A 71,509-nucleotide genomic window follows, 5' to 3' on the forward strand; every position below is an offset into this window, starting at 1 on the left:
TTGCGCTCGAGATCAGCGGCGGTGCAGCACTCCTACTCCAGGGCGTCGGGGGCGGCGCGCACCCGATCTTGCAGCGACAGGAGCAGCCTTGGCAGCGGTGTCGGCAGCCTCAGCAAGGGCCGGGTGCTCCTTCTCCAGGTCGGCCGCGCACTGCTCGGCGTCTGCGGCCTCCTTCGCGCGCTGCTGTTCAGCAGCGGCGGGATCGACGAGGGGAGGGAGCTCCGGCGCCATTGGCATGATGGAATGGCGGCGGCGCACGCAGCTAGTGTAGACGAAGCGATAGGTCACGGATTGTGACGGTCTCTTGATACTATGATAGCAGATGAATTCACGCAATATCAGATTGTATTCAACTGAGGGATCAGGATTACAATATATAGGACCCAAGTCAAGGCAATCTCAACCTCCCTAACTTATAGAAACAGGGGGAGATGCCGACTTGGTCCAGGCGTGAACCGCAAGGCAGGTGACCAGCCACGGCAAGGAATCCTATCCGAATAGGAATAGGAGATATAGGAGATCTATTTCCTAACACAAATAGGTGTATACTAGACATGGCCTATTAACAAAGATAGTAGGGTCCTAGAAACGAGTAGCAACACCTGAAGCTGAAGAACAGTTGACACTCTTTCTGATTAAACTGTGTAGACCGAAATGCACCATACCAAGGTGCATCATCACCAACATATGGGCTCAACCTAAAAAATTGGATATGAAATCTCCATCATGGATTGAAGAATTTTAGAACCCATATCCTCTGAACAAGCACAAATCTTGAATGGTTTAGTGATGGCATACCAATACTGTTTGATGGATTTCAGCCAACACCTACTGACCTAAGAAAAATAATTTTGCATGAGCCCTTTTTTATTAGTTATTAGGCACAATAATCAGAGTCAAAATCACAATGTAATGTTTTTTACCCTGAAACGCATAGCTGAGTTGCCTACCTGCTAGAAGCATCATTGTGCACCACGCGATCCTTGGCCAGGACCATTAGTCCATTACCAGCTGCAGCATGACCGGTTGCATTCCTGGGTGTTGTTTGCAAGAGCTTAGTTTATAATGTAAAAGGAAGTCACTGTCTATCGGTACTTCGTTGCCAATGCGGATTATTTTCTTACAATTCTCTCTTTCCACTGATAAAGAAAATCAGTCGTCCATCTTTGTTCAAGATAGCAATAAAGTGAGCTTTGGTATGATCACTAAAAAAGTTAGTTAAACAAGGAAAGGATTGGTAGTTCGGTTGTGCGAAAAATATCAACATGCAAGGTGCTCTGTTTAACTTCCCAAACTCACCTAAAAATATATATTCAAATCTCTTGTGGGGGTGTGTAGCAATCATTTTCGTCTAGAACCAGAACTCGTCTGATCATAGATTGGCTGTTTGTGTTCTGATTCTGATGAACATCTTGGCATTTCTTGGAGGTAGACATGACCTGTGAGTTTCTGTGTGACAATAATAGTGTAAGGCATGACTATCCTGTCAAATATGCATTTCAACCCGACCATCATGTTATCCTCAAAACTCTTTGAGATTACAATGCAAACATTTCCTGTAGGAAACTGCAGCAGGTAGATAAACAATTAGGCAGGCCCTAAGCAACTTTATATTTAGAAAATCTGTAACCGCCCTTAGAAATAATAGTAGAAGTTCACATCAAAAGATCTGTAGGCAAAGCATAGATTAGTTGTCCCTATGACTTCTTTTTGGTGGCTCATATCACCTTACGGTAAAGTTGAGGACTCGAGGTTGATCGCTCATGCAGCTCCAGAAATCATTAGAGATAATGGGGAACATCATAAAGTATGTGCACACGCTCCCTTGACAAATCGTCTTGAGGTACAAAGGAACTTTGGTCAATAATCATCGTACACCGCAGCGAATTAGTACAAGCCTCATTGGCTCTTCTGTCATTTCTCTCTGCACTGATGGGAGAAAGTTGCTTCTCTTTTGCACGAGTGTAAAATAATTACAAGTATGGTCTATGGACCTAAAAAAGAAAGGTCCTTAGACTTGAAGTGGGTCATGATTTGCTCTAGCCCTTTATGCACACAAACCTACTCAACTAATGGTTTCCAGTTCTCTTTATGTTAAAGGTCCTTGATGAGATTCACTTCCACTAATAGAAAGGTCTGGGCAACTATGGTCTATACTAGTGGATTGCGCGCGCGTTGCGCGCGCGTAGATCGGAGGTGTTTATTGGTTTAATTGTTAATTTGTAATATACGATGGTAAAAAAAGTGTAATGAATCTCAATTTAGAAGAAGTCGAATATTCATGTGATGGACCATGTAATCTGTAATGGGCTGCAGTCCATATTAAATGGCCCAAAAAAGAGTATACGTTTGGGGGCTCTGTTTCATGAGATGTGCTATGTAATTTGTAATGGGCTGCAGTCTATATGTAATGGGTCAAAAAAAAGTACATTTGGGAGCTTTGTAACATTCGAGAGGTAAGATATAGTTTAGATTTAGTAGACTGCTATATCAGCTTAATAATAGGTATTCCTCAGTACATTGATTATTTGGAAGCAAATATATGATGCTCGAAATGGGATTAGTGCACGATAATATTAGCTTAGTACACAGAGTGTAGACAGTGCTAGAGTTCTTCAAAGTACAATGACAGCTAATACTTGCAGAATGATTCAGCTATTGTTACTGCTAATCATCACTAAGAGGGATGTGCATCTATACCGCTTTTCTACCAAAGTGGTTTCCCACTGCGGCACTGCATATTCTAACTTGGATAAAATAAACTACGATGCATTGTTGCTGGTTGTAACTCGATGAAGTTCTGCTCTTCCACAGTAGCCTTGGAGCATGTGAATTTTCTTATTTCTTATGGCTTCGTAATCCCTTGGAGGATGTAGCTTTTGGGACAGTAAGTGGTTCTGATTCTGTAGCTCCTCTGAGAGAGTACAAATTGTAATAATCAGAAATAAGTAAAGTAAACACATTACAGAAATGTACCTTTTAACACCAGCATGAACAACATCTTCAGAGTTATTGGTATTGGGTGATAAGTTTTGTGCAGCTGTATCTGCATTTGTGTCTTCTTCCTAGAAAAGAAGATGAAATATTATCATATTACCCAAAGTTTTGTAGATAAACAAAGAATGGAGTATCAATATGCATACCAAATTTATTTCTTCCAGAAGTAATTTTCTCTTTGTCTTTTCGTGAGCTTCATCTTCGGGATTCGGACTTTAAGTTTGCAGTAAAATTGTAGACCATTAGGAAAGTACCATAGCAAAACATTTGTCTCAAATATTCTGTTAACAATACTATTGTTGACAGTATCTTACCTTGCAAGTGTGCGGCTAACTTCCTTTGAAGGAGGCGTCTGCAGGTAAACTTCATTAATGGGCAGAAGTTTAGATGGCGTATTAGCACAACTTGAGGAGCCTGCTATTTCAGTTTGACTGCTCTGAATCTGATTTGGCAAATGGTATGGAATATTCTTTTGTTTCCCAAATGCTGTAATTATTGCTGTAATCTGATATGTTTTCTTTGGGTTCCTAAAGCTTTTTTCACTCATGGTTACAGCGAGAGTGAACTTTGAAGAAACTATAGCTGCAATATCCATAGGAAGTCCATCACGACCTCTAGGGGCTCTCATGATAGTTTCAACAGATTTACCGACAATTCGACGGCCAATCTCACCAAAACATATCATTTCAGCTTCATCAGTCCCATCAGTGGCAATGAAACATAGTTTGTACCTGTAGGTAGGGCTTTGTGTTAATTAAGAAACTGTCTACTGGTGTGCAATATCTTCAAATAATCAACATATTCAGATAGAGGAACATACTTGTATGTATATTTGTTAGTTGTGCCACATTCATAACATGTATAGTCTGCACCATCAGCTTTGCAAGATCTGTTGCATAAGTTGCACGAAGGAAACCACCATGTTCGATCGTCAATCAACCTTGAGATTGTGACAGTACATGTGCAACCTTTTTCCTGCAGAAGTAAATCACGTGGCAATTCTATTTAATTTTGAGATGAATACTAATGTGGCATTCTAAACTGTAAAGAATGTCAGGGTTCTATCTTACTGGAAATTCATATGGATCGATCTCCTGCATTTCTTGTAAAGTCATACTTTGCGCAACAGGTCTAGGCGCTGGTTGAGTTGCATCAACAAGAGGAGTACCAACACGTCTTATTGCTATGTCACTTCCATGCAAGCTAACATCCAAAAACAAACAGAGTTTGGTGATTAAAAATTATTTAAAATTAATTAATTTAGTTCATCTGCAAATAATAGAGAGTTCTTTTATTTAAATGCTTACGATCTGAGTAGAACTTCTGCTTCAGGTATATTTGGATTAAAATACCAATGGCATGCAGAACTTCCACTCAGGTAAGGTTGGCCTTTATTAATTAAAACACAAAATAATTAGTCAACATGCGTATTTCATCTTGCTGAATGCAGTCTAAATTAAAATCAAATTGCATTCCCAGTTGTGGGAAAAAAGTTTATATTACCTTGGTATAACTTGACTAAACATCCAGTTAGAAGCAGAATAATGGGATTATTGCTAGATTCTATTGCCATATCAGTGGGCAAGAAATCTCTAACACGACGACCCCATATAGATACTTTTAGTTCCACATGCCTATTTAAGCAAAGAGCAATTAAAAGAGCATTACGAGCAAAAATGTTGTGTGAGCATGAGAATTGCGGAAATTAAAAATATATCCAAAATGATTGTGAAATATGGAATGCTGTTGTACTGTACTTGTCATCTCTAATGACTATGTCCCTTCGCAATGCAGGCGTTGCTTGGTTAGCAAAATGAACCCATTCTGGTTCATTGATTTGTACAAGGAAGCCAAGTACATCTACATAAAACAAATAGAATTATTCCTGAACAACTGTTCTAGCTGTTTCTTATGATGTAGATAGTAAAGGTGGTTACCATGAAATTTTTTCTTGTCTCCAATATATCCTGGAATCTCATCAAAAGGTGTTAAGAAGTAAACATACTCTGGAAATGTTGCTGTTTCACGTGCTAAATTAATCCGAGTGTGGCATGTAATCTCCAACATGTAAGGGCCTGGTAAAGACTTGCAATAATTCTTGGCATTGCAAACTCTGAATCTGCTCATAATATATATTTTCCCTTCTTCAAGAGTTGAGCAGTGTCTTTCTGCCTCAGATGCTGGGATCTCAGCATAAATAGAATTACCCTGAGTGAAAAAATGGAAAATTTAAATAGTTAGAATCCATTATTATATGTCCTATAAAGTCACTGTGTTTAAAAAGTCAATTGATGGCATAGTACAAAAATAACAATCAGAAGTGCACAGGTGCGCAACCTGATCATCTACAAGCACCAGATCAACATGCTGCAGAGGTCCATCATCGTTAAGCCCTCGGAACTCCCATTTTCTTGATACTTTCACACAAATTGTTTTCAGCTTATCTTTAGGAGTTAAACTAGAGAGCTGGCTGAAAGACATAGTGGTCCTGCATTTTAAACAGTTTGTGTTTAGTAAACAATTTATTGGAAAAATACATCTGCAGGGAAAGCACAAAAGGAGTAATCACCTTTTCACATAATATTTTAGTTGTTTATAGGAATACATTCAATTACAGCAGTAGCTATATATTAGAAAAAATTTCGGAGTAAACAATATTTCTTGTGGTGTCTGTACAATTTCCATCATCATCCTCTATTAGCATCTTCAGCCCTTTTTTCGAATTGACACGAGAGACAGCAACATAGAGTTGACCATGGGTGAAGACAGGTTTTTTAAGATAAACACCAACAGAGGATAAAGTCTGACCCTGGCTCTTGTTGATAGTCATAGCATAGCATATTTTAACAGGGAGTTGCCTCCTTTCCATTGTAAAAGGTAATTTTGTATTCTTAAGAGTTTGGCTAATACGAGGTATCAAAACTGTACGTCCTATGTGCGTTCCAGTCATAATTTGGGCCTCAATAACCATATTCCCAAGAGCTGTAACAATGAGTCTTGTACCATTACATAGACCAATAGACTGATTTATATTTCGCAGCAACATAATAGGTACTCCTTTTTTGAGGATCAACTCATGTGTTGGGAAATTGTTGCCATTTAAAGAATTCAAAAATTCAACAGGGTAAAGTATATCCAAGGATTCATGACTACCAGGTGCTTTAGATATTCTATCACAGCTTAAGTACTGTTTTGCTTCACCAGGAATCAAAGATACAACATGATTATTGACTAAATCAACAATATCATTAGTTGGTGTCAATATTGCTCGTTCTCGTAAATAAGATGCGTCCATATATTTTTCAGTCAAATCATTATAAATGCTATTCACAATACATGCAATTTTATCACCATCGGTCCTAAGTATCAGGTCTTCTGGTATTTGTATCCACGTGGCTTCTGATTCTCCTTGCTTTGAAAAAGCAGGAACCTTCCCCTCTCCAATATCAAGGATCCATTTACTAAACGTTTCTAATTCTTTAGCTGCTTCCTTGTTTGGTCCAGGTGATTTTAATCTCATATTTGTTGTTAGAGTTAGGATTTGGACATTGGACCAGAGAGATGAATTAATTATAGCTGCATTAACTATTTGTTGCCGAGAACCATTTTCAATCACTGGTAATATTTGCCGTGGATCACCTCCTAGGACAACCACCTTACCCCCAAAAGGAATATTAACTGCTTCTTCAGTTTGAACTGAAAGAATGTCACGGAAAGTTCTGTCTAGAGTTTCAAAAGCAATGCGATGGGTCATTAAAGCTTCATCCCAGATAACCAAAGATGTTTTCTTTATTAACTCAGCAAGCATACTACCTCGTTTAATATCGCAGACAGCTCCCTCTTCTAAATCACATGGTATTTTGAATCTTGAATGAGCAGTTCTACCACCAGGCAAGAGCAAAGAAGCAACACCGGAAGAAGCAACTGTAAGAACTATGTGCTGGTGCGCACGAATATAAGAAATCACTGCATTCCATAGATATGTTTTCCTAGTTCCGCCGTAACCAGATACAAAGAAGAAACCAGGTTTATTATTTAAAACGGTCTCTGTAATGCTGTAAAAAGCTTCAAGCTGCTCGTTATTTAGACTTGCCATTAAAGTTTCAGATTCTAATAGTAGCTCAGATGTATTGTAGGAAAGCTCTTCATCAACAAGGCGATTACCAGAGTTACGATGAGATGATCCAATCTTCTTAGGTAGATTAAAGTCTTCTATTCTGCTCCCATTTTTCAAGAAGAGTTCAGATAAATCGTCAATCAAAAAATCTTTTAAGTCTTTTTCAGACAAATAAAATGCTGGGTTTCCAATTGTTTCACGGAATTGATATTGTATGTCGTCTGAAAGAAGACGCCACACTTTTTCAAAGAAAGCGTATTCATCTGTAACCTCACAAAATAAAAGCATAGTAACAAATAGTTGTCGCAACTGAGATGAAGTAGCCCAGCTAGCAGCCTCATCAAAAGCATTGTACCATTCTTGATTATTTCCCAATAAACCACGTGCATTGCAAGCTTGTTTAAATGTTTCATATATTATACCTTCATATGTTCTTACATCCTCAAAGCACGTAGCTCCCTTGACAGTCATAAGCAACATTCTAAGATAATACCTCTCACCAACACTCGGGTGGACATAGTATATGCGGCCAATTTTACCACCGAGACATCTAGGTTCCCAAGCACGTCTATCTTCCATCCATCGCCATTTTGAAGGGAATTCTAAATATGTTAGTGTTCTAGCTTCTGGATATTGTGTATTCACTTCAAACCATTGAGTCAACATTGTTCTTCTTAGGAATTCATTTGAAACAACTTCAACCATGTTCGTCTCTTCATTGTACACTATGTTATTTTCACCAGGCAAATGAACGGGGAGCCGTTCGACAGATGGGAAATGCCTATGTATGTCATAACCAAATACTCGCCAGCATGCATCTTGTTCACATATATAACGACAATCAAGATATTCTTGCACCTCATTCCTAGTTTGGGTCGTCTCATCAATTGCAACTTCTTCTCCCTTTTTTGTGCGTTCGATATATGCTTTACTACAATCTGGGCCCTTAGTAACATATTTGAAAAGATATTTAATAAAAATTCCTTTGTTGCACCACTCAACATTTATATGAGCTTGAAATTTCTTTAATAGGTATGGATTGTAAGGGACAACCCACCTATTATCCAAACGACATTGACCTTTTTGAACAAAGCGGCCGTTGTCAGGCCTTTTATAAACAGCAAAACCATTTTTATCAATAGTCGTTTCCGACCGAAAAGATTTAGGAAACCCTTTTGAGCACTTTCCATTCTTCATGCAAGGAGATTTTGGGTTATCAGGCCCACAAGGACCATGAATCATATGTTCAGCAACAAGAGTATATAGCAGAGGATCTTCATTCGGGTCAGGAATTTCAGCACTAATAAAATTATCAATAAAAGCTGCCGTTGGAGTAGAAGTATCCTCAGGAACCCAGAAAATAATATGTGCATGAGGTAATCCACGTTTTTGGAACTCAACAGTGTGGAGGACTGCAAACACAGCACATAAATCTATGTAAATATTCTAGCTTATAGCAAAATGTAACAGGCTGAAATTCCTGTGTGTTTTATATACCTGCAACAACAGTCCCAAAAATATTCCCATTTCTAATGTCTTCTAACATTTCCTCTAGTTTCATGTTATATACCCGAACAATTATATCTGCCCTATCACTTGGTTTTTGCCCTGGTTCAAGAATTCCAAGAAACATTTCTGGCCAATTGGAGTTACATGTGAATGTGACAAAGAAGTCAGGTGGTCCGAATACTCTGCATATTGCTATGCCATCGTGGTAATTTTGAACCATGTATCTACGGCCACCGGTATGTGAAGCTGGAAGCACAGTTAGCTTGCCCATTTCACTCCCATCTATACAACCACGGCCAACAGCATCAGCAATACCTTGCAGATTTTCAATTCTTAGTTTGGATTGGTTTTTTAATACATACCATAATCTATTTTCATCTATAGCAGCTCGAGCATCAACTTTGATTTGGCTAGATAGAAGACCATAACAGAGAAATGGGTTGGGATGGCCCCGACGATAATGGAAATTATATCGAAAATAATCTTGCATAGTTATTGTTTTCCTCTTCTTTTTATTGTTCTGTTCAGGACCACTATAAAGAACACCGACTTGGAAACCTCGCTCGCCAAAAGGGAATAACAAAGGATATTGCAAGGCCATATAGGCTGGGTGCAGTGAAGAAATACGCCTGAGATAACCAGATTTAGTTTCTATAATTATGTCTCGTTGGAAGGAATCAGCTGAGAAATCACCCACAATAAGCATTGCAAGCTGTTCAGTTGATGGTAGATTATACTGAGCAGGATCTCCCTCTTGAGGACCAACGATTCTAATAACAAAATTTTCATCACTGTGTTGTTCCAATCGATCTCTAGCCATTCTGAATTTTTGTGCTAATGGATTATGAGTATCAAGCATTTGTATTAAACTGGAAACAATTGTTGGATCAATAGGATCAGTTGGCATTTCATCAGGACAGAGAGCATTAATCCGATTCTGTACTTCATTAGAGGTATCATATATATAGAGCTGCAAAAATTTGGGAGCATTTCCATCAACAGGTAGTAAAGATCCAATTCGGTGATGTACCTGCCCACTGATTTTGAATATAGGAGGGCCACGACCATCATTAACAGAGCGATCTATATTTGCACCCATTGATGTAAAAGCAAATAAGCAGTTGTATTGTCTTATATTTTTCATAAATTTTTTTGAGCGTGAGCCACCATCAAACCGAGCCAATGAAGAAAGAGGTTCAGGCCTCGGTGGAAAAGGAGGTATGACAACTCTCCCTCCTTTACAGCAATTATTGTAGATGATTCTGTTTCCACGCTGGGAAGAAGCACACTTTACTCTCTCTTGAAACCAAAAAACAGCATGACAATGTGGGCACTCGTAATCAGGTGAGCCATAATAAGATCTCCCAGTGTATGATTCTGTATTTTTTCCCCATAAGTTAATATTAGATTTCTGCACTGAAAAAATAGCAAACATGGAATTGACCTAGACAATTCCATACCTTTCAACGCATCTATCAATTCCTTTGGAAAATGGCCACAATTTAGAGGGGCACCAGCAAGACCATTTTGTACTGAAGAGAAGTCAGCACACATTTTCCGAGCAATCATGCATTATTTTATTTATTTGTGTACCAACAATAAATTGAATTAATACCTGCTTGTTTCATTTTCTTTTGGTTCAAATATTTCCTACACTTGTGGCGAGCTTCCACGGGATCAGAAACAATAGGTGTGTGTATAGCTGGAGTGGCTGGATAACAAATTGCAAATGTTAATTAAAAATGAATATAATTTAGTAGGTTTTACTTTCTGTAGTTAAAAAAAACCTTTTTGCATTACTTTGGTTTCTATCATAGAGGTTGGAGTTTCGTCGTTTGCGCCCCCCCTCCATCTCAGTTTTGTTTTTTTCTCTACAAAGGCGAATTAACTATGTACTTAGAATGGTCCTATTCATTCCTATCATTTACTGGATATATAAAGGCGATGCAGAAAAGCTTTTGCCTGCAAAGCAGACTGCTCGTAAGCCACAGCAAAAAATGTGGTAACAGTAGTCCAAAAAAATTAGTGATGTCGAGGTATAACAAGCTCTAGTTGAGGCAATTCCAATTCAACTCCGCATAATATATCCCCATCAAATCCAATCTCGGCTATCAATGAGGCATATGGAAGGCAGTAATGTCTATACAAGGTAGCAAGAAAATCTACGAAGCTCCCACCGGGCGGAGTCCTACTGTTTACACATAGACAGCGATCTAAGGTAGTTACTGAAAAAAAATGGAAACGGGCATATTAAAGTGATGTACCTGAATAATTAAAGTAGAACCAAGGCACAAACGAGATGTGAATAGTTTGATAGATGTAACCTACCAGGTTTTCAGGGAGGAAGCTAATTAGTAACCTCCAAGCATCTAGTAACAGAATTTTATAGATGTAGTAGAAATAACTGAGATACACATAATAACTGTACAGGTACGGATATTAAGCAATATGAAGAACACTAATACATATGTAATCTAATCTTAACGATCACGAGGTACGCATGCACATAATTAGGGTAGTCTTCTTAGTGTAATCGGTTCATAGGTTTAGATTATATTCACTTTATAATAAGCTAACTAACTGGTAAGCATCCCTATGTATTTAGGTTATGCCAGCCTAATTAGGTTACCCTTATGTATCCAGTCGCTAGACAAGATTAGGTTACTGTTTTTCGCACTAAATGGCCGAAAAAAACAGTTTTTTTGTATAAATATAGCATTGATTTCCACAATGACCATGCCTATACAACTAAATTAAAAACTCAGCAAACCATTTTTTTCCCTGCCGCTAACTAAAACACATGGAATCGGGAAATATGTGCAAATCAGACATCTCTGTCAGGATATTTGAAGCCAACGCTAGAATGAGCAGCACTGTAAACATTACTCAATAAATATAAATCAATCATAAAGATCTTCAGTTCAGAAAAGTAACCAACCTGTTAAACCGAGTTCAATGTTCGTTTCAGCATTCAGTTATCCAAAAAACAAATGGGAGGATCAGATCTGGAAACCGTGGCGTTTGGAAATATCACGGACAGAAGATCAAGACGCGCGACTGAATCGCAAACCTTTGTACTCAACGAGCAGCAAAAATATAAATCAAAAGCTTGAATGTTTCCATAAGGACTAGGCGCGCAGACTTGAAAGAACAAACGGAAGGGGAATAGTTGCTTACCAAATCGATGATAAATCCCTCAGTAAGAATCTTGAACCGAGCGAACGAGAAATCCCGAGGAAGAAGCCTCAGCCCAGTGTATCAAAATGCAGGACAAATCGATGGGAAATCCCTTAGCAAGAACCTTCAGCCGAGCGAATGAGAGCTCTGTCCGAGTGAATCAAAATGCAGGAGAGAACCGCAAAGAAGGATGCCAACGGGAGAGTAGAGAGACGCGGGTTGACGGGAGCTGCTAGGAAGAGGAGCTCGTTGCAGGGTCTGGTGATTTGAAAGGTCAGTGGAGTGAAGCTCGAGGCGGGCTGTTCACTTTAGGACTCCACGCCACCACTTCAAGCATGGTGTGAATACGGAGAAAAATTGGTGCGCAGTTATTACCTCGGTGTGAACACTAAAGACGTGGTAAACGGCGCTACAGTTTCAACCGTGGAGAACTATGCCCGCGTCTAGTTCGTAAAAAGCTGGGTGAAAAGTTCCTGTAGTTTCGTTGTTACTTGACAAATAATGTCCAATCATAAACTAATCAGGCTTTAAAATTTCATCTCCTACTAATCAGTTAGACTGTGTAATTAGTTTTTTTTTTCAACTACATTCAATGCTTCATGCATGTGTCGAAAGATTCGATGTGACGGGTACTGTAGGAAAAATTTTGGGTATGGCCGTGTTCAGTTCGTAAAAAGTTGGGTGAAAAGTTCTTGTAGCACGTTTCGTTTTTGCTCGACAAATAATGTTCAAGCATAAACTAATTAGGTTTAAAAAATTTATCTCGTACTGATCAGTTAGTCTGTGTAATTAGTTATTTTTACAACTACATTTAATGCTTCATGCGTCGAAAGATTCGATGTGATGGGTACTGTAGGGAAAACTTTGGAATTAAACGGGGCCTATAATGTCCAATCATGAATTAATTAGGTTTAAAAAATTTGTCTCGTACTGATCAGTTAGTCTCTGTAATTAGTTATTTTTGCAACTACATTTAATGCTTCATGCATGTGTCGAAAGATTCGATGTGACGGGTACTGTAGGGAAAATTTTGGGAACTAAACGGGGCCTATTTTTACCGTCCGATAAACATCGAATGGGCAGTAAAATTGACGCGAGTTCACAGGGGCCTTGTTTGGTTTGGGAAGAATTGTAGAGCTAGTGAATAGTAACAAACTTTGACCACTAATTATGATGTCAAACAAAGTCAGTTTACAAAACCAACTTCAGAACCCCGCGCTAGTGACCCTGAAGAATCTAATGAGCCTTTCGCGATTAGAGAATGGTTACTGTAGCATCACTATAGCTAATTATGAATTAATTACCGTCATTAAATTCGTCGCGAAAAGTTACACCCATCCCTAAAAAAACTTTGCAAATAGACTTTATTTAGTGATTCATGCATGCGATTTTTTTTTTGGGATGTGTGCGTGCTAGAATTCTAGCATTGCCAAACAAGGCCAGGAGCTGCTAGGAAGAGGAGCTCGCTGCAGGGTCTGGTGATTTGAAAGTTCAGTGGAGTGAAGCTCGAGGCGGGCTGTTCACTTTACGACTCCACGCCACCACTTCAACGTGGAGAAAAGTTGGTGGGCAGTTATTACCTCGGTGTGATCTTTACCGTCCGATATACATCGAATGGGCAGTAAATTTTTTGCTGACGTGGACACGCTGAGCATCCACGGAGCCGCGGGGGTCTCGTATATAGAAATGGCTCATCCTCTTCCGCCATTGTAAGAATAAATAGCAGAAGAATCCAGTGAAAGAACATGTAGAACTATAAAAAAAGATGATCTAATGTAGAACTATAAAAAAAGATGATCTAATATGGAATACAATGTTACCATGACCTACCTGTGAATTACACTACAAAACATCAAAATCACTGTGTAAAGAGGAATATCATAACCTGACAGTGTCAAGATCAGTATTTACCTTTATTTACAGCATTGGAAGATCAATCCTCAGGAGCCTTCACTAACAAGTGAGTCATGATGCCACGGTCGCTGGTTCGCTGCACTCCCACGTGTGAACCTGAAAGGGAAAGAACCAGCTCCACCATGGTCAGGACCACCAGCAAAAGCAGATGCTAGGTGTAAATGGACATCTTTTTTCCTCTCAGAGCTAGTTAGCCTTGCTATCTTTTCAGTAGGTTGTAGCTGTGGTGGTTGAGCTAAGCATAGCAAGAATGTTAACATGCAAGATAGCAATTGGGAGAAGGAAAATTATATGCAAGTGGTGGGGCCATCGTGCTGTGATCACTGCCCAGATAGGTACGATCTTGTGGTGACTCATCCACTCAGAGATAAGAAAAATATGAAATTACGCGGTTAGAGAAACAGTGATGCAATAACAACCACAGATCCGCAACTTGTATGTTTGGTTCAGCTGTGGATTCCTGAAAATCTGATTTCTGGAATCAGCTGTGGGAAAGCTGCTGTGAGCTGACAGCTGTGGGAAAGCTGAAAGCTGTTTGGCTGAAACAGCTGTCAGCTGTAGGATTCTGTGAGAAATATCAGTTTTGCCCCTAAGACTGTATATGACTGTTTATATGCTGATTAATTGTAAGGATATGTAGATGACCATTTTGGGAAGGAAATTATCATAATTAGAACTGTTTGGCATATATAATTAATACAAAAGATATATATAGATCGACCTAACTAAAATATTATCTTCAACTAACCAAAGCATTAGCTATGTTATCACCAACAGTGTTCATGATAATCTCATTCTCCTCCTCAAGAATTTCATCCACTTGCGGTTGCGCCACTTCTTGTTTCTCGGTGTCGTCCTCATCTCGCGGCATATAATTCTCATCTTCATCACATTTGACATCATGTGGTTCAGATCTAATGCTAAGTTTACCATAGCTGTTGAAGCAATGTGTGGAGGTACAAAGGTATCCTTTGACTTGCACAACAATCAATGGTATCCTCTGATCATGGCACATCCCCAGTATTCAAATATAAGAGCCAAGGGCCAACTGACAAATATGTCGAGTTTCAGTAGTAGGTTATACACAATGACACGAAGATAAGTTGACACAAGAGACCCAAGAGTCGAACCATCTGCCAGGTCCTGGAAAATCAGTCCCAAAAATCTACATCCCTAAGCTGAAGGTCACAACAATCATGACAATTGTTGATAAATTAGTTGTTTTTCATCACAGATATTTATACCAAAAGCAATGTACCACATCCAGCAAGTTCATTACAAAGGAATGTGCAAGTTGATAACAGCATGGTGCAAGTTCAGGACTCCACACTATTCTAAAGCAAAAATTTACTTTGTTATTTCAAGATCTGGTGCATTTTGTACGGCATTCATGAAAAGCCACACTGAAAAGAATATATTGTGAACTCTTAAACTATATGAATCAACTAAGCTGAACAGTTGTAAGAAGCCTTGTGAGTTTACTAAGGGTTTCTCGAGCAGAAGCAGTGTCAGGATGGTGCTCGCCACAGATAGAAGTGCGGATAAATATTGCCTTTCTTATCAGGTCATCTCCAATGTCATATTGTCCACCTCGGAGCATCAACTTGGCCCTTGTTTCCAATACAGAAGCTTTCAGAAGAGCCAGCTCCTGCCAAAGTGTATAGCAAGTGGCACGACAATCTGTTTCACAAAGAACATCAGTTCAGATGGTCTCAATTCTACCAGCAGTGGATCAGAACCAAATCCAAAAACCATGAAGCAGGAAGCCCACAGGTGCTCAGAAGAATGTTTGATTGAGCCTTGGAGGTACACTGATTGGACAACAGCCTGAGCTGCTCGTGTGCCTCCTCGCTGTCGAGCATATAGCCTGATCAGATCATGAAACTGTACATGTTCAGGCTTTGATCTGCATCTCGCAATTCCAAATCTCATTAACATTGCAGCTGCTTCAGCTTCAGATCTCTTCATCCTAGATGTTGCAAGGCCACAAGTTAGTGTCCGCCACAACTTCCAAATAATCGATGAAAGAAAGTGACGGTATCAAAATTTCAATTCGTTTGCCAACAAGTGTTTGAATTCCAAATGCTATGACTATAAGGAATATAAATAAGAAAAACAGAATTCATAAAAGAAATATCTAATATGCTGAAGCAAAATAAAAATGCTTATGTAACCTTCAAATGCCTTCTAGTAGTAAAAAGTGTTGCATAGACAAATAAATTGACTAGTATTAACTGATTGACGTAGAAGAACTGGTGTAGGCTTCTCCAAAAATGGTTGGAATGGTAATAACTAATAAAAATCAGTAGATCAGACATCATGCATTGAGTGGTTAAAAATTTTAAGATAATTCCTGATGAAAAAAGGTCATGAGAAACATGGACACAGGGAAACAATGCAAGTCCTAAAACAGCAATAAGTTCCATCCCTGCAGTGCTTAATTTTTGCCAGGGTCGAAGACCAAGAAAGTAATCTCCATTAAACAGAGGAATCTTGTGTTTTAAATCTTACAAGGTAGCATAATAAACAGTTTTATGAACCTAATGAAAAAGAGCATCATACTCTTCGGTTTTTAGCACTAGGATTTACATCTAGTTCAGAACAATGAACACAAGACAATCTAGTTTTACATACATGATATTCTAGCAGGTCTTGACTCTTGAAGTACTAGGATAACAGGTATCTCTATTACTCTACCATTCACCCAAATTATTAAGCAAGAAACAGTCAAATTAACCACAAAATTAAGAAACCTTTGGATACTATAATTCAAGGACAGTTGAAAGGTAGCTTGCAATCTCAGGTCTTTAGTAATATTATTATCTACTCCTAACTAGCTTGCAACCTTTGGATGCATGCCAAAGTAGCTAGCAGCCATACCAAAAGCAATCTACTATCTCCTACACTTGCAGCACAGGGGACACGTCGGGGGGGGGGGGGGGGGGGGGGAGGTTGGGAGGACCTGCAGCGGCGGGCGGGCGGCATGTTGGGGCGGCGGGGTGCGTCGGGGGGGGCGGCGGCAGGACCTGCAGCGGCGGGGCCAGGTGGCGGCAGGCGGCGGCTTGGGGGCGGCGGGCCGCGTTGGGGCGGCGGCGGGCGGCGGGGCGTGTCGGGGGGGCGGCGGCAGGACCTGCAGCGGCGGGGGCAGGTGGTGGCGGGCGGCGGCTTGGGGGCGGCGGGCGGCGCGTTGGGGCGGCGGCGGGCGGCGTGTTGGGGGCGGCGGGTGCGCGGCGGCCCGCGTCGGGGGGCGGCGGGTGCGCGGCGGCCCGCGTCGGGGGGCGGCGGGGGGCGCGTCCGCAGGGCGTCGGGGGGGGGGGGCGGCGGCGGCGGGTGGAGTGGATAGAGGAAAGAGAAGCTCACGGGGAAAAAGGAAGAACGATTGGATCGCATAACCGATGGCAGGCGGGTAAATACCGCTGAGAATCGCTAAAATCTGGTGTGCGACCCGATTTCGGTTTACACAGGCGGAATCGGCAGATTTTCGAGAATCTATTCTTCCGTCGGAACCCTTTGGTTGGGAATCGGATGTTTGGAACGTGAATCTGAGATTGGAAGCTGAACCAAAGGGAGCCTAAAATCAGGATTCAATGTTCATCAAACTATACCAATGGCAGAAAAGACATTTACTTGGTGATTCACACGCACACAGACCATGCCCATTAGTAACTGGTTCGGTTCTGCTGAGGCATTGCTGTGAAAAGCATGGACAGCACAATACTCAGCAAAGAACTAGATTAAGTTTCAAGAAAGACAGAGTGTAGGTGAACAGCCATGATCCTTTCTTTTCTTCCAAAAAGATAAAAATGATTCCGATAGAACAAGCATAAATCATCAGTTCAGCTTATAACTAATAACCTTAAACCAACCAGCTTTGATAAAAAAATGACCAAAAAAATATAAGATCCTCGTGATAACCTCCTGACTGAAGCTCACCCACAGATTTCCAAATCTGAAATGCTTAATCCACTATACAAGCAAGGGCTGAGATAACAGGTTTCTCTTCTCAATGACAATCACATCCTAGCAGCCGTACCAGATAAGTTTCGAGCTGCATTAGGAACTTGGCAAGCATTCAACAAATTACAGGACAAGTTTCTCTAATAAATAACTGAAGCATTGCTCATCACAAGCACATGAATTGTAATCATAAAATGAATGCTAGTGTGCTGTCGAGGCTAACTAGGATGTTTGGAGACAAAAGCATTCACTCATAAACAATTTGCCATCGGTGAAAGATAAAACAGAGCACAGAAAAGAACTACAGAAAATTAAGTTGCAAAAAGGCATTAAAAGAAATATTTGACCCCACAAAGAAAGTTTTATATAAAAATGTAGGTACTCTCAAAAGATTTCCCAACAAACCTACCTGTGCACGGTGTACCGTAAGAGTCTGACAATCATATTGCTGTCAAGGGCGTGAGGCCCTCAGGAAGCCGGACCTTGGCTACGCAGTTCGTACCCGCGGTCCGTCGTCTCCGGTGAGGTTTTACCCCTCGGCCGTAGGCTTAGTTGGAGAACAGGGAGAGAGATTAGATGGGAAATATCTTGCTTAATTCCTTCATGAGTCCGGTCACAAGAATATATATGGCCAAAGGCCCAACCGCATGGGTTACTCTCCTTAATTGTAGCAACTAAAAATAGATACTAATCCTAACTTTACTTATCTGCACGTTCGGCCGCCCTGCGCATGTCCAGGCTCGCCTGCGCCTGCTGTAGGTGCGGCCCCACATGACATCTCTCCCCTCCTCAACGAGCAGCTCGTCCTCGAGCTGGAATGATGGATACTTGTCACGGAAAGAGTCCAAATCCTCCCATGAAGCCGAGGTAGCAGGTTCCCCCTTCCACTTGATGAGCACCTGGCGCACTCCCCTGGCCAAACGAAGGCGCACGGCGCGGTCCGGCTCTGGTTGAACAGCGCCATTGTGGATGACCGGCAGTGGAGGAGGTGTAGCGGGCGGAGCGCCAACCCACTTCTTGAGGAGGCCGACGTGGAAGACATCATGAAGCTTGGCGCGTGGAGGAAGAGCTAGGCGTACAGCCACCTCATTGATGAGCTCGGTGATGCGGTATGGCCCAAAGAAGCGAGGTTGCAGCTTCCCTTTGGACGCCTGTGATAGCGACGCGACGGGGCGATGACGAAGTCGGAGCAGGACCCAGTCGCCGACGGTGTAGGAGACCTGGCAGTGCTGCTTGTCGTAGTGAAGCTTCTGCACAGTTTGGGCTTGCTCCAGCCAGTACCGGACGTCCACCAGGAATTCCTCACGCTCGGCCGTCATCTTGGCCACAGCAGCCACGCGCGTGTCCCCCGGCTCGTAAGTCCGGATCGTAGGAGGGTCGCGGCCATAGACCACCCGAAATGGCGTGTCACGTAGAGACGTCTGGAACGCCGTATTGTAGGTGTACTCGGCCCACGGAAGCCATCGAAGCCATTGTCGAGGGCGGTCCCCCGTGAAGCAGCGAAGGTACATGGTGATGACGCGGTTTGCTGCCTCCATTTGGCCGTCTGATTGTGGATGGAATGCCGATGTCATGTGCAGCTTAGTCCCCATGAGCCGCATCAGCTCCTTCCAGAACAGCGAGGTGAATACCGGATCGCGGTCAGACACAATGGACTGCGGCATCCCATGAAGGCGCACAATGTCGGTGAAGAATGCCTGAGCCACCGACTCCGCTGAATATGGGTGGCCGAGGGGGATGAAGTGACTTGCTGAAACGATCCACCACCGACAAGATGACGGACTTCCCTCGCACACGCGGGAGTGCCTCCACGAAGTCCATCCCGATGTCCGCCCAGACCGCCGTCGGAACAGGCAGTGGCAGCAGTAACCCCGCGGCGTGTAGGTGTTCAGTTTTGTATCGCTGGCACGTTGCGCAGGCTCGCACGAAACCTGGACGAGACGGCGCATGTCAGGGAAGTGGAAGTCCCGGCGAAGGCGATGCAAGGTGCGCTGCACCCCTTCGTGGCCGTCCACGTGCACCGCAGCCAGGAGTTCGGCCAAGAGACAGGGGCGGAGGGCCCAGTGTGGCGAGGTGTGGCGTTCGCCACACCTCGGCCCGGCCCAAGCGGGAATACCCCGGTCCCCGGCCCAATTAAAATGTGTAACCAGTAACCCTATGCAGCTATCCCAATCCCCATTCCCCAGTCCCGCCTCCCGCCTCCCGCCGTCCCGCGCTCCCGCGGCCGCCGGCCCCGCGCCGCCGCCGCAGGCCCCGCGCGCCGCCGGCCCCGTGCGCCCTCCGCCTGCGCGCCGCCGGCCACGCGCGCCGCACTGCCCCGCGCGCCGGCCGCCCGGCCCCGCCTGCGCGCTGCCGGCCGCCCGGCCCCGCGAGCTGCACTGCCCCCGCCTGCGCGCCGCACTGCCCCCGCCTGCGCGCTGCCGGCCCCGCGCGCCGCACTGCCCCCGCCTGCGCGCTGCCGGCCGCCCGGCCCCGCGCGCCGCACTGCCGCTGTGCGCCTGTGCCGCAGGCCCCGCGCGGCCGCGCGCCTCCGTGCTCCGCGCGCCGCCGGCCCCGCGCGCTGCAGGGCTGCAGGCCCCGCGCGCCGCAGGCCCCGCCGCCGGCCCCGCGCGCCTCCGCCTACGCGCCGCCGCTTCCAGGGAGGACCGGACGAGCCTACCAAGGCTGCTATTTGCAGTGCATCAAAAACATCTCTGTAAGACTGTAACTCTTGTGGAAAATGGAGCATAGTGATTCGGGTTCAGTCATTTCTACAAGCGTGATGCGTGCACTAGTAGCAATGTAGCATTACCTACTTCCTAGCCCGCCCGGCCCCGCGCTAGCTTTGGCAAGGCAATTTGTTTTACCAAATTACCACCACTGTAGTGTACTTTGTAAATCAAATTTAGCGTTTTCTGATGGGTTGTGCTTATTAATTTCTACAGAGCTGTGACCGATTATTTTCACGTTTAATATACATCTTTCTATGCTAGTTTACTAGGCTTGAATTAACCATTTTTACCTGAATATGGTGTGAAAATGAATTGTAGTGCTAAAGTTCTTGACTTCAGTTTGGTAGGAGCAGGTTAGGGACTTTTCAGTATGGTGGCACTATCATTTTTCTAGCTATTTCTTTTGTGCTGCAGTACCTCGGTATTTTCTCCACTATATAGATTTTTCTTTACCATGTTAGGGTTATAAATAAAAATTGTTGCGCTCGAATGCTCGATCTAGCTTGAATATTGTGTTTATTGCGTTGTATATTGGAATGTTTCAGATAAGCCCCGCGCGCCGCCCCGGATCAGAAAGTAATTAGCATGTTGCCACTCGATGGTGATGCTTCCAATCCAAGCTCTAGCAGAAAAGGGAAAAGAAAGGCACAAGAAAGAGGTGAGAGAACTAGTATTTTTTGGGTGTTGTATAGGATTGGGAAGTTAAGCTAATTTACTTTAATATGAATTTGACTATTTATTTCAGATCTAAAGAGCTATTTTAGTCCATTCGTATCCAGTAGCATAAACCCAAGCACTCATGGAAGTGAAGTTGGTAATGCCATAATAGAGGAGGAAGAGGTGGTGGAAACTCATTTGGAGGACACCAATACCATAGACCAACAGCCAGGTAGCAATGAAAATGATCAAAATGATCAAGGTACAATAACTGAGTTCAATCCGGATTATATCATTTCTGATCCGGGGCTTCGGATTCCAATTGAGCAATTTAGTCCTAATATTAGAGATGAAATTAGGAGGGCTTTCATGGAACGAGGTCCAACTCAACCTAGTAGTCATGTTTTTCCTAGAGGACAAGATAAAAGGCGCTTTCGAAAAGAATGGTTTGAGAAATATAATTGGCTGGAATATAGCTTGGTGAATGATAAGGCTTATTGCTTTTGTTGTTATCTTTTTAGAAGAGTTGGTGTAGATGATGATAAATTTGGTTATGAGGCATTTACAAAAGAAGGCTTTAGGCAATGGAAGAATGCCTACTTAGCACTCCCTAAACATGTTGGTGGCCCTAATAGTGCTCATAATAGATCAAGAGCGGCATTTGATGATTTTGATAATCAAAGGGCAAGTGTAAAGGAGAAAATTGTAGTTCATACCAAAGAGGCACAAAAGAAGTATGAAACCCGTGTAGATACATCTTTGGCTATTGTAAGTTATATTGCCTTGCAAGGTGAACCGTTCCGTGGACATGATGAATCAGAAACTTCATTGAACAAAGGCAACTTTCTAGAATTTCTTGATTGGTACAAACTAAGAAATGAGGAAGTGAGGCAGGCATTTGAATTTGCTTGTCCTAAAAATGCTAAAATGACTTCTGGAACAATTCAGAAAGAACTTGCCGAGTGTTGTGCTCAAGCGGTTACCAAAGTCATAAAAGAAGAGATGAGTGGTTGTTTATTCTCTATTCTTGTTGATGAATCTCGTGATATATCAGTCAAAGAGCAAATGGCCATAATAGTCAGGTAAACATCCGCTTTTATATCTTGTATTCTTGTTGAATGTTGATGAATCTTGTTATAATATTTCTAAATATTGTGAGTTTCTTCATATAGGTATGTGAATAAAAAGGGGCAAGTAGTTGAAAGATTTTTGGGTATCAAGCATGTCAAGCTAACTACATCAGAAGCATTAAAGAGAGCAATAGTGGAGGTTCTTAGTGCCCATGGTTTAACTATTGCAAAAATACGAGGCCAAGGGTATGATGGAGCTTCTAATATGAGAGGTGAATTCAATGGTGTTCAAAAACTAATTCGTGATGAGAACCCATATGCTTTTTATATCCATTGCTTTGCTCACCAATTGCAGTTGGTAGTTGTTTCGGTTTCAAAGTGTTGTTCATCTATAGAGGATTTCTTTGACTATGTGGATATGATTGTGAGCAGCACTAGTGCATCTTGTAAGAGGAAGGATTTATTGATTGATAGTCATCATACAATTGTTTTGAATAAGTTGGACAGTGGAGATATTTTATCAGGTAGAGGACAAAATCAAGAAACATCATTGTCTAGGCCTGGAGATACAAGATGGGGATCTCACTACAGGACATTGCTTCGTATTGAAACAATGTGGGACTCAATAATAGAAGTTCTGCAAGTGGTGCATGATGAGGAACGTAATCCATCAAGGGCAGGGGGGTTGGTGCCTATTATGGAGTCTTTCAGCTTTGTGTTTATCATGAAGATGATGTTACAGATCCTTCGCATAACAAATGAGCTATCTCATCTGTTGCAGAAGAAGGATCAAAATATTGTTGAGGCCATGTCTTTGGTTATTGACGTGAAAACACGTTTGAACAATTTGAGAAGCGAAGGTTATGAGCCACTACTTGAAGAAGTCAAAACATTTTGCCAAGAGAATGATATCCCAATACCAAATATGGAAGATAGTGTACCAAGATTTGGTAGATCAAGGAAAGGAGGGAGAAACAACATCACTCAAGATCATTACTTTCGTGTTGATACCTTCTTTGCTACCATAGATGCTATCACAACAGAGTTTGATCATCGATTCAATGAGGTATCATCGGAATTACTTACTTGCTTTGCTTGCCTTGATCCTAGAGATTCGTTCTCTAACTTTGATGTGAATAAACTTGCTCGCCTCACGGATATATATTTGGATGATTTTTCTTTTGATGACCGGAAAAGAATAAGAGACCAGTTAGAAACCTTCATTATTCATGTTAGAAGAGTTGAGGCATTCAGAGCTTGTTATGACCTTGCAAGCCTAGCAATGAAAATGGTTGAACTTAAGAGGCATGAAATATTTCCCTTGGTTTATCGCCTAATTGAGCTGGCATTGCTGCTACCAGTAGCAACTGCATCAGTTGAAAGAGCATTTTCAGCCATGAAGATTATTAAAACTGAGTTGCGGAACAAGATGTCTGATGGTTGGCTTAATGACTTGATGGTGGTGTATATTGAGCGGGAGATATTTAAAGGAATTGATCTTGAATCTATCAAGAAGGCTTTTCAGAAGAAAAAAGATAGAAATATGCAATTGCCAAAGTCTCCTAGACGCAACTAATAATAAATATACCGGTATAACTCTATACTCTAATTGTGTATCTTGTATTACATTTAATATTTTAACTCGAATATTTCGTTACTAATTTATGTTGTCTCTTTGTTTGACAGCTTCTTTGGTCCAATTGTTGATTTGATGCGTACTTTACGTATTTTTCTTCATTTGAGGTACTTCTGAACCATATTTTTATTGTGAACCTTTATTTCCGTATAATATTTGAACATAATCTAGTAATCCACCGCCAGTCCGCCAGTCCGCAGCCGTAGGCTCCCGCCCCGCAGCCCCGCAGGCCCCGCGCCCGCCGCCCCGCAGCCCCGTCCGCCACACCTAAAATTTTCGGCGTCCTCCGCCACTGCCAAGAGAGATGACTCCCGTGGTACATATAGCCAGCCATCATATGTCACTAGGCCGTCCGTGATAGCCCACGGTGCTCCGCGCGAACCTGCAAGAAGCTCATCCCTGAGGGCGACCAAGGCAGGGTCAGTGGATTGGGCCTGACGCAGCCGGCCGATGAAGTCGAAGCGCGGAGCCGAGATGGTCAGGACAGCGCCATCTTCTGTGTCACGGCGGGAGAGAGCGTCCGCCACCGTGTTCTGCGTGCCGGGTTTGTATTCCACCGAGAAATCGAAGCCGAGGAGCTTGCCAACCCAGTGGTGTTGTGGAATCGTGAAGAGGCGCTGGTCGAGGAGGAACTTCAAGCTATAGTGGTCCGTGCGCACGGTGAAGTGACGTCCCCACAAGTACGGTCGCCAGTGCCGCACGGCGTGGACGAGACCGATGAGCTCGCGCTCGTACGCAGCGAGGGAGCGATGACGTGGAGCCACCGGTCGGCCTAAGTAGGCGATGGGGTGCTTGTCTTGGAGCAGCACCGCCCCGAAGCCGTAAGTCGACGCGTCGCACTCGACGACGAATGGCTGGGCGAAGTCCGGCAGCGCCAAGACCGGCGCTGACGTAACCACGGCTTTGAGGGCCTGAAAAGCCGCAGCCGCGTCGTCGTTCCAGGAGAACCCGTCCTTCTTGAGCAGCGCCGTCAGTGGAGCCGCAATGGAGCCGTAGTCCTGGACAAACTTGCGGTAATAGCCCGCAAGGCCCAGGAACCCCCGCACTGCGCGATCCGAACGGGGTTGGGGCCAGTCGGAGACCGCCTGTACCTTGGCGGGGTCCATGGCGACGCCGGCGTCGGAGATGACATGCCCCAGGTAGGCAATGGAACATTCACCAAAAGCGCATTTGGAGCGCTTGACGAAGAGCCGATGCTGCTGCAGTACAGTGAAGACTGCCCGAAGATGGCGCAGGTGATCAGTCCATGATGTACTGTAAATCAAAATGTCATCAAAAAATACCAAGATGAAGCGACGCAGAAAGGTCCGTAGCACGTCGTTCATCAGCGCCTGGAACGTTGCCGGGGCGTTGCACAGGCCGAACGGCATGACCAAGAACTCGTACAGGCCGTCGTGGGTACGGAACGCTGTCTTGGCAATGTCCTCGGCTCGCATGCGGACCTGATGATAGCCCGAGCGAAGATCGAGCTTGGTGAAGAATTTGGCGTTGTGGAGCTCGTCCAGCAGCTCGTCGACGATCAGGATGGGAAAAGCATCCTTGACGGTGATGGCGTTGAGGGCGCCGTAGTCGACGCAGAACCGCCACGACCCATCATGTTTCCTGACGAGGAGGACCAGCGAGGAGAACGCCGAGGAGCTCGGTCGAATGAGCCCTTGGTCCAGCATCACGGAGCACTGGCGTTCCAGCTCGTCCTTGTGTCTTGCCGGATAGCGGTAGGGACGTACCGCAACCGGTTGCGCGCTCGGGACTAGCGTGATGCCATGGTCCCGAGAGTGGTGCGGCGGTAGGCCGTGTGGTTCGGCGAAGATGTCGGCAAAGGAAGCGAGCAGTTCGTCCAGCAGGGTCGGTGTGGCCGTGGCGGTGTGGACGGAGGACACCGCGGCACCGGGCACCCCCGCCAACAGATGGATTGTCCATGCCGCTGGAAGGTCATGGCCCGTCCGCCGAAATCCCAGAGGACAGGACCCAGCGTCGCCAGCCACTGGCTGCCGAACACCATGTCGTAACCTGCAAGGGGCATAACAAACACATCGACGTGGAAAATGTCACGGTGGACGGTGACCGCAGCTTGACGGATGACACCCACGCATGACACCCGCTCGCCGTTCACCACTGTAGCTGTGAGACGGGGCCGGTGTTGGAGAGGGAGACCGGTGCGCTGCGCCGCGGGTTCAGAGACGAAATTGCGAGTAGATCCGGAGTCCAGGAGCGCGATGAAGGGTTGCCGGCGAGGTTGACGTCGATCTGCATGGTGTCGTTGAAATGGACGCCCGCAATGGCATGAAGGGAGAAGGCAGGCGACTCCTCCGTCTGAGCCAGTTCGTCCCCGGCCGCAGCGTCGTCGACGTCGTCTTCCATGGAGCTGTCCAGGAGGAACAGCCGCTTGCAGACGCGATTGTGCCCACGACCGAACTTCTCATCGCAGTTGTAGCAGAGGCCGAGATGGCGGCGCTCCTCTTGCTCCGCCTGGGTCAGTCGCTTGACCGGGCGGCCCTCCACGGTGACCGTTGATGTGTCGGCCTTGGGCAACGGCGGGGCCGACTGGGCAAGGCGCGAAGCAGGCGCAGGAAGAAGACCACGGCCGGCAGGGCGTGGTGGCGCCGCGGTGTACTGCTCCCGCAGCTCCAGTTGCCGGGCCAGGCTCATGGCGGCTGCGAGGGACTGCGGATTGAGGATCCGCACGTCGAAACTGAGCGGTGGAAGAAGGCCGCCCGTGAACGGCTGCACCCGTTGCGCCTCGTTGAGAGGCCCGGCGCGAGATAAGAGTGCTTGAAAATGGTCCTGGTACTCCGCGATGGTGGAGGTGCGGCGGCAGTCCGCGAGCTCGAAGAGGGGGGCGGCACGCAGGGGCGGCCCGTAGCGCAGATTGAGTAGCTCCTTGAACCGGCGCCACGACGGGGTCCCTTCGTCCGTCTGGACTTGAATGTACCACAGTTGCGCCCCATCTTCAAGGTTGTAGGATGCCATCCACACCTTCTCCTCCTCCAAGATGCGCTGCTGATGAAAGTACGACTCGCAGCGATTGATGAAGATGAGTGGGTCGGACTTGCCGTCGTAACGGGGAAAGTCCATCTTCTGAAACCGCGGCGGCCGATCGTTGTGGTGTTCGCCGGTTCCCGAGCGAGGCCCGTTGGATGCCGACGACTGCGGCCAATGCCTAGATCGCCGCGGCATTGGCCTCGACGGCGGTCTGCAGGGACTGCATATTGGCCGCGAGCGTCTCCAAGATGGTCCTGATGTCGTCACCGATGGTGCTGGCGGCGGATGGTGGAGAGTGGCCGGCGGCTGGTGGTGGGGAAGCAGCGGCTGGTAGTGGAGCGGAGGATCGAGCGGACGAGGATCGCCGGAATCGTGATACCAGGTTGTCAAGGGCGTCAGGCCCTCAGGAAGCCGGACCTTGGCTACGCAGTTCGTACCCGCGGTCCGTCTGTCTCCGGCGAGATTTTACCCCTCGGCCGTAGGCTTAATTGGAGAACAGGGAGAGAGATTAGATGGGAAATATCTTGCTTAATTCCTTCATGAGTGCGGTCACAAGAATATATATGGCCAAAGGCCCAACCGCATGGGTTACTCTACTTAATTGTAGCAACTAAAAATAGATACTAATCCTAACTTTCCTTATCTGCACGTTCGGCCGCCCTGCGCACGTTACGGGCTCGCCTGCGCCTGCTGTAGGTGCGGCCCCACATGACAATTGCACTGATGTATCACAGCTGAAACAAGCCATAACATTTTGGCCCTGCAGACAGACACCATAGACTTCAATGGAGCACTGTAACCTATATGAAGGTGGTTGATTAGGAACTTTGTACTGATGACTGATCTATCTAACAAACAAATGTTGAATAACCATAACTATACTCAAAATTTGATAATGTCCTGAAATCAGGACCAAATATGATCAGTAATGCTTCACCAACAACACAGCCCTAGATACCCAAACAACAAATAATGTAATACTATTTTATGATAATTATTACAGGTAAAATAATCTTTTTGTTTTTATTGATTCAAATAAAACGAATTTATGACATCCATTTGGCAAAAGAAAAGGATAAGAAGACCACTAACTTCTAAAAGATTTTAGACTTCATCAGAATGTTTCAAGCAAAGTGAAATTCCTGGTGCCCATATACCATCACAACAAGAAGAGCTTAAGAGGTGGGTGAAGAGTGAACTCCAAGCCAGGAGGATAAATTACCATCTCCTTGAGCCCTCAACTTCACTGGTATGCACAAAAGGAAACAATTACAGCTACATTGGTCCAAAAATCACACATACTAAATAGTCTCCTATGAGCATGTCCCTCATGTTCCAGTAAGAAGCATGCATATTTTCTATCTCATAGGGATAAATCATTGGCTAACAAAAATCCAAAACTTCCTCCAAATGAAGCTTAGGCATCAATAGAGCATTAAATCTGGTCAGGGGCGGAGGGCCCAGTGTGGCGAGGTGTGGCGTTCGCCACACCTCGGCCCGGCCCAAGCGGGAATACCCCGGTCCCCGGCCCAATTAAAATGTGTAACCAGTAACCCTATGCAGCTATCCCAATCCCCATTCCCCAGTCCCGCCTCCCGCCTCCCGCCGTCCCGCGCTCCCGCGGCCGCCGGCCCCGTGCCGCCGCCGGCCCCGCGCCGCCGCCGCAGGCCCCGCGCGCCGCCGGCCCCGTGCGCCCTCCGCCTGCGCGCCGCCGGCCACGCGCGCCGCACTGCCCCGCGCGCCGGCCGCCCGGCCCCGCCTGCGCGCTGCCGGCCGCCCGGCCCCGCGAGCTGCACTGCCCCCGCCTGCGCGCCGCACTGCCCCCGCCTGCGCGCTGCCGGCCCCGCGCGCCGCACTGCCCCCGCCTGCGCGCTGCCGGCCGCCCGGCCCCGCGCGCCGCACTGCCGCTGTGCGCCTGTGCCGCAGGCCCCGCGCGGCCGCGCGCCTCCGTGCTCCGCGCGCCGCCGGCCCCGCGCGCTGCAGGGCTGCAGGCCCCGCGCGCCGCAGGCCCCGCCGCCGGCCCCGCGCGCCTCCGGCGCGCCGCCGCTTCCAGGGAGGACCGGACGAGCCTACCAAGGCTGCTATTTGCAGTGCATCAAAAACATCTCTGTAAGACTGTAACTCTTGTGGAAAATGGAGCATAGTGATTCGGGTTCAGTCATTTCTACAAGCGTGATGCGTGCACTAGTAGCAATGTAGCATTACCTACTTCCTAGCCCGCCCGGCCCCGCGCTAGCTTTGGCAAGGCAATTTGTTTTACCAAATTACCACCACTGTAGTGTACTTTGTAAATCAAATTTAGCGTTTTCTGATGGGTTGTGCTTATTAATTTCTACAGAGCTGTGACCGATTATTTTCACGTTTAATATACATCTTTCTATGCTAGTTTACTAGGCTTGAATTAACCATTTTTACCTGAATATGGTGTGAAAATGAATTGTAGTGCTAAAGTTCTTGACTTCAGTTTGGTAGGAGCAGGTTAGGGACTTTTCAGTATGGTGGCACTATCATTTTTCTAGCTATTTCTTTTGTGCTGCAGTACCTCGGTATTTTCTCCACTATATAGATTTTTCTTTACCATGTTAGGGTTATAAATAAAAATTGTTGCGCTCGAATGCTCGATCTAGCTTGAATATTGTGTTTATTGCGTTGTATATTGGAATGTTTCAGATAAGCCCCGCGCGCCGCCCCGGATCAGAAAGTAATTAGCATGTTGCCACTCGATGGTGATGCTTCCAATCCAAGCTCTAGCAGAAAAGGGAAAAGAAAGGCACAAGAAAGAGGTGAGAGAACTAGTATTTTTTGGGTGTTGTATAGGATTGGGAAGTTAAGCTAATTTACTTTAATATGAATTTGACTATTTATTTCAGATCTAAAGAGCTATTTTAGTCCATTCGTATCCAGTAGCATAAACCCAAGCACTCATGGAAGTGAAGTTGGTAATGCCATAATAGAGGAGGAAGAGGTGGTGGAAACTCATTTGGAGGACACCAATACCATAGACCAACAGCCAGGTAGCAATGAAAATGATCAAAATGATCAAGGTACAATAACTGAGTTCAATCCGGATTATATCATTTCTGATCCGGGGCTTCGGATTCCAATTGAGCAATTTAGTCCTAATATTAGAGATGAAATTAGGAGGGCTTTCATGGAACGAGGTCCAACTCAACCTAGTAGTCATGTTTTTCCTAGAGGACAAGATAAAAGGCGCTTTCGAAAAGAATGGTTTGAGAAATATAATTGGCTGGAATATAGCTTGGTGAATGATAAGGCTTATTGCTTTTGTTGTTATCTTTTTAGAAGAGTTGGTGTAGATGATGATAAATTTGGTTATGAGGCATTTACAAAAGAAGGCTTTAGGCAATGGAAGAATGCCTACTTAGCACTCCCTAAACATGTTGGTGGCCCTAATAGTGCTCATAATAGATCAAGAGCGGCATTTGATGATTTTGATAATCAAAGGGCAAGTGTAAAGGAGAAAATTGTAGTTCATACCAAAGAGGCACAAAAGAAGTATGAAACCCGTGTAGATACATCTTTGGCTATTGTAAGTTATATTGCCTTGCAAGGTGAACCGTTCCGTGGACATGATGAATCAGAAACTTCATTGAACAAAGGCAACTTTCTAGAATTTCTTGATTGGTACAAACTAAGAAATGAGGAAGTGAGGCAGGCATTTGAATTTGCTTGTCCTAAAAATGCTAAAATGACTTCTGGAACAATTCAGAAAGAACTTGCCGAGTGTTGTGCTCAAGCGGTTACCAAAGTCATAAAAGAAGAGATGAGTGGTTGTTTATTCTCTATTCTTGTTGATGAATCTCGTGATATATCAGTCAAAGAGCAAATGGCCATAATAGTCAGGTAAACATCCGCTTTTATATCTTGTATTCTTGTTGAATGTTGATGAATCTTGTTATAATATTTCTAAATATTGTGAGTTTCTTCATATAGGTATGTGAATAAAAAGGGGCAAGTAGTTGAAAGATTTTTGGGTATCAAGCATGTCAAGCTAACTACATCAGAAGCATTAAAGAGAGCAATAGTGGAGGTTCTTAGTGCCCATGGTTTAACTATTGCAAAAATACGAGGCCAAGGGTATGATGGAGCTTCTAATATGAGAGGTGAATTCAATGGTGTTCAAAAACTAATTCGTGATGAGAACCCATATGCTTTTTATATCCATTGCTTTGCTCACCAATTGCAGTTGGTAGTTGTTTCGGTTTCAAAGTGTTGTTCATCTATAGAGGATTTCTTTGACTATGTGGATATGATTGTGAGCAGCACTAGTGCATCTTGTAAGAGGAAGGATTTATTGATTGATAGTCATCATACAATTGTTTTGAATAAGTTGGACAGTGGAGATATTTTATCAGGTAGAGGACAAAATCAAGAAACATCATTGTCTAGGCCTGGAGATACAAGATGGGGATCTCACTACAGGACATTGCTTCGTATTGAAACAATGTGGGACTCAATAATAGAAGTTCTGCAAGTGGTGCATGATGAGGAACGTAATCCATCAAGGGCAGGGGGGTTGGTGCCTATTATGGAGTCTTTCAGCTTTGTGTTTATCATGAAGATGATGTTACAGATCCTTCGCATAACAAATGAGCTATCTCATCTGTTGCAGAAGAAGGATCAAAATATTGTTGAGGCCATGTCTTTGGTTATTGACGTGAAAACACGTTTGAACAATTTGAGAAGCGAAGGTTATGAGCCACTACTTGAAGAAGTCAAAACATTTTGCCAAGAGAATGATATCCCAATACCAAATATGGAAGATAGTGTACCAAGATTTGGTAGATCAAGGAAAGGAGGGAGAAACAACATCACTCAAGATCATTACTTTCGTGTTGATACCTTCTTTGCTACCATAGATGCTATCACAACAGAGTTTGATCATCGATTCAATGAGGTATCATCGGAATTACTTACTTGCTTTGCTTGCCTTGATCCTAGAGATTCGTTCTCTAACTTTGATGTGAATAAACTTGCTCGCCTCACGGATATATATTTGGATGATTTTTCTTTTGATGACCGGAAAAGAATAAGAGACCAGTTAGAAACCTTCATTATTCATGTTAGAAGAGTTGAGGCATTCAGAGCTTGTTATGACCTTGCAAGCCTAGCAATGAAAATGGTTGAACTTAAGAGGCATGAAATATTTCCCTTGGTTTATCGCCTAATTGAGCTGGCATTGCTGCTACCAGTAGCAACTGCATCAGTTGAAAGAGCATTTTCAGCCATGAAGATTATTAAAACTGAGTTGCGGAACAAGATGTCTGATGGTTGGCTTAATGACTTGATGGTGGTGTATATTGAGCGGGAGATATTTAAAGGAATTGATCTTGAATCTATCAAGAAGGCTTTTCAGAAGAAAAAAGATAGAAATATGCAATTGCCAAAGTCTCCTAGACGCAACTAATAATAAATATACCGGTATAACTCTATACTCTAATTGTGTATCTTGTATTACATTTAATATTTTAACTCGAATATTTCGTTACTAATTTATGTTGTCTCTTTGTTTGACAGCTTCTTTGGTCCAATTGTTGATTTGATGCGTACTTTACGTATTTTTCTTCATTTGAGGTACTTCTGAACTATATTTGTGAACCTTTATTTCCGTATAATATTTGAACATAATCTAGTAATCCACCGCCAGTCCGCCAGTCCGCAGCCGTAGGCTCCCGCCCCGCAGCCCCGCAGGCCCCGCGCCCGCCGCCCCGCAGCCCCGTCCGCCACACCTAAAATTTTCGGCGTCCTCCGCCACTGAATCTGGTACGAGATGGATAAACCCAATATAATGCACTTTTATTAACACCACACCAGTGTCAATCCCTTTTCCCAGCCCTCGAAACCATGTACCCATAGGCACAAACAGAACAACACCAAGAAGAAAGATCATCCTCTCACCCTAGGCCTCAGCCAAGGAATGACAACGTGGCAATTCCCCAGCAGTGGGCAGGGAATCGAGCCCTCCACTGATTCCAATCTAGAAGTGAATTGTCCCCAATATATTGTGCAAAAATAAATTTTGGTTAATAATAGGTGCAAGTCACCAGTAACAATCAAATCAGATTTCATCTACTAGCTGTTAACATTCAGACAACCTATAGTAAATCACTTGATGTGTTAGCTGTAACCATCACCACGATCTTGCATATCTATCTTAGACCAACCAATTCATGACAATTTTTTAGTTCACCCAATATTCAATGTCATACAAAATAAACAAAGTTATCACACCGCTATGATTGAAACATAGTAGTTGAGTTGACAACTATTGATTATTGATAAAGTAGTTTTATAATGAACTCCATAAAACTCTCACTACTGAACTCAGAACTGTGTATGTACTGTCTTTGTGCGACTTTTAGTTCAGATAGAGTGGAATAAATGGCTAGGCCATGACCCTCAGAAAACAGAGTATATGATCAGTCATCAGAAACCAATCACGGGAGACTGAAGATACAAAAAATATATATACTGACATGTAAGTTCAATCATTTTCTACTTGAAGCTATTTCATAATAACCATATCAACCAAACAACATATTTTACCCACAGAAGCAAGATGTGCTTGGCAGTATAATTTAATAAAAGGTATCAATTTTTCACCTGAACTGCAGTCATATTAGATAAAGATTAATTAAACGTTAGTAAAGACAATACAGCTTTTAACATCCTTTTATTAGATAAAAAATAGATAGAGCGAATGTAATGTCTCTATGGAATCTCGTACCCAAACATCATATTAGATTAGGAATGATAGAAGTTTGCACCTCACATGGGAGGTGTACTGATAGTACATGATAGCAGAAAGGTGGTACTACCTACAAACAATGCATAATCAATTGAAGCAACATGTAAATATCATACATGAAAAAATCCAACCTTGGCACATCTTTCCAACTAAACACAAAACTACATGTGCATTTCTGTTATTCAAACTATGAACATAATATAGCAGCTTTTCAACAACTGAACTCTAAGATCAACATGGACCATCAACATCCAGTTCCAGCATATGACCAAGATTATATTCATAAATCAAGGAACAAAATTCTGCGCAGCCAGAGGTTAAGGGACCCTTCACCCACCGCAAATAAAAGAGATGATCTTCAAAACAAGGCATAGTTAAGTTGCAAGAATAGACAAGTATTAGTACAAAAATTACAAGATGAATGGAACCATACATGCAAGTGATAACTGTTGCCAATCACGTGTTTACTCAGGAATGCAAGATGCAAAAAGCCTCTTGCATCTGTTGTGATTTCACTAATGACAAATGATTTCAATTGAGACATACACATTCGCATCATTTCTATTTGTACAAAATTAGAAATGGCCAAATGGATAATGAGCACTTGGTTGACTTACATTAGCCACAGCCTGTCAAATTATAACCAGCATTAGAACTCTGGTTGAATATTAAAATTATAGCTAATGTACTTGGTTGACATAAATGAGTTGTACATAACTGTAGGTAACATTCAGGTGATGCACACAAGTTGTACAAAACTGTAGGTGACATTCAGGAGGTTAAATACTAACAAGATTTTGGTCATGACATTTGCTGATCATCACAAATTGTCAAATTGTGGTCAAAATCAGAATTCTCTAGACTAGTGATCTGACAGTGTTCCTTGCATAGTGAATGTAATGACATATATATGACTGCACCACAGCTCAATTAACAGAGCTAACTTCAATTGGTCTAATAAATGTAGAATTTCAAGGCCCGTGGGCCCAACTTAGCCTTGTCTGGAACAGTGGGCTGGCCACTTGAGTAGTTGACGTTACTGTTGGAGTGTATTGGGCCCATGGGCATTGTGGCCCATAGAGGCCCATGTATGTTACCTCTTCTATACCCTTTCTAGGGTTTTGAATATAGACACTCTTCTCTTCTACATGGTATCAGCTTAGCTAGTCTGCTCCTCCTCCCCTCCTGCCCGCCGCCGCCGCCGGCCACCATGGACGGCCGCCGGCCCCTCCTCCTCCTCCTCCCCTCTCCTCCTTCCCTCCCCTCTCCTCTTCCTCTCCCTCCTCTGCTCCCGCTCGCGCCGCTGTGGGCGCCTAGGCCGCCGGCGCCGGGCCGCCGCCGCCCGGCTTCCCCGCTGCCGCGCTGGTCCTCGAGGGGGGGCCGGCCGCGGCCGCCGCCGCAGGCACCGCGGCTCCCCTGCTCCAGGAGCCGCTGGGGCCGCCGCCGGGGCCGCCGCCGGGCGCCGCAGCGGGCACCACCGTGGGCGCCGGAGCTCCCCTGCTCGAGGCCGCTGCTCCTCTGCTCCAGGCTGCTGGCGCCCTGGCCCCTCTGCAGCCCGACACCACTGCTGCCGCAGCTACTGCTGGCGCGGGCGCCGGGGCTGCGGGACCCCAGCCGCGCGCCGCCGTCGATCCGGCCGTCCTGCGGGCCGCTGTCCGGCCGCCCTGCGGGCCGCTGTGCGACTGCTGCCAGCCGCGGGCGCCGATCCCGCCGCCGCCGCTGTGGCCCACCATGCCGCTATCGCTGCGGGCACGCAGCCCGTCGTCGATTCTGCGCCCGGTGCCGCATGGTCTGGCCTCGGGATGGCACCCGAGGATGCGCCGTTCTCCGCCACCTTCCGAGGACAGCAGGCCGACGCCGCTCTCGCCGCGGCCCTCCTCACCGCCAAGTCGGAGGCTTCGGCCGCCCAGGAGCGGGTCCGTGTGGCTGCCCTCGCCTGAGAGCGTGAGCGCGCCACGGCCGACGCCCTCGCTCTCCGGGTCGTCGAGGCGGAGCGCTACCTCCGCATCTCCTCCGGCCAGCCCGTCAACCCTGAGCACGGCACCTCCTCCTCCTTCCAGGCCCCGTCCGCTGGATCTGGAGCCCGGTACGACCCGACCGACCCCATGGTCGCCCAGCTCCACCTCCAGGCAGCCGGCGTCCAGAACAAAAGGGCCCTGGTCTCCGTCCTCCTCGACCCCGCGTCCTCCTCCTACAGCCGCTGGCGGGACCAGATCCTCCTCACCCTCCGCCGCTACGCCCTCGACGACCACGTCCTCGTCGACTCGCCGATCGAGGCGCGGGACGTGGCGTGGCTGCGTCTCGACAGTGTCGCCATGTCCTGGATCTTCGGGACCATCTCCCTAGATCTTCAGGACCTCGTCAGGACCCACGGCGGCACTGCGCGACAGGCTTGGGTGGCGCTCGAGGGGCAGTTCCTCAGCAACGCCGAGTACCACGCCCTCCAGCTCGATGCCACCTTCCGCACCTTCGTCCAGGGGGACCTCTTCGTCGGTGAGTACTGCCGGCGGATGAAGAGCATGGCTGATGCTCTTCACGACCTCAGGGATCCGGTGTCCGATCGGGTCTTGGTGCTCAATGTCCTACGGGGCCTGAGCGGCACCTATGACCACCTGAAGTGTTGGATCACCCGCCAGAGGCCCTTTCCCACCTTCCTGCAGGTCCGGGACGACCTCGCCCTTGAGGAGATCACTAGGGGTCTCGCGCCCGGATCCTCCTCACCCAGCTCAGCCCCGCCGCGCTTGTTGCTCCTCCACCGGCCTCCTCCACTGCTCCTGCCACCTCCCTCCTTGGGGCTACTCCCGCCGGGCAGACCGGAGGAGGGGGAGGCCGTGGACGTCGCCGGCGACGAGGTGGTGGTGGTGGCACTAGTGGCCCTGCTCCTGGGGATACCGGTGCCGGTGGGGGCCGTCGGAGCGCGTCGACCTCGGCTCCCGCTCCTGCCCCTGCCCCTGGAGGTACACCCTGGCCATCCTTCAGCAACCCATGGTCAGGGCGCATCTCGATGTGGCCGCTCCAGGGTCCGGCAGGGGGGCTTCGTCCTCAGCTCCAGCCAGCGGCCATGTTCACTGGTGCTGCTCCCTTCTTCGCGCCGTCCTGGACCCCGCCCGCTCAGCCTAGCCAGCAGCCGACCTGGCCTGGGGGCTGGGACCAGGCCGCTCTGGCGCAGTCCTTTAGCACCATGGGATTGACCCCGCCGGTCAGCACCGAGTGGATCGCCGACTCGGGTGCCTCGTTCCACACTACTCCTGATGCCGGTATCCTATCTTCGGTCCGACCCCCACACCCCTCTTGTCCTTCTTCTATCATGGTTGGTGATGGGTCTTGCCTTCCTGTCACCGCCGTGGGTTCTGCTCCTCGTCTTTCTAATGTCCTTGTTGCTCCTCGAATGGTTCACAACCTTCTTTCCATTCGCCAATTTACTGCTGACAATTCCTGTTCTATCGAATTTGACTCCTCTGGTCTTACTGTGAAGGATTCGGCTTCCCGACGTCCACTTCTCCGATGTGACAGCCCGGGGCCCCTTTACACCCTTCGGCTTCCTGCTTCCGCTGCCTCGCCTTCGGCTTCTTCGTCTGCTGCTTTTGCCGTGACACCTTCTTCCACCACCTGGCACCGCCGGCTTGGAAACCCCGGCCGCGACGTTTTGGCTCAGCTCAGCCGTAGTACCGATGCTCCTTGTACTAAGGCTTCTGTTGAGCACCTCTGTCATGCGTGCCAGTTAGGTCGTCATGTTAGACTTCCGTTTTCTTCTTCTTCTTCGCATGCTGTGCATGCTTTTGATCTGATTCACTGTGACCTGTGGACATCTCCTGTACTCAGCATGTCTGGTTATAAATATTATCTGGTCATTGTTGATGATTTTTCTCATTACTCTTGGACTTTTCCTTTGCGCGCCAAGTCTGAGACCTTCCCCACCCTCCTCCACTTCTTTGCCTGGGTGTCCACTCAGTTCGGCCTCACAGTTAAGGCCGTCCAGTGTGACAACGGGCGGGAGTTCGATAACTCCACCTCCCGGTCCTTCATCCTGTCTCGGGGTGTTCAGCTGCGTATGTCTTGTCCGTATACCTCTCCTCAGAACGGCAAGGCTGAGCGGATGATTAGCACGACAAACGACGTCGCGCGCACCCTTCTGATCCAGGCCTCTCTGCCCCCGCGCTTCTGGGCTGAGAGCCTCCACACCGCCACCTACCTGCTTAACCGTCTCCCGTCCACCGCTTCTCCTGCTCCCACTCCACACCACGCTCTCTTCGGTACCCCTCCTCGCTACGACCACCTTCGGGTCTTCGGGTGTGCGTGTTACCCTAACACCTCCGCCACTGCTTCTCACAAGCTGGCGCCCCGATCGACTCGTGTGTTCCTCGGGTACTCCCCTGACCACAAGGGGTACCGATGCCTTGACCTCACCTCTCGCCGCGTTCTGATCTCCCGACACGTCGTCTTTGACGAGTCGGATTTCCCCTACTCTACCTCCTCTACACCTTCTCCTGACCCCGAGCTGGAGACTCTGTTTCCGACTGACCCGGTGGTTCAGCCACCGTTACCTGTTTGTCCTTTTCCTGCAGGTTTCCCCGGCATGCCGGCACCGTCTCCGGTGATCCCTGCTGCGTCGAGCGCGGCCCCGGTGCCCGCGGTCGCGCCACGCGCGGTTCCCGAACCTTCGGTCGTGCCGCGCGCGGCCCCGGTGCCTTCACGTGCACCTGCGCGGTACGCCCAGCCGGTGCAGGTGTACCGGCGTCGCTCGGCGCCGAACCCGACACCACCGCGGTACACTGAGCCGGTGCAGGTGTACCGGCGTCGTTCGGCGCCGACACTGGCGCCGCCTCCTGCTTCGGAGGCTCCTGCGACGCCAACGCCGGCGCCATCGCCGCCGCCGCCTCCTCCGGTTCCCTCTCGTGCCGAGCCGGAGGTATACCACCCGCCAATCATCCATCGGGATCCTCGGCATATCCATCCCATGGTGACTCGGCGGATGGCCTCTCAGGCCGCGACTCTCTCCGCGGCAGAGGGAGAGCCGCGGGTCTCTCCGGTACCCTCCTCTGTCCGCGACGCCTTGGCGGATCCTCACTGGCGTCGCACGATGGAAGAGGAGTACGCGGCTCTTCTTGCCAACCAGACGTGGGACCTCGTGCCGCGTCCGTCTGGTTGCAATGTGGTGACTGGCAAGTGGATCTGGACGCATAAGCGTTGGGCTGATGGCACATTGGAGCGCTACAAGGCTCGCTGGGTTCTCCGGGGGTTCACCTAGCGGCCTGGTGTGGACTATGATGAGACTTTCAGCCCAGTCGTGAAGCCTGCTACGGTGCGCACTGTCCTCTCGCTTGCGCTCTCGCGCTCTTGGCCTGTGCACCAACTAGACGTGAAGAATGCGTTTCTTCACGGCACTCTGTTAGAGACTGTCTACTGCTCTCAGCCAGCAGGATTTGTGGATTCGAGTCGTCCGGATATGGTCTGCCGGCTCAACAAATCTCTCTATGGGCTGAAGCAGGCTCCTCGGGCTTGGTATTCTCGGTTCGCCACGTTCTTGCTGACATTGGGATTCACCGAGGCCAAGTCTGACACGTCTCTCTTCGTCTACCGCCGAGGGGATGAGACCTCCTATCTGCTGCTCTACGTTAATGACATTGTGCTCACAGCCTCTAGTCCGCAGTTGCTTCAGAGTGTCATCTCCTCTCTGCAGCAGGAGTTTGCTATGAAGGATCTCGGTCAGCTCCACCACTTCTTGGGCGTCACTGTTGAGCCTCGCCCGTCTGGTCTTCTCATGCATCAGCGGCAGTACGCACTCGATATCCTGGAGCGGGCTGGGATGACTGATTGCAAGCCCTGCTCCACTCCTGTCAACACTCAGGCGAAGCTGTCCGCCGATCTGGGTGATCCGGTGGCTGATCCTACTGCCTACCGGAGCCTGGCTGGTGCTTTGCAGTACCTCACCTTCACCAGGCCGGATCTCACCTATGCTGTCCAACAGGTCTGTCTCCGTATGCATGATCCCCGGGAGTCACACCTTGCTGCGCTGAAGCGTCTCCTCCGCTACGTCTGTGGCACTGTGGACCTCGGCCTGGTACTTCACCGCTCGTCTTCTGCTGAGATGGTGGTCTACACCGACGCTGACTAGGCTGGCTGCCCGGACACTCGTCGCTCCACTTCCGGCTACGCCGTCTTCCTAGGCGGCAACCTGGTCTCCTGGTCGTCCAAACGGCAGCCTGTTGTCTCTCGCTCCAGTGCCGAGGCGGAGTACCGGGCTGTCGCTAACAGCGTAGCGGAGGCGTCCTGGCTCCGACAGCTCTTGGCGGAGCTCCACAGCCCGCTCGCCAAGAGCACGCTCGTCTACTGCGACAACGTCAGCGCCGTGTATCTCTCCACCAACCCCGTCCAGCATCAGCAGACAAAGCACGTGGAGATCGACCTACACTTCGTGCGTGACAGAGTCGCAATCGGCGATGTTCGGGTCCTCCATGTCCCGACTACCTCCCAATTTGCTGACATCTTCACCAAGGGGCTGCCCTCCTCGACCTTCTCGGAGTTTCGATCCAGCCTCAACGTAGCCGGTGGCTAGTTGTGGCTGCGGGGGGATATTTGCCCTTTGTACTCTCTTCTTATCCAGTCTTGAACACTGCTGCGCCGGTTGTTCAGACTGCAGGGGGGTGTTGGAGTGTATTGGGCCCATGGGCATTGTGGCCCATAGAGGCCCATGTATGTTACCTCTTCTATACCCTTTCTAGGGTTTTGAATATAGACACTCTTCTCTTCTACAGTTACTTTACACAATGGACAATTTGAGCCCCAATTTGTACCAAGCTGTGCAAGTTCACTGAAGAAATAAAAGTAACAATCAGCTCTTATTAAATGGCCCTTCATGTGAAAATCTAGATGAACATAAAGATAACAAATGGCAAATGAAAAATACCATCTTCTGCTTTATTAAATGGCAAACGACTTCACCCCATGAAGTTAACAAATGACAGGACCTCGGAAAAATCCCTACAAGGAATACAAAACTTAGAAAACCATCAGTGACCAATGTACACAATAAATCTGTGCAGCAGGTTTGACATGATAGTGTCAGTAGTGGGGATTCATTTTCAGAATTTAAACACAAGGCAAGATTACCCAGTAATAACCACAGCCTTCAATGAGAAAACCATGCTAAAACAAAAGTTCGAATCTCAATTGGTTTTAACTTAAATGTTTCAAATCTTACAGACAAATATCCACCAAATTTGATTTCAATTCACTTTGTTATCCAAATATTGTACGTCATATGCATACAGGAATTTTATCCCTAGATGGTCGGCGCAGAATCACACCTATCATCCTTAGGTCTTTTGCTTCTGAAAAATGTAATGAGCTAGCAATGCATTTCCATATGATATTCTTAACTGCAGAACTGTCCATACATATGCACTGCCCAATTGTAAACATCGGTTTGTACAATAATAACCCAATAAAAACAACACATAATTGTCAACATAGAAATAGAAATACTCACAATCAACAACAACAAATCACAGCAAGAGATGCAAATGGTTTCCTTAACACATTTTGAGTTGATCATTTAGGTGCAGAGTTGGAGTCATAGTAGTTTCACAGCTCAACATTACATGAACCCAATTTAGAATATTTAGACCTGGATCACGCAAGAGAACCATAGACAGGCAAGTGAAATCCCTATCACTGAACCTATCTTAGAAAACATGTCAAGCTCACTGACAGCACATGAATCTAAGTTGAATATTTGACGCAAGTCTGCGACAAGTGAACAAGTAATAATCATCCATATTATATAGTTCTGTCATCCAATTAAGGAACAGAAAATAAAACGAAGTCAACTAATGATTACTAACCAGCTAAAATGAATAAATCAAGTTACAGCGTGAAAAAGTCAACTTCCCACTAAACTTAAGGACTTGACATTATAAATCCACAAACTAGATGGCCTAGAAATTACGGGAACAGTTTTGACTACCAGTTTCATGGTATGAACAAATTTCAATATAACATCTTTTTTTCTGGCAAAGCATGGGTACTATTATGCAGACTTCAGAAATTTATTCCTGATGATGAGCATAGCTAACACAGTACACTGCCAGCATTATATTGTATAACTTATACCCTCCAGTCACACAACAAACAAACAGGTAAGCATCATTGGTTTATACGTAGGGATCCCCAGGAGACCAGGTCTATCAATGCAATACTTTTTAAGATCATATATGACTCGTGACAGTAATTTCAATACTAAGGCATTAGGTAAAACTCACTACTCTTAGTAGCTATTTCAACACAATTCAGACCACCCTTCAAAGATAACATTGATCTGAGAGGCTAAAATGCAAAATTCGCTACTCTTGGTAGCCATTTCAACATGTTTCAGATCATTCTTCAAAGACAGCATCAAGATTTGAGAGGTGTTATAGTTATTCCATACCAAAATTAAGCGTATCAAACTGGGTGTACCTAGAGCAAAGTAAAACTGAAGCTACACAATGTTCTCCATGTGCAAACAGCACAATACATCATTATTCGAAGTACACAACTCAGATCTAGGACCATAAAGACAACAATATTGAAATGAAAGAGAACCCACAAAGAGACATCACCCAGAGTAACTGACAGCACTGCTGATACCAACCAAGTCCTCAAATGGCTGCACCATTGCTCCTCCTTGCCAGCTTGGTCCATTCAGTGTGAAATGAACCCGGACGGTCAATTCGCTCATAGGTGTGCGCCCCAAACAGGTCCCTCTGTGCTTGGATCAGATTTGCAGGCAATCGACTGGACCTGTAGGTATCGAAGTAGGAAAGACTAGCAGTCATTCCTGGAGTGCTAATGCCAGCCTCCACTGCCCGTGCCACAACCCATCTCCATGCATTCTGTCGCTGCACCATCTCCCTTGCAAACTCTCGGTCGACGATCAAATTGGCCAGCTCAGGGTTCCTGTCATAGGCCCTCTTGATCCTATCAAGAAACCTCGCACGGATAATGCACCCACCCTTCCAAATCCTGGCAAGTTCTGCAAGGTTAAGGTTCCATCCTTTCTCCTCGCTCTTGGCCCGTATCAGATTCATGCCCTGCGCATAGCTGCAAATCTTCGACGCATAAAGCGCCTGCCTCACCCTATCCACCAGCTCCTTCTTATCAACATTGATTTTCTCCAACAGCCCGGCTGGCATCCCCTCCTCCTCTAACACCCCAGCAGCTGTGACCCGCTCGTCCTTCAACCCTGACAAGTACCGCCCGTCTAGCGACGCAGCAATGGTTGGTGCAGCCACAGCTAGCTCCGCCGCCTGCTGCACCGTCCATTTCCCAGTCCCCTTCATCCCAGTCTTGTCGAGAATCTTGTCAACCAGCGCCCCACCGCTCCCATCCAGGGGGTCAGCCACAGTAAAGATGTCCGCAGTGATCTCAACCAAGAAGCTCTCGAGCTCACCCTTGTTCCACTCAGCAAACACATCCGCAATCTCCGAATTCGACAGGCCCCCAACTCTGCGGAGCACGTCATAGGCCTCCGCGATGAGCTGCATATCGCCATACTCGATCCCGTTGTGCACCATCTTGACGAAGTTGCCGGCACCACCGGGCCCAACAAAGGTGACGCACGCCCCGTCCTCCGTCTGCGCCGCGGCCTTCTCGAGGATGTCCTTGATGTTGTTGTAGGCGTCAGCGTGGCCGCCGGGCATGAGCGAGGGCCCGTTCCGCGCGCCCTCCTCCCCGCCGGACACGCCCATCCCGAGGTACAGGATCCCGCGCGCCGCGGCCTCCTCGATGCGGCGCTCGGTGTTCTGGTACCACTCGTTGCCGCCGTCGACGATGGCGTCGCCCGGCTCGAGGTAGGGGGTGAGGGCGTCGATGGTGGCGTCGACGGCGGGGCCCGCCTGCACGAGGAGCACGACGGTGCGGGGCCGGGAGAGGGAGAGCACAAACCCGCGCGGGTCGCGGTGCCCCAGCACCGGAAGCGCGCCCTCGTCGCGCGCGCGGAGGAGCGTGGAGTCCACTTTGGCGGCGGTGCGGTTGTAGACGGAGATCGGGAACCCCTTCTCGGCGATGTTGAGCGCGAGGTTCTGGCCCATGGTGGCGAGGCCCGCGAGCCCGATGCGTGGGGGAGGGGAGTGGGCCGCGGCGGCCGCGGGGGTCGCCGGCGCCGGGGAGGCCATGCCGTCAAGGGGTACGGGTCGGTGGGGGCTCGGCTGCGGCGGCGGGGAGGTTGGTGGGGCGACGGATTGAAGGAGAGATTGGGCAAGGGGCGGAGGGGAAGAGGAGGGGTGCAGGGGATAGAAATATGCCTTGGGGTTTTGGATGAGGTCCGTGCTATTTTGTGTAATTGGAAAAATGGGGTTGCCCTCGAAGGAATTAAAGGAGTGGGATTCGATTGTTCGATTGTTCATTAGACTTGTCTATTTATTTCCAATATTTCCTTTAATTAGTTTAATATGGATTGTACCTGAGATGGGGTTGTGTATTTAGATGCCCATTTTCTACATCAACGTCATTACTATTCATTTGATGGTTCACAAAATATTAATGTAGAAGTATTAACTTTTGTCCCAATTGATTAGCTATTTGGTTAGCTCAAAACCTTTGGCTTGTCATAATTTATTCAAATTTCACACTGCCAACGAATTTTTTCCACATAAATTCCTATTGTAATCTATGAAAGATGTGAGACACTAAGGAAACATTGGTGAACCCTAACAGTAAATGAGATCGATTCATATTATATACATTATGTTCCATTAAAAACATAGATGAACTGAACTACAATCAACTCTGCATATTCAACCTTTCATTCTATAAGAAGGAAACAAACTTCTATATTATCTTGCCGGTATGAAAAGAACCACTACATCATTTTTATCTTTATGACTTGACCCACACAATACACACCACACCCATGTGTCATAAGAGTTCCCTGTAACATGCCTATAAAAATATCGTGGAAAGGCAATCATATGCCTTCTTATACTTATGCGTGTGAATCACAAAGTAGTTACGAAAGTCACCCACGAAGAGAAACACAATCATCCCAAAGACCTTGCGTAAACAAAAGGACGTTTGAGTGTCTATGTAAAATCATACATTAACATTAGCAGGCTGCTACTATTTAGGACCTGAAAATTCTATAATTATGTTAGCTAGTATGTACATTAGTATAATAAAAGAAAGGCCTATTGAAGCCCATGCAACAAGCAAGTTGCTAAGATTTGATATGTTTCTTAGTAATAATGTAAAAAAAATTATAATTAAGTGGAAACATGCTTTGGTTGTCCCGTATTTTCAAATTTTAGAACCTTACCTTGTGTCTCGCAGCGGGGCTCCAATGTCAGGGAACATTGGCGGTGGTTGAATAACAGAATCCGCAAAACTCCAGGGTGCTTGCTGCAAGACAGCCCCTCCGCCACCAACCGTCCATCCCCGCCGCCTGGCTCCATAGCGGGCTGCGGGCCTGTGCCTGCAGCCCTGCCTGTGCAGCCGGCGGACTCATCGAGGCGGCCAAGGGATAGGGGGCGGGGTTGCGCACGGGAACAAAAATACTTTTCATGCCTTCGCTCAGTTGAGCAGCCTCGTTATATTATTAAATTTTCCTTGGACCCGTCGGCATCGCCCGCTGGCCGCTCGATCCGTCCAAGGGCCAGCTGCAACAACGACAGCCGCGGCCCTTGGCAACGGCCGTGCTCCAAACCTTTCCCCTCCAACTCCAATGGACCGAGACTGATTTGGCAACGCAGAAGTCACATCCCGATTCGCCTCCGTCTGCCAGTGTCCCATGTGGAAAGGCTAGAGCTAACACAACTGAGATTTGTTTGGCTCTGCATCTGCGCAGCATGCGAGCTCTGGACGGGTTCGTATAGTCCCTCCGTACCAAAAAAATACATTACAGATTTTAAGAGTCAAGCTTTAGCGTATTTACAAGTATTTTGTCTAGCGTGTAAAAAAAATGTAATAACCCTATTCTTGTTTCAAAAGTACACAAGTGATATATTTTGTGAAAAAACAACGATTAGCTTGGAAAAGCCGGCTCTGCGACAGTTTCAGCTGCGGCACGTACGTGGGCAAGATTTAAGAAAAATATGAAAAAGGACAACGGGCTACCAGCTAGCTAGTAGGTTCCTAAAGCACGGCACTCGCATGTCCAGCACATGCTGGCGAAATAACATGGCAGAACGCATGCTCTACGCATGCAGGACGTTATCTGACGTCGAAAGGGAGTGGACCGGACAAACACACATGTAGCCATCAAACAGTTCAGAGTTTTACCAAGTACACGAGTTCATTGACACGGGTATCTCACGAGGTAGATGAAGTACATCGTCGCGGGGGCACACGCCGGTCAACCCTTGCAACAGGGCGTTGCCCAGAAGCAGCTCTCACTCGCTATGAGCCATCAACACCGGCTCCGGGTAAAAGGGGAGAGGGTGTTGTATAGTTCAGATAAGGCAACCAGATTACAATCGCAAATAGGCCACGGAGGTGGGGAACATCTCCCAGTGAACGAACATTCGGCACCATCACCAAAAACAAGCTAGTGCGATGTCCGGTTAATTTTTAGTATAGTAGCAGTCCGACTAATTTTGCCAAGCTCGTAGAATAGTGACAGCAGTTGAGCCACCTACATGAAAACATGGATCACAGTTAAGCAATGCAGATACAACAACATTTTTGCTACGCCTAAATGTGCGGTGACAAATGGATGAACAGAACAGTGCGTGGTTACTAACATAACTTTATAATGAGGAATGGACAGAGCAATACAACAGTACGAGGGCGTAGTAGCGTGTAATTGGCAAATAAGGTTAATCCTGGCTAAATGCAATACCAAAAGCAAGAAGCACTAGCATTTTGTTCTGGGCCAAGCAAACTTGCAACGACAAAAGAAAATGGTCCTCTGTCTTTAGAAATGATAGAACGTTACCATTATATAGCCATTTTCATCTCTATCTTCTGGTGAGGATCATAGCCAACCAGCTTGAAGTCTGATGCCACGAAAGAATCTATACCCTTCTTTGAAGGATTTATTTTTAAAATCTGCACAAAGGCCAGCATAGAATTTAGGCACAGAATGTTTACAAATATAGGTCAAACCATCTCATTTTAGTCTGCAAATTTTATATTTATTTTGAAATAATTCTGTCAAGAATTGCTCACTGGAAATGGCTTAGGCATCTTCTGAATTTGCTCCTCCAAAGCTCGAACATGAGTTCTGTAGACATGTGCATCCCCTATAACATGGACAAAATCCCCAGGAGAAAGATCTTGCAACATTAAGACACAAAGGGTTAAGAGTTACAAAACAGCTTACTCTAGCATCTATCAGTTAGATACAAGAAACACCAAGATAAACAAGGGGACAACATACAAATATAATCCCTGCATCAGATAAATTATTCAGAACTTGTTACAAAAACATCTAGAACATGGACCCAACACTAATGTATGGAATGACAAACAGCATGGCTTGTAAAGATTTGTTGCGACTAGAAATATAAAAGGGAGAAAAAACAAATTTCACAAAATTAATGTTTCCTAATCAAAATTAACACACTGTTATACAGTACAACCAATTAGATATGTATTATGTGCACAGTAAACAAGAACGTTACAACAAGGCCTATAAGAACATACCACAAACTTGAGCAATCATGTAAGTGAGGAGAGAATATGATGCAATGTTGAATGGAACACCAAGTCCCATGTCTGCAGAGCGTTGATACATCTGGCAGGATAGCTCCCCATTCTCAACATAAAACTGGAAGACAGAAGTTGTAAGACATTGAATGCAAGTGTTCAAGTTGGCAAAGTTACCACACTATACGCAAGCTATGGGCATCGACTCTTAATATCATTAGCGAAGCAAAATATATGTTTGCCAATCTACTGTAATTAAAAAAGTATAAGTAACTAATCCTCAGTACGAGGGAATAGTACAAGGGTAACATGTTGGACAAGTCAAAATGGCCCAATAGTTAAAAAATAGACTTAAAACAAGCAGACAAATTATACTAACTTGTGCGAACATGTGGCAAGGAGGAAGAGCCATCTTCTTCAGATCTGAAGGATTCCATGCCGACAAAATTATTCGCCGATCATCAGGATTGTTCTTGATCTTGTCAATCACATCCATTAGCTGATCAAAACCTTTTCCAGTGTAGTCAGCATGCATGTCTGTATATCTGCCAAATGTCATTTTATTAGACAACATGGCCAAGAGAGATTTAATGAGAGACAGAGACCAAGATAGGATGGAGGGAAGGAGAAATGAAAGCTTACTCAGCACCAAAGTGTCGCCATTGAAATCCGTAAACTGGACCTAGATCACCTTCCTCCCTGTGCGCCAAGCCAACACTAGAAAAGACAGCCAGGTAGATTAGAGATCAAGAACCGAAGTACAAATTCTATGCAGCTTATATCCAAGAGGTACCTGTCAAGATATTCTCTTGAAGCATTGCCATCCCAGATATGAATACCTTTCCCTTGTAGAACCTATGAATGAATATAATATATCAGTATACTAAATCTATATTTGATAGGTACAGAACCAAATGTGAGCCATGCAGAAAACTATGGGCATGTTATGGAAAAAAGGAAATTTCAAGAAACATTTTAATTCCCTTAGGATATGGGGAAGAATTATCACATTTGAAAGGGGCCTACATGCATAGCAACAGTAGTTTCTGGTGCAAGTACTGCTGAAAATTGTCAGATGACTGCAGTCACTAGAAGGTATTTCAAATGTAGGAGCTAAGTGGATAAACTCCACAGAACAAGTTGCACCTGGTTTATCAGAATTACTATGACTTGTCAAATGGGTGGTGTTTTACAATTTTCTGCAGAAAATGCTCTCCCTATTGCATTTTGCAAATTCTCCTTTTAGACTTACTGCATGTACAAGTCCTACAGATTCAAGGCAAAATTTCTGGTGTAACATTGCTTAAATGACAACTTGATCAATAAATGGGCTCTCCTATCTATCTCTGATTAATACAGTAAGACAAACCGTAAACAAAAATAACAGCTTAGTCTTAAATTAGTAATGAGTTAGATTGCTGCGAATATTGCTAAGAGGATAAATAGGGGATGAGAAACCATTTATTGATAAAATTAGCATCCAGGAAACAGCACAAAAGAAAGAAGAGAAGTACCCAGAAATTGTTTAGTGAAAAGTTCAAAAATTATCAACAACTCACGTTTGCAATTGAAGGGAGTAACAAATAAAACAAAAATTTATAAAATTGCTCAAATAGCGGGTAGTCCTAATCAAAACAGCATGGAATTTGTTTTTGCCTAGATATAGCCATATAGGTTGCAAAATGATTAGTAGATTTCGTAAAATTTGAGTAAGCACATACACCATAGCATGTGGTTGTGGATATAGACTAAGTTATAAATGGCAACATTAAACCAAAAGATTAAATAAGTTTGGCTAAAGACAGCACTAGATCCAATAAAATGCTTGCACCTTTGCATTTGTTGAACCACTGATGAACCACAGGAGTTCTTCGACGACACCACGCCAAAATACCCTCTGATAAAGAGCACATGTCATTGCATAGATCAATAGTAGATAAATACGGTAACATAGTTATTCAAACTCTTTTGTTTGGACTCCTGATGTTTAATAACAGTCAGGGAAAAGCCTTAAAGCTCTCTATTCACATGTTCAGGGGAATGTCCTACAGTTGTCAGGTATGCGTGGAAAAGAGTGCATTACAAAGTGGTAGCATGATTGAACAGAATGTTGCACACTTGCACTGCATCTGCATGTACTGTCATCTGTCACTTGTATAATAACAACAAATGAAGCATGCAGCTCTATTACACAATGCACTGCAGGGTCAAATGTAGCAAGTCATAGTCTTGCACAATACGCCCATCTTAATAAAACGCTGTGTAAAGGCTCTAGGTATCTCGTGAAGACAATAACTAAACTATTGCAGATGATTCAACAAATATTAACAATTCAGAACCTCAGTCAAAGTCTTGAAACGAATCTTTTGGGGATCATAAAAGAACAAAACTAATCAGCATCAACATGAATGCAATTACTGTAAACAAAAGAAAAAAAAAGGCACAGAAGAAACATAATAAGCATGCACTTGAAAATCAACAAGCCCAAAGCATTAAAGATATAGAATATTCTTAATGCCATTCTCCCCTTGATTCTTTTCTTACAAACATAAGACCAAAAGCAATTTTGTGCATGGTTCAATTGATTGTTCTGACTGTGTTATATTTGAAAACTACAAATATATTCACATACCTTTGTTGTCAGCAGAGGAAAATTTTTCCTTAAGTTGAACCGCATCTATTAAGAAAAAGGAAGACATTATATTTTCTGGTTGCTCAAATGAGATATTCAAAGTTAAGGAGAAATACCTGACACCCAAATTTTGATAATGTTCCTGTTCCTGTCCTGTCATTTTTCTGAGCACCAGACCTTATAATATCTTCAACAAGATTAAGATAACGATACTCCTCATGGCGATCAAATATCATCTTTGGGAGAAAAGAGAAATTCTCTGTTTCAAACTTGTCGTTCTTGCTATCAACCTCAGTTGATTCCTTTCCATTTGAATCATTAGTTTCTGCCAGTGATTTTCTAACACGAACAAAGGTCACAAAAGAATGCCTAATGTTGCTTTCTACCATCGGGAAAGATGAATACCATGGTTGGAACACTGAAAAGTCAATTGGGGGGATGAAAGTGTCACACTCAATGCTTGACTGAATGTCAGTTAGATGGATGGCCTCACATGCAGGCCCGTTAAGATACTCCCTACATATGCAGAAGAGTGAAAAGCATTAAAGTAGAGTTGCATCTAACAACAGAGTACATGGACAATATATATTCTTCCAAAAGGTTAATAACTCACCTCAGTACCTGCCCACCCCCTATAACAAAAACTTTCTCAATTGATAAGCAATATGGAGTTGATGCTAGCAGTTCTAAGGCAGACTTCATGCTTCCACAGATAACGACATTTTCTACTGTTGCAAAATCAAAACTACCAGATCGAGTAAGTATGACATTCAAACGACCAGGCAATGGCCTCAACTTAACAGGAATGCTCTCCCATGTTTTCCTTCCCATTATAACTGCATTCTTCTTGGCAGGGTCAGATGTTGAAAGCGTAAGCTCCTTGAAGAACTTAAGGTCACCAAGAAGCTTCCATGGCAAGATCCCATCCTTCCCAATGCCCAAGTCACGAGTGGCAGCAACAACAACCTGATAGTTCCGCTGAGGGCCACTCTGCGAATCACCATTGGCTGGAGCTGTAGCCATTGCTACCGGTCGGGACTGACTACAGCGGAAAGAACTTATTTTGCTGAGCATGTCCAGAAATTGAGGTTTTTTAAATTGTGAAACAACTGAACAACCAATGCTGGAAAATCTCGCAATCTGAATTTGAGGAAGCTATAAGCTGGCAACTTCATCAAGCATCAAAAAATAAATTGTATAGTAACATAATTGAAACTAAAAAGGGCCCATAATTTTCCAGAGTTTAATACAAGCAACTGTATGCATATAAAAAGGATTTAAGCTACAAAAGCCCCAGTATATCCCGAAGTTTAATACAAGCAACAGCAATACAGCATGCATTCTGCGTTTTCTAAAAATCAACTAAAAATGAAAGAACCACACAATTCACAAGTCAGGGAAAATCCGCAAACCAGGTATGCAGTAATTTTGTCCTAAAATTCATTCAACGAACTACAGTCTGCAACCTGTCTTGAGGCAAGAGCTGTATTTTGCTAGAACACAAAAGCATACTACAATTAAACTGCTCTGACAATAAATTTCGCTAGTGGTATATACTTTGCATGCATGTCGAGAAAACATAGAGATGTATGGTCCTGCCCTGAGCACCTTTGCCACTAGCATCTGGATCCTGAACTAGAAATAACAAAAATTACCATGGTTGATATCACTATTTCAGCAAATGAAAAAATAAAAAGAAGTGAACTGGTTAGAAAAACAGGAGAAACAAAGCTGCATGATATGTGGTTCTGGAAATATCAAAACTATTATTACTACATCCTCCATTTAAAATTACAAGGCTTATTTCATTTCAGTAGGGCAAGGCTTTCACCAACAACTATTACTCTATTTATACATTTTTGTGACACAAAGTTTATGTCATTAGATTCGTACTAAAAAATGTGCATTGGCATAATGAAGGGAAATATGCATTGCAAGAAAACAGAGGATACAATCAGTTCAAACATGTGTACACAACTAAAGATTGAATGTAAATTAGGGCGAAGCAGGATTTTTAAAAAGGCCATGATACTATACTGCATTTCACCATATGTATGCATGACACTGCACCCAACTGCAAAGCATCAATAGCAGCAGTGACTAGTACAGCGGTTGGTGAGAACTAATAATAGCAAGAACTACAACAGTTGGGGTCACTACTTAACAGGCAGGAAGAACAAAATGCTTGAACTGACCAGTGACCAGATAAAACTTCCAAATCTCTAAAATGCAGGAACAGTTACTACTATGCATGAAGAACAACCTGAGTGCGAGGCAAGGAATGCCTCAAAACGACCTCCAATTACCACCACCAGAAGGAGCAACACATAGGTCCCGAGAAACCCGCGCCCAAATAAATCTAGCTAACTGGATACGCTATCAAAAAAATTTTGGCACATCCACACCTACAAAGCTCAATCGGTGCCCAACTAACTGATGAACAGGGGTCACGAGCACAGATGACCCACGGGACCCGACTCCTGGTCCAACGAGCATGTCGGGACACACAAGGTCAGCCACCGAATCGGACCCATCCTCACCCCTCCTGCACCCGGAACCCCCCACGCCGGCCCTACCAACGGTCAAAGGGGCCGACGAGCTAGGGTTCCCGGCCGCGCTGCAGCGGAGGAAAGCGCGCACGAGAACCACCAGATCCTGAGGACGAGGAGGGGGACGGAGGGATGGGGGCTCACCGGCGGTTGGAGATCCGGCGGTCGCCGGCGGCGGGCGCGGGAGGGGGCGGATGGGACGGGAGAGGGTGTGCGCGAGAAGGAAAGTTGGAGGTTTTGGAGAGGGTTGGGCGGTGTGAAACCGTGGGCGGGCCTGCGGGGGCTGGGCTGCGTTGGCCGTTTTAGCGGAAAAGCCCCTGCAAAAGTTGTGAACACACTGTTTCGCCGCGCGCGGATTGTGTGGTCTCTGACGTGTCATGACAAGTGGTAGATGTTCCGCTGGCACGGGTGCAAGGAGGCCTACGTGCTCCGCATCCGACAGCAACAAGTGGTAGTTTCTTTCTGACCCTCAAAAGTAAGTGGTATTTTGTTTTGTGACCCTCAAAAAATATAAGTAGTATTTTGTTATATAGACCTAGAGGATCCAAAATTGCATTTAGGGATTAAATAGACAGTAGCGCGAGAAGGAAGTTTCAAGAACTATATATGAGTTTAAGTGAAACTGTGAAAATGATACAAGCAATATTGTGAAAATGCATTTCCATAAACAAAATGTAAGGAACATGATCCTATTAGCCTATGATTATGATTTTAATGATTGTGTGATAACATAGTCAATGGTACTAACGAGTTTAGTTTGTGAGCTTAAATTTGTAGGATTTATAGGTTCTATGCAAGGAGTCTAATCCATATACAAGATGGTCCAAATCGTTATCAAGATGTCTAAGTTGCAGTGAAAATGATCGCAACGACGATTTGGATAACTAGGAGAAACATTCAAATGACGTGTTCAACTAACGGTCCCAGAAGATAACAGGACGGTACATCTGTCAGCTAAACTGGAGATCAAGTGAAGAAGAAGTCATCAAGTGAAGAAGAAATCAGTAGCATCGGTTTAATCGACGGAGCATCGTTGAATGCGTCCGTGCATCTGTCGAGTGCCATATAGATCAAGTGAAGAAACACAGAGGCACCGGTTAAGCCGACCGTGCAAAAGAAGGTGGCGATGCAAGCGTGCTGTAGTTATTCAGTACGTATATTTTGGCTACAAGAGGATTTTCAAGCAAAATCTTCAGCACCGGTTGAACCGATGGTGTGTCGGTGCGTTGCGTCGGTATAATAATGCAAGCAAGCTCAGCCGTGGTATAGAGACATTCAACAGCTAGCACGTAGATTCAGAGTGACCGGTTAAACCGATGGTTATGACCGGTTTAACCGACGCTTTTAAGCTTTTTGGTAGAAAAGCAAGTAACAGCTAGGATTGGATCTCTAGCCTATATAAGACCTCACCCCGAATCATTTGAGGTTGCTGGAGTTCATGAGAAGTTACCCACACTTTGAAAATATTCTCCAAGCCACCCAAGAAACTTTGAGAGTGTTATTGTTAGAATCATCTCTAGAGAGAGTGAGATAGCAAGATGTTGCTGCCTTGTGTGCTGGTTCAAGTTGTATCTCGGTGTACCGGCTTTTAGAGTCTGGGTGGCTCGCTGGCAAGTCATCGACCCTCCAGCTTGATGTGGAGCGGCGACAACGGTTTTGTGCGGGGGATATGGAGAAGCTTCTTAGCGGCGACGACATCGAGGTGATCGGGGACTTGACGAGAGCCTAGGTGGCAAGTCAAGAATAGAGTCGACAGAGTCGGAAGAGACTCGGTGATCGAGAAGCAATACTGAGTGCTTAAATTTTACGCCTACCGATACCACAAGATAAATGTTCGTGTGGAGAGCTTACTTCCCTTTCCCTTTATCTTCTTTCTTCAAGCTTCCGCATTTATTATTGCAATCTTATGTGCCTTTACATTTTTAGTGTACTATTTTGCTAGGACTAGATATAAATTGCAAAATTCTTTGGCATGAGATTTTCACACTAGTTGAACCCTAATTGCACATCTAGATTATATATTTTAGCTTATATTTTTGTGCTAACTAGTTTAAGCCAGGTTTTAAAATTGTGTAATTTACCCATCTCCTTTAAAGATACGAACACTGATTCCTTTCACGGGCCAACTTGACCCGACCAAAATAATAGTATGTGTCGGGCTTTTTATACGGTATGTAAATGGAACAGCCTGTAAAGTACTAGGGGAGTGTCTCAAAAAGTATTTATGTAACATTTATATAATTAAAGTATTTTTTCTCGTATATTAAAGGAAGAACCACAAATGACCATTCCTCACCAGACCCAAGATATTTTATTGCTGCTCGTACCCCTACAAAATCTTTTTATAGAAAACACCCCAGTGCACACACCCTCAGCTGATTTCATTTGTTTATCCAATGTGGGGCTACGGATATTGTATTTATCAAAGATACTCCTAAGAATTAGTTGGTTATATGTTCATCGTCATAAAAATATGCTCACTCAAGTTCGAGTCTTCTATTCAATATGCGTGCTCAAATTTTTAACCAACTATTCTTACGGTGGTAGAAGACTGCTTACGTCGATAATGAAACGCTAGCAGTGACTCCGTCAATCCAAAGACCGAATAGCCCAATCTCTCAAAGACATAGACATGCATATGGCCATATGGGTAGGGTAGGCGCACTCATGTTCATGGATAAGTATGTATGCGTGTATACTATGGGAGTACCTGCATTTGTACTGTTTTTTGAAGAAAAAAGTTAGGTCCTTCTACAAGAAGTCTTGATCTTTTTGGGAGCTTCCACGGTAAGAATCACTAATCAATGCTTAAGCGTGACCGCAAGGGTTTTACTATTCGCAAAAGTGGGTCATGGCTACGTGATGAATAAGCATAATTCAAACCCTATGTAGTGGCTTTTGTGATCACACGGTTAACATGATGAATAAGCAAAACATAATTGTGTTTTTTGAGATTTTTTTCTATAAGTCAGTAGAAAAACAAATTGAACATTGTCTTTGTCTGCACTCTCAAGTATCGATGCATTATGCACGGGCGGCCAGGGTTCTGGCTGTGGAGTTGCTAGCTGTTGGAGTCGCCATGTATACATACCGGCGTATGACTAATTTTTTTTTCATTTTAACTGAAAATAAGGCTACTAAGCACCCGAACATCTGATGAAGATTTCTTATCAGACTCTCCATCCCAACATTAAAAATTAATAGCTGAAACATGAAGAGCCTCTCAACATGGAGACGATCCTGAACGTTTAGACCCGTTCGGACCAATAAACTAGCACAAACACTCTTTCAAGATCGAAAACGGGCTCTTTGATCTCATTTCTAGTTGTTCGGACCAACATAAAGAATTAATCATAACTATTGACTCTAAATGCTCTGGAGATCCATAAGTTCTTGTTAGAAAAATATCAAGTCTATTTTCCAATGCAACAAACTTCATATCATTTAGACTTCCCAATAAAGAGTTATTATCAATTTAGTAGAGAATGCATAGAAGCCCAACAACCATGCGAGGCTCCTCGGGAATCCATTTCATTCTGATCTTTAAGTTAGCATAACTCTAGAAACTTCATGGTCCATTTACACCCAACTAGCACCGTTGTTCTTAGTATTAATAAACCTTGTAACCAAACTATTGGAAGACTTTTGGATGAATTGAGTAGAACCTCTTTGTTCAGCTGTGCGCTAATAAATTGAGAGAGTATTACTCTACACCCTTTGTGACTTCTCCTTGGGATTACAGAAGCGGCCAGTTCATCGGCATCCAATCCGTGCTCCTGCTACTGATTGGTTGGTTCTCTGAGAGTGTGATCGGGCGAATCCTTGATTCAGGCTGCCATAGAGAGATGATGGTTGGCTTCTTGTATGTGTCATTAGGTTGCACTGATTATCCGGCTGAGAATTCAGCTAGTTATCCTGTTTAAGATTCTATATCATGAAGATTGGGACCCAGACTTGTCAAAGAGTCTCATTTCTTAGTCATCAATTATTTATTTTCCTAGAAGAAATTTAGAATGAAGTCGATTAATCAATCAAGTCTACATGTGCTGCTCAACTTTCTAATTGTGCAATAATGTGTTATAGCGGACGGATGGTGAAGCAGTTCTGCAATAAAACTAATGTAGTGGACATTATAGCTTTAGAAAACACTCTTACCGAAAGGCTAGAGATATTTTAGTTCCAACATATATTTATCACAGTAGGGATCTCTGCTACTGTATAGCATTGAAAAAACCTAGCAAAAATTGGGACCGACAATCATTTGAAACATAAAGCAGTCCATTCATCGATCACATAAAACCTTCTGCAATCAGAGATAGAAACAAAAGTCTCTATCAAAAACCATCTGCAAATAAAGTGAGGAGAAAGAGGACTGCTCGGGATTGACTGCCTTCGACCTTGCCCCTTCAACCGTTCAAAAGATCTGTTTTTGATCTTGTATAGGGACAATAAGCTCAAGTCCTGAAACTGACAAAAGCCAAGTTTCAAGATTCAGGAAGGGCATTGTTTCTCTGACTGATAGCACATCGAAAAGAAGCAAGGCAAGAGATGACATTAGGTGAATCCACCCGAAGTTCAGCAGATGGTTCCAGGCCGAAGGATGTGACCAAACATGTGAGTGTGAATATGAACATTCTTGGAGTCTTCGGCTGAAAAGACTCGGTGGCTGAGCACGATTAGTTCCCAATGAAGCTAAGGCTCTGGTGACGAACACACCAGGCCATGAGTTTTAAAGCATTAACAGTATTGGATTTTTTTTGGAAGTACAGTACGGGAGGATTTTGTGACATGTAATATTGACTCTAATTTTGTTCAAATTTTAAGTAGTTTTCACCTAATAAGCGATCTATAATGTTTCTGTTTTTTCACGTGAACAGTCTGTAAAGTCTTTCTGAGGTATAATCAACATTTTAGTGCGAATGTCTTTCCATTCAAGCAGCTGTGTCTGAAATATGTGTCGTCCAGAGTAATATATATATTTGCATTGTATGGGAACCCGTTATGAATTCTCACACTTCACTCTCACTCCGGTCTGGTTCCACACACTGATTGTACCATGGCTTCCTGCACCTCAGCAATGCCATTCCCTATCATCACTGCCTCTGCCTCTGTCGCCATGCAGCTGTTCCTTGCCTACTGTCTTGTTTGATCATGGCAAGGGGAATAGGGGATGGACTATGGCTGGCATAAAATGGTGAGCTACCAGCATTCTAAGAAGATGAACAGACATGGTGCCCTACGTCATCATGTTCAGAAGTTAGCCTTTTGCAGCAACCTACTAATCTGTCTGTTCTTAAGGATGTAGCGCCATTGATCCATTTATTGCAATATCACTGGCATCAAAAGTTAGATGCTTTATTCAGTGCTACAATTCTCAAGAAGTTGTTGAGTTTTCATGCCTTGCAGGGAGGCTTCAATTGTGGTACAACAGTCAGATATGGTGCATGCATAAGATTTATGTATACAGTGTGTGCATTTGGTTCAAGCAGAATAAGTTCCTTTATTTAGATTATTACAGAATACATCCATATATGTTTTTCCATATATATGTTCATTGTAAAGAGATAACCACAATTAACTGAAGACAAGAATATCTTCATATGTTCATTTGGTTCATTGTAAAGAAATACTACGCTGCGGCAGAAATATAGGGCCCTGCTGCAGCTCTTTCTGTGTTTGTCACGCAAGGCAGCTCTCTCGTAGTCTCGTTGTGGGAGTCCCACAACTTTCTTGCTAGTAAACTGCTACGTTGACACATGTCAGGAAATTTAAATTTCAGGATCCCTCCCAACCCTATTCTTTTGTGAACCATGGATTGCTCTCACACTCACACTCACACTCACACTCACACGGTAACACCAGTTCTCTGCTGATATGGCAGCTCAAGAGTCTATGGTATTATATGTTCTATTTTATACTGTCCCATGGTTTATGTAGGTCCGACTTGCCAACTGCATTCAAGAGGGGGTGCGATGGTGGCAGGCAGGTTGTTGGATTGGAGTCCAGTAAAGGCAGCCCACAAAATGAAACACGCGCACCAACGCATGCACATCTTCTTGGCTAAGTCTATAAATAATATAACAATAGTACATTTTTTTTAGATAATGATACATAAGATCGTTTTAGGATTTTAGATATATTGCTTTAGCTATGCACTTATGTTTAGATACATAATAAAAACTATATATCTATATATGCTAAAACGATATGAAATGGCGGGAGTATAACTAAAACTATTAAAGATCAAACCACAATAACAATAATAATAATAATTATAATTATAATTATAATTATAATAATAATAATAATGAGAGAGCTGACTTGGACCTACCCAACCTACTCTTGCCCGACACTGCCAGTGCAGTGATCGCTAAAAGTGGCTTGAATGTCAACACTGCCAGACTCCTCTGCAGTTCTGCCCCCTCGCTGACGTATGAGATTGGATCCACACGTCAGTGACCCAACTGCAGAGGCAGTGCTGCAGAGGATCTGGTTCCGCCGGTTCATGCTCCCAACGACTTTAGTGGCTCACGGATGCGCATCTGCACTGATATCATGCCCGCTGCACAAAGCGTGCATGCATGGGGACACCGGGAGCTGAATGAGGCATCTTCATCAATCGGTCTCATTTTTAGTTGTGATTAGTGTGTTCATGTTCATTAGGCTATAATGATCTACGGGCTAATCATGTTTAAGATCTAACTAACACGACCTTACTTGACGCTGACTCTCGATTTGGTATGACATCATTGGGTCGTGTAACACACCAACTACCCAGAATCCTGGTCGAAATTCTAGGTGCATTTGGTTTATTTGTGGCCCTAATCGAAAAGCCAGTCAAATTTTGGCCAAAGTTATGGCATGTTAGATATGTTTGAATTGTGACCAAACCAAATACTCAAGATGGCGAAAACAATCTAGAGTGTGCGTATGACACGCGGGAGTAGCACATCGCATATGTATTAATATTTTTTCACTAAAATGTAATCATGATGGGTCTTGTTCTATTAATTCAACTGTGACGAATATGATAGTTTAAACATATGTAAATTAAAACAACAGCTTAGTAGATATTTTGTTATGAATTTCCAATGCTCAATACTTTGTTGCCACCTCATCAGGCGTACTGTTTTTACATTTGTTCTTCAACTTTGATGTTGACGCGCTAAAATTCTCAGGAAGTTGCTGAGTTTCCCTGCCTTCCACGGAGGCTTCAGTTGCGGTTTTAAGGCCCGTTTATTTTCTCTAGACTGAAGTTTAATCCTGTCACATCAGATATTTGGATACCAAATAGAAATATTAAATATAAACTAATTATACAACCAATTGTATAAATGGAGACTAATTCGAGAGATGAATCCATTAAGCCTAATTACTCCACGATTTGACAATGTTGTGTTACAGTAAACATATGCTAATGATGGATCAATTAGGCTTAATAGATTCATCCCATGAATTAGTTTCCATTTATGCAATTAGTTTTATAGTTAGCTTATATTTAGTCCCCCTAATTAGAATCAAAACATCCGATGTAACTCGGGACTAAAAACTAGTCCTTTGATCCAAACAACCTCTAATATTTACGGCCCAGCTATTCTGCTGCACAATCAAGTTCACTATACCAAAACCCTAAAAGAGCAACTTCGTTGTGGTCGGTATAAGTTGTTTCAATAACCAACCATCGGTCGTTATAAAGTTATACCGACTCTAACTATTTGTTGCTGAAAGTGGCATTGGTATAGGTTTATACCCACCGACAGGTTTGTACCGACTGACTGTCCGACACCCTCTAGAGATATTACTAACTGATGGTTCAACGCCATTCAAGTTGACAAAAAATGAAAGATACACCTGATTAAACCATATCAAAGACCATATGAAATCATACAAATATTCATCATGACATTGATTCATTTATACACAGTGGATGCATAACATTATGTACGACTTTAAATTGGTACAAGTAGACTAAGTTCCATTAGATTAAGTACTAAAGAAAATAGGGCAAACCTTTGCAGAAGTATATAGATATGTTTTCCTTATGTTCATTGTAAAATGATAATCATAATTTGCTGAAGGGGACACCTCTGCAGGTTCTGAACCAAAAGAACCAGAAGTTCGAGCCAAGTTGAAAATTACATCAACTTTCTTCACCACAAGTCCCCCAAGACAGCTCTCTCGCTGTGAGCACGCCACAACTTCCTTGCACACTGATAGGAAATGTAAAATTCACTATGCCTCCCAGCCCTATTCTTTTCTGTCTGAACCATGGATTGCTCACAGTCACACGGTAAAAAAATCTAGTTCTCTGCTGAGGTCTGCAGCATTATTGCTCCATTTTGGCAACTCACGAGTCTATGGTAGTAACTAATATTTTATAGGGTCCCATGATTTATGTATGGCCAATATTTGCCAAGTATAAATAGATTCAAGAGAGGGTTGGATGGGAGGCAGGTTGTTGAATGGGAGCCCACAGAATCAAACACGCTAACCTGTTAACACCTTCTTGGCTATAAAGTCGTTAAATAACACAACAATAGTAATAGATCTAAAACCAATGACCAAACCACAATAATACTAGTCATGATGAGAGAGCTAGCAGCAATTAGGTTTCTATGAACTGCTCCCTACGGTTGAAATGAACTTCTTTCTGACCACCAAAATTACTGGGATTCTCAAAATTTACAGAAATCCAGCAGAAAGAAAAAATCCTACCCCATGTGAACCGGAAAGTGTGGTTCCTCGATTTCTGGGACCGGAACAAATTGTTAGCGTCATAAACTTCGATTAGGGCAGCACAACCAGGCTGGGCATGGCCGTACTCCAGATTAAACCCAGCAGCAACAATATATAGCCAAACTAATTAATCATCTCTGCAATTAGTGCTAATTTTTGTTAGAAGGACCACCGGAGTGCTTCTCATATGATGGTATATATACACTAGTTCTTCAGATGCTTTTATTTGGAGAGTTAATAATATGAAGAACTGAAATGATTCTTCTGCAACTCTGAAGTGCTTTTCATGTGTCTCATCATGGAAAAATATTTCAATCAATAATTAAATAAAAGTGAAAAATCTCGAACCACAAAATGAATTCAACTGTGCGAAAATGAAGCCCTGACATAGCACCGATAAACAATTGATGTTTGACATAGGACTATATATAAGACACAGCTGCAAATAGCTTAGCTAGGCATTTGTATCCAGGCTCCTGGTTTTCCTAATCTTGTAACAAAGGATCTTGTTTGTAGACATTTAGGTGCACAACTCCCTAGATGGTGATTTTGATGGATCACCGAAGGCCCTTGACTAAGCTGGCTCTTGACTGTACAGACAAAAATGAGAACATGCGCTCTGTTTCATCCACACTCTTGAATGAACCCACCTTGAACTTGGAAACGATGTCGAAAATTCAGGTCAAGAGTTTGAGCTAATCTCAAATTGAACCTCTACAGCAGCATGCCGTGCACGTAGCTCAATATGTGCATCTGACTGATCTACCTACTGCGAATGTTGAATCCCACATGCCACCCATCCCTATTATTTCCTAAACCATGGGTTGTTCACACCAGAACACATCTAGTGCTCCAAGGGCGTATAGTCCATGGAAGTTGTTGGAATAATGGGCTTGGCCCATTCATTCTATTGCAATTAAAAGAATTTAAAGCCTACTATTAATGCTAGGGAATCAATGCTTAATTCCGTACCGGGAATTGAGGAGGATCTCAACCGACTTAAAAGGTGGACTTCGTGTACACCGCTTGAGAAGCCGGTAAGAGGAGGACGGTGAACCACACGCGCGCGCGCGCTCGCTCGCCTCGCCGGGCCGTGGCCGTGGCGAGGCGGTGCGGTGCGCGGCCGGACGTGACGTGCGGTGCGACGTGATGGGCTAAGATGAGAACGTTTTTGCAGTAAAGAGCATTAAAACAGAGTGTTAATGTCGATACTAATGATCAGACATTGAAGGCTCTTTACGACGTCCAGGTTCGTTGAACCTGAGGCACATTAACTGCCATTCGTGACGTCCAGGTTCGTTGAATCTGAGGCACATTAAGGCACATTAACTGCCGCTCATCAAAGCCATTCGTGACGTCCAGGTTCGTTGAACCTGAGGCATCTCGAGCCTATATAAGCCAGCACCCTCTCCTCCCATCCTCACTCATCTCAAGCTCTCATCCAGGTACTCCTCTTCAGGAGACCTCTCCCTTCTCCCTCAGCTGCTTTCTGCCTTCCCCATCGCTAGCACTGCGCGCACAGGTCTAGCGAGAGCAGGGCCTCCGGAACCTCTGCTCGCTGAAGGTCCTGCACGGGACGCGGGCAATTAGGTTTTTGGGGAGCGTCTTGACGCGACTGCTCGCTCCCTGAACGACTCCTTCGTCTACGCTCGTGCGAACGACTACTTCGTCTACTTCCCGGCGTGACCGTTCGTGGGACTGCACTGCGAACATCTTCCTGCAACGACATAGTTCGGCTACTTCAAGCAAGGCCAGTCGAATAGCATGTCTATTCCAGCTGGTAACGGCGCAACCGGTGCCTCCGGCACTGGTCCCGCCTTGGGGTACTTACTAAACCTACTCTGGTTTAATTCTTTGTTCATGCTTATTAATGAGAATAACATGAACACGTGCACATATATTGTACACACCTTATCACTCATTTATATCATGAAATTGATATTAATATTTGGAATTAAAATATACCGAAAATTGCCTAGATTTCTAACAGAAGTTTGTTGAATTGGCCCCAGCTAAATGTGCGTCAGTACTTCTGGCTTTTACTTTTGAACAAATTGTTGCCTGTTTATTGATGAATGTACGGCTAGCTAGGTGAATGTGGTTATTTGATAAGAGCCTAGACCCCTACCCCCAGCATCAAACCCTGATGTGTTCCAATGAAGAAGTCAGGTAGGTTAAACCGGCCACGAAAAACAATCTACTCCCTCCATTTTTAACAAGGCCTAGCAGGAAATGTTTTTGACCAATAATTACTCCATTGTTTTTTCGTTCCTTACATATTGTATAAATATATTAGCAACAACAGAGAAGTTCATCACATTTTTTTATCAATAAATATAATCAATCAGTTATTACTACAAGTAAGTTAATTAATCACGCCGTGGTGGTTGATTGCTCATGGTGTCCTCTTCTCTTTTGTCCTCGCGATTGGAGAAGGCTTAATTTGAGCCAGTTGTGTGCTCCCCAAGTCGCATGGTCCTGCCATTACCAGTAGTCCTCTTAGGATCTGTTTGGTTGGTGGAACGAGTGAAGATGGAACGGAGCGGTTCCATTTTTACCATTATTTGGTTGAGGAAGGGTAGAACGGAGCGGCTCCAAAACGGGAATATACCTTCGAGATGCGGAACCATGCGGCTTGGTAAAAACGAGCGGACGCAAGCGCTCGCCTCCCACGCGTGCGCGAGCACCGTGCCCGTCACCTCCCCCCAACGCCCGCCTGCAGGTGAGCCACCGCCCCTCTCTGCCCCCCCTCCCCCCGCACCGGCGGCGGCTGATGACGCGCGCCGGGGCCCCCGGCCCCCCCCGGTTGCGGCGGATCTGCCCCCCCGGCCGGCCGGTGAGCGCGCCGCCCCCCCCACCCCGGCCCGCGGCGGAGGCTGGTGAGCGCGCGCCAGCCCCCACCCCCTGGCGGCGGCGCGGATTTGCCCCCCCCCACCCTCGCGCTGGCCAACAAGCAGCCCCCCTCCCCCCGCCGGCGAGCGCGCGCGCGCGCGAACACCCCCCGCCCCCCCCCCCCCCCCCCCGGGGTGCATTTTAACTGACATGGTGCCCCCGGTGCATTTTAACTGACATGGTGGTAAGTTCACCCGAACAAAAGAGGAGGTAACCACATTCACCTGCCTCTCCAACCAAATATAGAATGGAACGGTTCTACTCTAGCGCACTCTCCAACCAAACAAAAAATAGAGCGGCTCCGTTCTCCTTACTAAACGTAGAACAGAACGGCTCCATTCTTAGAAATTGGAATGAAGCCATTCCATTCAAGTTGGCTCCCCAACTAAACGGACCCTTAAACACTGGCTGTTTCGTACATCTCAGCAACAAAATCCCCGCATCATCTCCTCATCTCGTATCCCCGTTCCTAAATACTGCTCAGTCGATCTATGATGTGCCCCTTCTATGGTGGAGCAGTGCCCTAGGCCTGCAGAATTGGGAATTCGATCCTGCTTCGCCCCGACTCTCGATGTGGAAGGATGATGGCCCCAGGTCATAGAATGCGGCATCGACTGTGAATATGGTTGACATTCTGTGACAGGTCTCTCAGGCCGATTTGATCCACTAAGGCAAGTTTGGTTCCATGCCACACAATTCAGTCATACTGAACATTTTTTAGCTAGGCCGCAAATGCCTTGTGAGCATTGAGGTATGACAGGCTTCTCTTGGTCAAGCTAAGTTGTTTGTTCTTAAGGATGTGGAGCAATTGATCTATTGGCATGTTTCATTCATGATTGCAATTCGACTGGCATAAAAAAAGACCCTATTATTGATATATATGCTTTATTCATAGGTTATGCATGAATTTAATCATACCCAGCAAAATGTTAAAACAAGACTATTCTTACTGTTCTTACATTAATTTGTTCTTCAACATAGATGTATCAACATTAGTCATTGACGTGCTACAATTTATCAGAAAGTTGTTGAGCTTTCATGTCATTCCATGGAGTCAACCGTGTATGCATAGTGTTACGTACAACGGTGAATTTGGTACAAGCAGACTACTATGTTCCATTAGATTAACTACCAAATAAAATAAAGCAAAATCTTATTGCAGAATATAGATATGTTTTCCTAATTTTCTTCGTAAAAAGGTAATCATAATAATTTACCGAAGGCAAGCTTTTTCCCCTGCTTACGTCACTCTTCCGAAGCAGAACTACAGAATGCAGACACTGCTGCAGCTATAGTGGACCAAAGAACCAGCATTCGCATCCAAGTTGAAAACTACATCAATACTCATCACCACGAGTCACGCAAGATAGCTCTGTCGATGTGCGAATCACGCAAATTACTTGCTTGTAAACTGCTACATATGCATATGACAAGAAATGTAAAATTCACCATGCCTCCCAGCCCTATTCAATTCTGAACCATGGATTGCTCTCATACTCACACGGTAATACAACTAGTTCTCAATTTCATTAGCACCTAAGAAAATATATGGATCAAGTGAATGTTGTTTTGTAATTGCGAACTTAAATAAGAGGGAAAATTGGGACGTGAACAATACATGTAAGAAAAGATAGATTCTTCTGTCCTTTCTCTGTGTAACAATAAAGTCGGGCTTATCTTTCTCCATCCCTCTGTCAGTTACATCAGACTCACATTGGATATCTTGCAGCTCTTTGGTGAGGCCTCTGGCCTTAAAACAAATGTGCAAAAGAGCACTGTCCTTCCCATTCATTGCATCGCTGATGAGCATATAACAATCATACAAGATCATCTCACTTGTCAGATTTCTGAGTTTCCTTGCACTTATCTTGGTGTGCCTCTCTCACCTCAAAAGTTAACCAAAACTCAGGTGCAGCCCATTGTCGAAAAAATTGCGGATAGGCTACCTGGTTGGAAGGCTGATCTACTCACAAAAGCTGATAGGAATATTCTAGTCCAAGCTGTGCTCACTTCCATGCTAGTGTATCTGTTGCTGGCCCTGGACCTCCCTGCCAAGGCTTTGGAAGCAACTGATAAAATTAGAAGAGGTTTTATTTGGAAGGGAAGAAAAGATGTGATGGGAGGATATTGTTTAATAGCCTGGCTTAAAGTTGCAAGACCACCTAGCTTAGACGGCTTGGGCATCTCCCACCTCTAGTTTATGGGTTGGGCCATGAGGTTAAGGTGGCTTTGGCTTGAGAAAACTGAACCGGACAAACCTTGGGCCTTTCTCCCAGTTCCGGCCCCACCACAAGTTAAAGCTTTCTTTATTATTGTTATTACCATCGTAACTGGAAATGGAAAGAATACATATTTTTTGACTGACAGGTGGCTTGTAGGACAAAGACTGGATCAGACTTTTCCTCACCTGTTTGGGGCTGTTGCTGCTAGATCAAAGAAAAGAACAGTGCATGATGCTCTCGAGGATAACAGATGGATTTCTGACATAAAGGGTGTTCTTACGGTTAATGTCCTGATTGAGTATCTTCACTTATTGGAGAGTCTCTCATGTATTGAGCTGCAATATGATGCATATAACTAGGGATGGGAACGTGAATGCGGATATCTGAAATATCCGATATCCGTATCTGCTTAAACATCAATATAGATATCCGTATCCATATTCGAATTTAATGTGGTAGTAAAATGGATACATTCGAATCCGATTTTCATTATTTTTCCCTATCCAATTCCACGTCCGTATTTGACAATATCCGACACTATCCGTATTCATTTTCAGTAGAACTATTTAAAAAGTCATATTTATTTTCCATAACCAATGTTATTAATTTTTATAATAAAGTTATAAGAAGATTAAGTTTACTCGTAAATATTCTTGTTTTATCTATTTATGGGTGAAATTAATTTTATAATTTTTTATTATATATTAATTAAAAATATTTATATATTTATTCAAAATATATTTTTATTTCTAGTTTTATTTTATATATTTATTTATTAAAATATTTGTTGATAAATAAGCTATTTAGACTAGCTATCTTTGTTATATTATCATACTTTAGTTTGTACATATATAATAATTTTATATTCTAAAAGTATCAATAAAGAAAATAGCTAAATGTTATCCTATATATCGAGTAAATATCCGAATTCGAATCAGAATTCGAGGTATTCGTTTTGCATTCGTATTTGAGAACATCCGAATTCGTATCCGTATTCAAGTTAAAATATGGTAAAAAATACTACCCGAATCCGATTCCATGCGTATCCGATCCATTTCCATCCTTACATATGACACACATATTTGGCAGTTTTCTGCTTCTAGCCAATTCTCCATAAAATCTGTATATGAAGTCCTATTTACTGGAGCTGTTCACTTCAAACCCTGGGAAAGAATCTGGAAGAGTTGGGCACCTGGCAAGTGCAAATTCTTCATGTGGACGACGGCACACAGAAAAAGTTGGACAGCTGATCGCCTTGCAAGAAAAGGACTTCCCCACCCTGCAGTTTTCCCTCTTTGTGACCAAGTTGAAGAAACTTTAGACCACCTGCTGGTCTCGTGTGTCTTTTCCCGTCAGTTTTGGTTCAGCATGTTGAGGGCCTTGGACTGCAAGTACTTGCCCAAGGATTGGATGAAGAAAATTTTGATGATTGGTGGGATGCTGAGCAGCAGGGTGTCTGGTCAGGTCAGAAAAGGAGCTAATTCTCTAGTCATTTTGGGGGCTTGGAATCTATGGAATCATCGAAACCGGTGTGTCTTTGATGGGGCTATTCCTGACTTGAACAGCTTACTGTCAACCACCAGGGAAGATCCGCAGTTGTGGTCTATTGCTGGGGCTAAAGGAATCTCCTTCCTCCTTGCCCTGGCCGCTACAACCACCTATTTTTTGGGTGTCTGGTCTGGTCCTGATCTTGCTGTTTTCTTTAGGGGAGAGAGAGAGAGGCAATTTGTACCCCTTCTTTCTTCTTAATATAATGATGCGCAGTTCTCCTGAGCTTTAGAGAAAGAAAAAACAATGAAGTCGGGTCATCCAAGTGTCTCTGCACAGCCCTCGATACCTCCACTTCCTTCTTCTCATATGTTTCCCTTACAGTGCAAATAAAACAGCAGAATCGAAATCTTTATTAACCATTTATGAGAAAAGTCCAAGGTCATCTACTACCACACTAGTGATATCTCAGGATTATCTACTTCGAACTTGAATGTTCTGAGGTAGAGCTTTGTGACAAGACCATGAATGACATACAGCTCGACTTCTCCTGTTACAACAAAGTATTCTAATCCTGATACCACTTATCCCAATGTTGTTGTTGTGGAGTGAACAAGAAGGGAAGGATGACCCTTGCATCAATTCGAGCATGGTGTCATATTTTAAAGATTCAATATATTGCAATCTTGATCATAATGGTACATTGTTTCTTCAATATTAAGATGCAGCAGGAAGTGGAAACAAAATGTTTATTGTGGCCCAAAGATTACAGGCCTTTTTTGAAAAGAGAAGCAAGAAACCAATTACGGGAGCATGTGGACTGGTAGGATCTCATAGGGAAAGCGCACCAATGATGGAGCCATGCATAGTACGTACTACTCCAGCAACCCATAGAAAATGTTGTTTTGGGCGTCGGCAAGATCCTCAAAACCTTAAGGAAAGTTCCCAATTTGTCAAAGATCTAACATGGCTCCAATTTGGGCACGCTCAGTTTGTCATAAATTAAATGCCATCTTACCAAAACGTGGTCATGCCAAAATGCAAGCATTGTGAACAAGTGAGAAGAATGATGCTTGAATTGTAACCATGACAACTTTGCAGCCAATGCCAAAACACATGAAGGAAAATGATGCTTGGATTTTAGACATTCCAAAACTTTATAATAAAGTCATACGACATGTGGGGACTGCTTTTCACAAAATCATTCTAAGGCCATAATGCACGTAATACAAAGATGTAATTAGAATGGTTGCCTCCTCATTGGTAGCACAGACATTGTTTGTGCCAAATTAGGTGGAAAAACTAATAGGCCCGGCATCTTACCCTAGCAAATAAACTGGTGCCTCACTTGCAATGCCAAATTTTTAACGGCATGTGAATTTTTTTTTGCAACAATCCAAGTGCTAGCCAAATTGATTAATTGATATTTTTTAGAAAGTTTTGTAAGGTTCATAAACCCTACAAGCTGAAGAATCCCTGTACACAGCCACCACTCCCAGCATTTTATGCCATTGCAAACATTGAAATCTACATCTTAAACATTGAATAAGCCATCTTTGTCTTTAATCCTCATACATTTTAGTTGAACTTCCATTCACTCCGTGCAAAATGTCTTCCCATGTTTTTCACTTGTTGGGCAGCATACCCGTCATATTCTCTCGTCTTGTTTCTTCTTCTTCTTGTTTCTTCTTAGACATGAATTGGCTAAATTATTAGCCATCCTCAAACTTCTGTGCATTGCATTTTCCAATCTAAATAAGAATGGGGAACCGCCCTTAGGAATTGGACAAACAGGTATTAGACACGAGCAGAAGATTTCAGACTTAAAAGTCACAGAAGTAACACCAAGGAAACACCTACAGTTTGATTATTGTTGCATTTAGCACTGTATTAACGTGGAAACGTGTTGTGTTTCTATTGACTCAACAAAACATGAGTATGGTAATTCAAATTTTTGCCTTCATTCTAGGTCTAATATCTAGTTACCTACGACATATGTACAATATATTTACACATTTTGTAATTGAATCGGAATTTTCACGTATGGTCTGGACGACCTCTATGAGTATGCATATTCTCAACTAATACAACCTTTGAGTATGCATATACAAAATAGTTCAATAACCACGTACTGATCTCCGGAAATTTGTACATCCTAGAATGTCCAGGCACCGATCACGGTTGGGAATGATGACAGACAAGAAGAACATTATTATCAGATGAATCATGAAACCTCACAGGCCCTCCCTGGCTTCTAGTCTGGACATGCTGAGAGCTTGCGTCTCCCTGCTTGAGAAAGTACTGAAATTTATTGGTGCAATTACAAATAATTCCACATGCTAGTGAACTTTTGCAAATAATTTATTGAACTGCATGCAATACATGCAAGCAAAACGTGGTCCAGGTTTAATTTTAATTTACCTGTACCCAAAAGTCGGTGCCACACACAATCCTGGTAACTCCTACCCTTATCATGTACCTAGTGAGTCTCGTGAAAAATCAAGGGTGATATCATATCCCTAGAGCTATGTAAAGAACTTAGTAGCTCAAACTTTCCTCAGTGACATGGCAAGTGAGACTAGACCCTGCTCTGTCTATTTATATACTACTGTTGGACCTGCCCAGCGGCTGCCACTCATATATAGTATTGGTCACAGGGTAGGCCAGTGTAGTCCTACAATGATGGACTCATTTGAAATCTTATAACTCAAATTTCAAATACATGCAGAGTCTAGATAAAACTAAATTTCAGAAAATTGCACTACAATTCCAAAAATCATGTATACAGAAACTACACATCTATCTGTGAGAACTCTGCAAATTCACTGTCACAATGGCTAGTCAATCGTCAGATGCAGTGCAATTTGAATGTATGGCATCTAATCATTAGACAAACTATAACTGACCTGTGCCGGTTGATTTTTCTCTGTTCTGCTTGATTTGTCGAATGCATAGACTGAACATTGTGGCAGTTTTGTGAAACCAAAGACTAAGAAATAAATTATACTAAATTATATCATTAATCACTCTATCAAGTGTTTGTTCTGCTTCACAGAAATTGAAAGTTGTAACATTAATAGCATACTGGTGGAAGACTGCTGGAGAAGATTTGCTGAACTCAATTTGTCAGCTAGTAGATCAATCAGTTGCGTCCTTGGCCTATTATTGTAACCTCGTGTTCATGTGTTAATCATTTTAGTTTGCTCATGATTTCGGCTAAGGGGTGAGCAGTTGACTCCTTGTTGTTTTTATCTACATTGCTGGCTCAGCCCTTCTTTTCTCTTAAATTAATATGTTGAGACATGGCCGATCGCCTGCCGATACTGAAAAAGTACAACAATCTGACTACATATAGTTATCTTTCCTGTTTCGCAGGCAGATTTAGATGAGCTGGATGATGTTTGATTTGATTCCACTGTAATCCATCAATACGATGCCGTCAGAGCTCAATGGTCAGTGCACCGTTGAAACTGGCACCAGGTGTAGGAGCGTGAGGTGCCTCAGCAACGAGCAGTAGTCAGCAACAACGAGGGGTCAAGGAGGCCCTTGGTGCAGTGCTCGGCTGTCAGCTCTTTTTTCTCCGTGTCATTCGTAAAACGGTTGAAATGGATTTTAATTAATGACATTATTGTCTGGTTAAACCAATAAATAGATTTCATGAATTCATCGAACATCAACTTTGTAATGAAGTGTTTTCTGGTTTCCGTTATGGTAATGTTTAGACAAATGGCTAATCCCACTTTCCCTCCCTTTCCTCTATTTTTAATTCTTCCTTTACAGCAGAAGCTCGACAGCACCAACTACTACGGACAATCTTTTAGCAGCATTCCGCAATGCTAGGTTCTCTTCTATCTTGCTTGGTTTCAACACA

General features: G+C 44.6%; 3 protein-coding genes and 2 long non-coding RNA genes across 13 annotated transcripts; 3 read left to right on the forward strand and 2 right to left on the reverse strand.

Annotated features, from left to right (window-relative positions):
- The first annotated feature begins 23,005 nt into the window (after positions 1-23,005).
- Positions 23,006-24,006, forward strand: LOC112902082. The gene is made up of 3 exons (XR_003230479.1): positions 23,006-23,699; positions 23,796-23,852; positions 23,931-24,006. It is a non-coding gene; the product is annotated as an uncharacterized LOC112902082 (long non-coding RNA).
- Positions 24,007-28,771: 4,765 nt separating this feature from the next.
- On the forward strand, positions 28,772-31,383 carry LOC112903730 (zinc finger MYM-type protein 1-like). The gene is made up of 5 exons (XM_025972950.1): positions 28,772-28,836; positions 29,398-29,510; positions 29,598-30,591; positions 30,682-31,241; positions 31,361-31,383. Exons 2-5 carry the CDS (start codon positions 29,438-29,440, stop codon positions 31,381-31,383), a joined length of 1,650 nt encoding a protein of 549 aa, XP_025828735.1. The 5' UTR covers positions 28,772-28,836; positions 29,398-29,437.
- Positions 31,384-31,475: 92 nt separating this feature from the next.
- Positions 31,476-33,424, forward strand: LOC112902152. Its single transcript, XR_003230497.1, has 3 exons — positions 31,476-32,169; positions 32,266-32,322; positions 32,396-33,424. It is a non-coding gene; the product is annotated as an uncharacterized LOC112902152 (long non-coding RNA).
- An 8,450-nt stretch (positions 33,425-41,874) lies between these two features.
- LOC112902525 (6-phosphogluconate dehydrogenase, decarboxylating 2, chloroplastic) lies at positions 41,875-43,756 on the reverse strand. The gene has a single exon (XM_025971646.1). The coding sequence runs from the start codon at positions 43,648-43,650 to the stop codon at positions 42,136-42,138; it is 1,515 nt and encodes a 504-aa protein (XP_025827431.1). The 5' UTR covers positions 43,651-43,756; the 3' UTR covers positions 41,875-42,135.
- A 1,947-nt stretch (positions 43,757-45,703) lies between these two features.
- On the reverse strand, positions 45,704-52,587 carry LOC112902480 (bifunctional dihydrofolate reductase-thymidylate synthase). 9 transcript variants are annotated; one of them, XM_025971587.1, is made up of 13 exons: positions 52,445-52,577; positions 51,309-51,381; positions 50,365-50,891; positions 49,868-50,267; positions 49,752-49,796; positions 48,951-49,016; positions 47,913-47,974; positions 47,762-47,836; positions 47,499-47,664; positions 47,117-47,240; positions 46,640-46,746; positions 46,407-46,519; positions 45,704-46,103 (listed from the first exon to the last, which is right to left on the reverse strand). In XM_025971587.1, exons 2-12 carry the CDS (start codon positions 51,372-51,374, stop codon positions 46,409-46,411), a joined length of 1,749 nt encoding a protein of 582 aa, XP_025827372.1. In that variant the 5' UTR covers positions 51,375-51,381; positions 52,445-52,577; the 3' UTR covers positions 45,704-46,103; positions 46,407-46,408. The 9 variants fall into 9 exon arrangements, with proteins under 9 accessions (XP_025827372.1, XP_025827373.1, XP_025827381.1 ...); XM_025971588.1 differs by having other exon boundaries at positions 51,309-51,386; positions 52,445-52,568; XM_025971596.1 differs by having other exon boundaries at positions 50,365-50,793; positions 51,360-51,381; positions 52,445-52,552.
- Positions 52,588-71,509: the final 18,922 nt, after the last annotated feature.

Source organism: Panicum hallii, chromosome 8 (assembly GCF_002211085.1).
Source record: "Panicum hallii strain FIL2 chromosome 8, PHallii_v3.1, whole genome shotgun sequence".
In the NCBI taxonomy this organism is placed as follows: Eukaryota; Viridiplantae; Streptophyta; class Magnoliopsida; order Poales; family Poaceae; genus Panicum; species Panicum hallii.

What these genes read in the sequence shown, in the direction of transcription:
- LOC112903730 (XM_025972950.1), top strand. Translation starts at nt 29,438, where the DNA reads ATGTTGCCACTCGATGGTGATGCTTCCAATCCAAGCTCTAGCAGAAAA. An exon ending in AAGAAAGGCACAAGAAAGAG is followed by an intron (nt 29,511 to 29,597) that starts GTGAGAGAACTA and finishes TATTTATTTCAG; the next exon opens with ATCTAAAGAGCTATTTTAGT. An exon ending in AGTGGTGCATGATGAGGAAC is followed by an intron (nt 31,242 to 31,360) that starts GTAATCCATCAA and finishes CATCTGTTGCAG; the next exon opens with AAGAAGGATCAAAATATTGT.
- LOC112902525 (XM_025971646.1), bottom strand. Translation starts at nt 43,650, where the DNA reads ATGGCCTCCCCGGCGCCGGCGACCCCCGCGGCCGCCGCGGCCCACTCC.
- LOC112902480 (XM_025971587.1), bottom strand. Translation starts at nt 51,374, where the DNA reads ATGCTAGTGGCAAAGGTGCTCAGGGCAGGACCATACATCTCTATGTTT. An exon ending in TTCCTCTGCTGACAACAAAG is followed by an intron (nt 49,017 to 49,751) that starts GTATGTGAATAT and finishes GCTCTTTATCAG; the next exon opens with AGGGTATTTTGGCGTGGTGT. An exon ending in CTTGCCACATGTTCGCACAA is followed by an intron (nt 47,241 to 47,498) that starts GTTAGTATAATT and finishes TCTGTCTTCCAG; the next exon opens with TTTTATGTTGAGAATGGGGA.